This window comes from Somniosus microcephalus, unplaced genomic scaffold (genome assembly GCF_052327205.1).
Source record: "Somniosus microcephalus isolate GS21.2 unplaced genomic scaffold, FLI_Smic_1.0 unresolved_chr8, whole genome shotgun sequence".
NCBI classification, from domain to species: domain Eukaryota; kingdom Metazoa; phylum Chordata; class Chondrichthyes; order Squaliformes; family Somniosidae; genus Somniosus; species Somniosus microcephalus.
In genome coordinates this window covers 45,299,585-45,371,673 of record NW_028225186.1, presented here as the reverse complement: position 1 = coordinate 45,371,673, position 72,089 = coordinate 45,299,585, and the positions used below count along the sequence as shown (strand labels likewise).

At 46.3% G+C, this 72,089-nt stretch overlaps 1 pseudogene; it reads right to left on the bottom strand.

The window, feature by feature from the left end:
- Positions 1-44,186: 44,186 nt before the first annotated feature.
- Positions 44,187-45,620, bottom strand: LOC147086279 (uncharacterized; annotated as a pseudogene).
- Positions 45,621-72,089: the final 26,469 nt, after the last annotated feature.

The window sequence follows — 72,089 nt, the reverse complement described above, 5'->3', positions numbered from 1 at the left end:
TCCTGGGCGCTCCCTGTTACTGGGGTACAGTGACTGGGCACTCCCTGTTAATTGCGTATGGTCCCTGGGCATCCCTGTTATACGGCACAGTCCCTGGACACTCTCTGTTACTGGGGTACAGTACCATGGCTCTCCCTGTTACTGGGGTCCAGGCCCTGGGCTATCCGTGTTACTGGCGTACAGTCCCTGGGCACTCCCTTTTACTGGGGTATGGTCCCTGGGCACTCCCTGTCACTGGAGTACAGTGCCTGGGCTCTCCCTGTTACTGGGGACCGGTCCCTGGGCACTCCCTGTTACTGAGGTGCAGTCCCTGGGCACTCACTGTTACTGGGATACAGTCCCTGGGCACTCCCTGTTACTGGGGTACAGTACCTGGGCACTCCCTGTTACTATGCAATGGTCCCCGTGCACTCCCTGTTACTGGGATACGGTCCCCGTGCACTCCCTGTTACTAGGGTGTTGGCCCTGGGCACTCCCTGTTACTGGGGTACAGTCCCTGGGCACTCCCTGTTAATGGGGTACAGTCGCTGGGCACTCCCTGTTACTGGGGTACAGTTCCTGGGCACACCCTGTTAATGATGAATGGTCCCTGTGCACTCCCTGTTACTGGGGTATGGGCCCCTCTTACTCCCTCCTGCTGCGTTATGGTCCCTGGGAACTCCCTGTTACTGGGGTACTGTCCCTGGGCACTCCCTGTTACTGGGGCACAGTCCCTGGGAACTCCCTGTTATTGGGCTCCAGAACGTGGGCACTCCATGTTACTAGGGTACAGTCCGTGGCCACTCCTTGTTACTGGGGTACGGTCCCTGGGAATTCTCTGTTACAGGGGTACAGTCCCTGGGCACGCCCTGTTACTGGGGTACAGTCCTCGGGCACTCCCTGTTACTGGGGTACAGTCCTTGGGCATTCCCTGTTGCTGGGGTACAGTCCCTGTGCACTCCCTGTTAATTGCGTATGGTCACTGGGCTTCCCTGTTATAGGTTACGGTTCCTGGGCACTCCCTGTTACTGGGGTACGGACCCTGGTCACTCCCTGTTACTGGGGTACGGCCCCTGGGCACTCCCTGTTACTGGGGTACGGTCTCTGGGCACTCCCTGTTGCTGTGGTACAGTCCCTGGACACTCCCTGTTACTGGAGTACGGATCCTGGGCACTCCCTGTTACAGGGATACAGACCCTGGGCACACCCTTTTACATGAGTTCAGGGCTGGACACTCACTGTTACTGGGGTTCGGTACCTCGGCACTCCATGTTACTGCGGTACAGTGCCTGTACACTCCCTGTTACTGGGGTACAGTCCCGGGCACACCTTTTTACTGGGGTACAGACCCTGGGCTCTCCCTGTTACTTGGGTACAGTCCCTAGGCACTCCCTTTAACTGGAGTACAGTCCCTGGGCACTCCCTGTTACTGGGGTACAGACCCTGGGAAGCCCTGTTTATGGGGTACGGTCCCTGGGCACTCCCTGTTATGGGGTACAGCCCCTGAGCACTCGCTGTGACTGGGATACAGTCGCTGGGCACTCCCAGTTACTGGGATACAGTCCACGGGCAATCCCTGTTACTGGGGTACAGTCCCTGTACACTCCCTGTTACTGGGGTACAGTCCTGGGCACTCCTTCTTACTGGGGTACAGGCCCTGCGCATTCCCTGTTACTGGAGTACGGTCCCTGGGCACACCCAGTTACTGGGGTACAGTCCCTGGGAACTCCCTGTGATTGGGTTACAGTACCTGGGCACTCCATATTACTAGGGTACAGTCCCTGGCCAATCCCTGTTACTGGGGTACGATCCCTGGGAATTCTCTGTTACTGGGGTACAGTAACTGGGCACGCTCTGTTACAGGGGTACAGTAGCCGGGCACTCGCTGTTACTGGGGTACAGGCCCTGTGCACTCCCTGGTAATTGCGTATGCTCCCTGCGCACTCCCTGTTACTGGGGTACAGTGCCTGTACACTCCCTGTTACTGTGGTACAGTCCCGGGCAGACCTTGTTACTGGGGTACAGTCCCTGGGCTCTCCCTGTTGCTGGGGTACAGTCCCTGGGCACTCCCTTTTACTGGAGTACAGTCCCTGGGCACTCCCTGTTACTGGGGTACAGACCCTGGGAACCCCTGTTTCTGGGTTACGGTCCCTGGGCACTCCCTGTTATGGGGTACAGTCCCTGAGCACTTGCTGTTACTGGGATACAGTCCCTGGGCACTCCCTGTTACTGGGATACAGTCCACGGGCAATCCCTGTTACTGGGGTACGGTACCTGGGCACTCCCTGTCACTGGGATACTGTTCCTGGGCAATCCCTGTTCCTGCATTACAGTCCCTGGGCACTCCCTGTTACTGGGATACAGACCCTGGGCACTCCCTGTTACATGAGTGCAGCCCTGGGCACTCACTGTTACTGGAGTATGGTCCCTGGGCACACCCTGTTACTGGGGTACCGTCCCTGTACACTCCCTGTAACTGGGGTACAGTCCTGGGCACTCCCTGTTGATGGGGTACAGTCCCTGGGAACACCCAGTTATTGGGCTCCAGTACGTGCGCACTCCACGTTATTAGGGTACAGTCCCTGGCCACTCCCTGTTACTGGGGTATGGTCCCTGGGCATTCTCTGTTAAAGGGTTACAGTCCCTGGGCACGCCCTGTTACTGGGGTACAGTCCCCGGGCCCTCCCTGTTACAGGGGTACAGTCCTTGGGCATTCCCTGTTACTGGGGAACAGTCCCTGTGCACTCGCTGTTAATTGCGTATGGTCCCTGGGCATCCCTGTTATAGGTTACAGTCCCTGGGCACTCCCTGTTACTGGGGTACGGACCCTGGTCAATCCCTGTTACTGGGGTACGGTCCTTGGGCACTCCTTGTTACTGTGGTACGGTCTCTGGGCACTCCCTGTTGCTGTTGTACAGTCCCTGGGCACTCCCTGCTACTGGGGTATGGAACCTGGGCACGCCCTTTTACTGGGATACAGACCCTGGGCACTCCCTGTTATATGAGTGCAGGGCTGGGCACTCCCTGTTACTGTGATACGGTCCCTGGGCACTCCCTGTTACTGGGGTACAGTCTCTGGGCACTCCCTGTTACTGGGGTACAGTCCCTGGGCTCTACCTGTTACTGGGGTATGGTCCCTGGGCACTCCCTGTTACTGGGCAACCGTCCCTGGGCACTCCCTGTTACTGGGGTACAGTCCCCGGGATCTCCCTGTTACTGGGAAACGGTCCCTGGGCACTCTCTGTTACTGAGGTACAGTCCCTGGCCACTCCTTTTTACTGAGTACAGATCATTGGCACTCGCTGTTACTGGGGTACAGTCCCTGGGCACTCCCTGTTACTGGGGTACAGACCCCGAGCTCTCCCTATTACTGGGTTACAGTCCCCGGGCAGTTCCTGTTACTGGGGTACAATCCCCGGGCACTCCCTGTTACTGGGGTACAGTCCCTGGGTGCTCCCTCTTACTGGTGCACAGTCCCCGGCCACTCACTGCTCCAGAGGTACTGTCCCTGGGCGCTCCCTGTTACTGGGGTACAGAGCCTGGGCACTCTCTGTTACTGGGGAAAAGTCCCTGGGCACTCGCTCTTACTGGAGTACAGTCCCTGGGCTCTCTATATTACTGGGGTACAGTCCATTCCACTCCCTGTTACTGGGGTACTGTCCCTGGGCACTCCCTGTTACTGGGGTACAGTTCCTGGGCACTCACTGTTATTGGGTACAGTCGCTGGACACTCTGTGTTACTGGGGTACAGTGCCTGGGCACTCCCTGTTACTGGGTTACAGTCCCTGGGCACTCCCTGTCACTGGGGTACAGTAGCTGGGAACTCGCTGTTACTGGGGTACAGTACCTGGGTACTCCATGTTACTAGAGTACAGTCGCTGGGCACTCCCTGTGCTGCGGTACGGACCCTGGGCTCTCTCTGTTACTGGGGTACAGTCCCCGGCACGAACTGTTACTGGGGTGCAGTTCCTGGGCGCTCCCTGTTACTGGGGTACAGTGACTGGGCACTCCCTGTTAATTGGGTATGATCCCTGGGCATCCCTGTTATACGGCACAGTCCCTGGACACTCTCTGTTACTGGGGTACAGTACCATGGCCCTCCCTGTTACTGGGGTCCAGGCCCTGGGCTATCCGTGTTACTGGGGTACAGTCCCTGGGCACTCCCTTTTACTGGGGTATGGTCCCTGGGCACTCCCTGTTACTGAGGTGCAGTCCCTGTGCACTCACTGTTACTGGGATACAGTCCCTGGGCACTCCCTGTTACTGGGGTGTAGTACCTGGGCACTCCCTGTCACTGGGCAACGGTCCCCGTGCACTCCCTGTTACTGAGATACGGTCCCCGTGCACTCCCTGTTACTAGGGTGTTGTCCCTGGGCACTCCCTGTTACTGGGGTACAGTCCCTGGGCACTCCCTGTTAATGGGGTACAGTCGCTGGGCACTCCCTGTTACTGGGGTACAGTTCCTGGGCACACCCTGTTAATGATGAACGGTCCCTGTGCACTCCCTGTTACTGGGGTACGTGCCCCTCTTACTCCCTCCTACTGCGTTATGGTCCCTGGGCACTCCCCGTTACTGGGGTACAGTCCCTGGGCTCTCCCTGTTAATGGGGTACAGTCCCTGGGCACTCCCTGTTATTGAGGTACAGTCCCCGGGCGCTCCCTGTTACTATGGACAGTCGCTGGACACTCCCTGCTACTGGGGTACAGTCCCTCGGAACTCCCTGTTACTGGGGTTCGGTCCTCGGGCACTACCTGTTACTGGGGTACGGTCCCTGGGCACTCCCTGTTACTGGGGAACATTCCCTGGTCGCTCCCTGTTACTGGGATACGTACCCTGTGCAGTCCCGGTTTCTGGTGTACAGTCCCTGGGCACTCCCTGTTACTAGGATACAGTCACAGGGCACTCTCTGTTACTGAGGTACAGACCCTGGGCACCCCCTGTTACTGGGGTACATACCCTGGGCACTCCCTGTTACTGGGGTACAGTCCCTGTTAACTCCCTGTTACTGGGGTACAGTCCCTCGGAACTCTATATTACTGGGGTACGGTCCCTGGGCACTCCCTTTTACTGGGGTACAGTCCGTGGGCACTCCCTTTTACAGTGTTACTGTCCCCGGGCACTCCCTGTTACTGGGGTACCGTCCCTGGGCTCTCCCTGTTACTGCGGTACAGTCCCTGGGAACCCCCTGTTCCTGGGGTACAATCCCTGGGCACTACCTGTTACTGGGGTACTGTCCCTGCGCGCTCCCTGTTACTAGGGTACAGTCCCTGGGCGTCCCCTGTTGCTGGTGTACGGTACCTGGGCACTCCCTCTTACTGGGGTTCAGTCCCCGGGCACTCCATTTTACTGGGGTAAGAGAGTCTATCCACTTGTGGGGAAGAGCATAACTAGAGGCCATCAATATAAGATAGTCAGCAAGAAATCCAATTTGGAATTCAGCAGAAATATCTTTACCCAAAGAGTGCTGAGAATGTCGAGCTGGCTACCACAGGGAGTGGTTGAATAGTATAGATGCGTTTAAGGGGAGGCTCGTTTAGCAAAAGAGGGAGAAGAGAATAGAGGGTTATGCTGATAGATTTAGATGAGGAAAAACGTGAGGAGGCTCGGGTGGAGCATAAACGGCGGCGTGGACTGATTAGGCCGAATGTTCTGTTTCTGGCGGTATGTTAATAATGAGTGATTAAACTCCGGGATTGTATTTATTTCAGTTCTATTCTTTGCACTCCAAATTAATCAGCGGCTGTGAACCGTTCACTGATTGAAATACGAGAAGTCCCGATGGATCTGGAATTGTTCATTTAATGTTGGAAACACTCCGCAGGTCATAACTCAGGATTTCCAGCTTTGCTTCAAAGTATTGAAGGTCCCGTGTGAGTTTCCATCCGAACTTTTCAACAAATAACAAAATCAAGTATCGACCCTCTCTACCAAAAATCAAATGGCTTTTATGGTGTTCGAGCCCGCGATCTTGGCATTATTAAAACAACATTGTAACCAACTGAGCTAACCTGCCTTCCGGTCTGCGGCTATCAGTTCAATTATGGTTGATTTTCCGTTCTGTTGGCTCATTCACTATTTTCTCAGCAGGCTCTAAAAGAAAGATTTGTACTTATAGAGTCTTTAATAGAATCATAGGATGGTTACCGCACAGGAGGAGGCCATTCGGCCGACGAGCCCATGCCGGGTCTCTACAAGATCACTTCAGCTTGTCCCACTCACCCGCCCTTTCCCTGCAGCCCTGAAATGTTTTTCCCTTTTGAAAGCTACTCTTGAATCTGCCTCCACCGCCCTTTCAGTCAGTGCACTCCAGATACTAACCACAACATTTGTATTTCTTAATAGAAGCTGGGACACTGCAGTAAAATAAAAAGCAAATTGCAGCAGATGCTGGATCTGGAATTGTTCATTAAATGCTGGAAACACACAACAGGTCAGGGAACAACTGTGGACGTAGAAACACAGGGTTAACATTTCAGGTCCATGAGCTCTCAGCAGAACTAACTCGGTAGCTTTGCATCAAAATATTGCAGGCCCCGTGTGAGTTTCCTTCCAAACTTTTTTAACCTGCTCAAAAAGAACAAGAGACTAACTCAAAACAAAAATGTCAATAACCCGTAGTGGGATAGAACCGCGATATTGACATGATTAACGCCACGCTCTAACCAACTGAGCTAACCCGCAGTTAGGTGGTGTATATGTGTCCTAAACTTATATTTTCGAGACACTTTCTGTCATTTTTCTTCATTAATCTTTCTGCATACAACCTGCAGTTGTCGATCATACACTAACCGATTGGTAAATGCTGTAGATATGTCACCTTGTGACACACATGAACACAGCCAACACAAGCGCCAGACAATCAGCTCCAACAAGCAAAAGTCTAACCACCGCCCGTTGACATTCAACAGCATTACCATCACCGAATCCCCAACCACCATCATCAACAACAGCAACTTGAATTTATATAGCGCCTTTAATGTATTAAAAAGTCACAAGGCGCTGCACAGGAGTATTTTCAGACAAAAAATTGACACCAATCCACAGAAGGAGAAATTAGGGCAGGAGACCAAAAGGTTGGTCAAAGAGATAGTTTTTAAGGAGTGTCTTAAAGGAGGAAAGAGAGGCGGGCAGGTTTTGGCAGGGAATTCAAAAGCTTAGGGCAACAGAAGGCACGGCCACCAAAGGTTGAGCGATTATAATCAGGGATGCTCAAGAGGGAAGAATTAGAGGAGCGCAGATATCTCAGGAGGTTGTGGGGCTGAAGGAGATTACAGAGATAGGCAGGGGCGAGGCCATGGAGGGATTTGAAAACAAGGGTGAGAATTTTGAAATGAGACATTGCTTAACCGGGTGTCAATGTAGGTCAGCGAGCACATGGGTGATGTGTGAACGGGGCTTGGTGCGTGTTAGGAAAAGGGCAGCATACTTTTGGTTCACCTCAAGTATATGTAGGGTGGATTGTCGGAGGCCAGCCAGGAGTGCATTGGAATTGTCAAGTCCAGAGGTAACAAAGGCATGGATGAGGTTTTCAGCAGCAGATGAGCTGAGGCAAGGGCGGAGATGGGTGATGTTATGGAGAAGGAAGTAGGTGGTCTTTGTAATGCTGTGCATATTTGATCGAAAGCTCATTTCAGGGGCAAATATGACATCAAGGTTGTGAACAATGTGGTTTAGCCTCAGACAAATGATAGTAAGAGGGATGGGGTCAGTGGCTACGTAATTGAGTTGGTGGTGGGTTCTGAAAACAATTGCAGAATACAATCGAAAACATCAACATCCTTGGGGTTACCATTCAGATGAAGAGTGTGGTTACTAGAGCAAGTCACAGGCTCGGTATACTGCGCCGAGTGTCCCATCTCCTGACCCAACAAATCATTTCCACCTTCTACAAGGGACAAGTCAGGAGTGTGTTGGAATATCTCCACTTGCCTGGATGAGTGCAGCTCCAACAAAACTCAACAATCTCGACACCATCCAGGACAAAGCAGCCCGCTTGATTGGCACCCCAGCCATTGCCATAACATTCACTCACTCCACCACCAACACACCGTGTCTGGAGTCTGTACCATCTACAAGATGCACAGCAGCAACTCACCAAGGCTCCTTCGACAGCACCTCACAAACCCGCGACCTCTACCACAGAATAATCTGATGATGATACAAAGATAGGTGGGAAAGCAAGTTGTGAGAATGACACAAGTCTTCAAAGGGATATAGATAGATTAAGTGAGTGGGTAAAAATTTGACAGATGGAGTATAATGTGGGACAATGTGATGTTATTCAATTTGGTAGGAAGAACAGAAAAGCAAAATATTATTAAAATGGAGAAAGACTACAGAATGCTTCGGTTAAGAGGAATCTGAGTGGCCTCGTACATGAAACACAAAAAGTTAGCATGCAGTAATTTAGAAGGCGAATGGAATGTTGGCCTTTATGGCAAAGGCATGGAGTATAAATGTAGGGAAGTCCTGATATAACTGTACAGTTGCGACCACACCTAGAGTACTGCATACATTTTTGTTCTCCTTAACTAAGGAGTTTTTACTTGCATTGGAGACTGTTCAGAGAAGGTTCTCTAGGTTGATTCCTGGGATGAAGGGATTGTCTTATGAGGAAAGGTTGAGCAGGTTGGGCCTATACTCATTGGAGGTTAGATGAATGAGAGGTGATCATATGGAAACATATAAGATTCTGAGGGGCCTGACAGGGTAGATGCTGAGGGGCTGTTTTCCCTCATGGGTTTATCTAGAATCAGGTGGCATAGTTTCAGAATAAGGGTTTGTCCATTTAAGACGGAGATGAAGATGAGTTTCTTCTCTCAGAGGGTTGAGAATCTTTGGCATTATCTACCCCAGAGAGCTGTGGAGCCTGAATCATTGATTATATTCAAGGCTGAGATAGACAGATTATTGAACTACAGGAGAGTAAAGGATTATGGGTCAGCAGGCAGAAAATTCGAGTTGAGGCCTGATCAGATCAGCCATGATCTTATTGTATGTCGGAGCAGGCTCGAGGGGTCGAATGGACCACTCCTGCTCTTATTTCTTATGTTCTTATAAGGGCAGCCGGTGCATGGGAACACCATCACCTCCACATTCCCCTCCAAGTTACACACCATCCCGACGTGAAAATATATCACCATAACTTCATCGTCACTCGGTCAAAATCCTGGAAATCCCTCCCTAACAGTACTGTTGGTGTACCTTCACCACATTGACTGCAGCGGGTCAAGAGGGCTTCTCACTACCACCTTCTCAAGGGCAATTAGGGATGGGCAATTAATGCTGGCTTGCCAGCGATTTCCAAACCCTCGGCACGAATTAAATAAAATTTAAAGTCATGACTCGATGTGGCAGGATTTCAGAGCTTTGTTCTGATCCGTTGGTTGTTGGATCGCTTAGCTCTGTCTACACATGCTGTTTCCATAGTTTAGCATGTGTGTAGTCCTGTGTTGTAGCTTTATGAGGTTGGCACCTCATTTTTAGGTATGCCTGGTGCTGCTCCTGACATGCACTTCTACACTCCTCATTGAACCAGGGTTGGTCCTCTGTCTTGATGCTAATGGTAAAGTGAGGGATCTGCTGGTCCATAAGGTAGCAGATTGTGGTGGAATACAATTCCAAAACTGAGGCCCCCTCTGCCCTCTCGGGTGGACATAAATGTTCCCATGGCACTATTGGAAGAAGAGCAGTGTGGTGAGGTTCATCCCGGTGTCCTGTAGCCAATACTTATCCGTAGATCACCATCACGAAAACAGATTATTCTTGATTGTAACATTGCTAGTTGTGGAAGCTTGCTGTGCACAAATTGGCTGCTGCTGCTTTTCCTGCATTACAACAGTGACTACAACTTCATTAGCTCTAAAGCGTTTTGAGACGTCCTTGGTGAAAGGCGCTGTAGAAATCCGAGTCTTTCTTTTACAGCCTTCGAATTCAACTGACAAAGACCAGAAGTCAACATAAATTGAACGTAACAATGAAATAAGTGGAACAAGGCCGGATAGCTCAGTTGGTTAGAGCGTGGTGCTAATACCGCCAAGGCCACGGAATTGATTCCCGTACCGGCCATTTAATTTTTGCTGGCGTGGATAGTTTTTTAATGTTGTTATTTGCTGAAAAGATTGGAACTGCAGTTCTTTGAAGCAAAGCTGCAGAACCTTAGTTCTGCCGAAAGCTCAAGGACCTGCAAGGTTGACCCTGTGTTTCTCTGTCCACAGACATCACCTGTCTTGCACACTACTGCTAGTGTCCGCGTGACCAAATGGATAAAGTGTATGACTTTCAATGTTAATCCTGATGTTGTCAAAATATTGCAGGTTCGACTCCTGCCGCCGTTGTTTTACAAAATTTTTAATTCGTGTTCAACTTTATAAAACCAAACCGCGTTTCCACTCATTAGCTGAAGGTAATTTCCTTCCAAACACTGCAGGGCTCTTTATTAATTAGTATTTTGATGCTGTTTTGTGCGTGTATTGCTCACTAGATGCCAACAAATCCACAATAACAAATGGATGCCGATAAATTATTAGTGTTTCAATTGGAACAACAGCTTTGCGTTAGTCAGTGTAATAAAGTGCAGTGGAGGTAATTCTGATCACATTCGGGGCCAGTGATCTCCACAGGGAGCTGATTAAATAAAATAAAGAATTTGTGGCAAAGTTGCTGCGAGCAGAGTTCGAACCAAGATTTTGACACAATGACGATGGCTGATCGGCAATGTACTTCTAAGGCAGGATGATGTGTGACTTGGAGGGGAATTTGGAGGTGGCGGTGTTCCCATGTGCCTGCTTCTCTTGTCCTTCTAGGTGGAAGAGGTCGCGTATTTGGCAGATGCTGTCGAAGATGCCTTGGCGAGTTGCTGCAGTGCATCTTGTCGATGGTATGCACTGCAGCCAAGGTACACCGCTGGTGGAGGGAGTGAATGTTTAAGGTGGTTGATGGGGTGCCAATCAAGCGGGCTGCTTTGTGCTGGATGGTGACGAGCTTCTTGCGTATTGTTGGAGGTACACTCAACCAGGCAAGTGGAGAGTATTCCATCACACTCCTTATTTGTGCCTTGTAGGTTGTAGAAAGGCTTTGAGGAGTCAGGAGGTGAGTCACCCGCCGCAAAATACCTCTGACCTTCTCTTGTTGTCACAGTATTTATGTGGCTGGCCCAGTTATGTTTCTGGTCACTGGTAACACCCAGGATGTTGATGGTATGGGATTCGGCGATGGTAATGTTGTTGAATGTTAAGTGGAGGTGGTTAGACTCTCGCTTGTTCGAAATAATCATTGCCTGGCACTTCTGTGGCACGAATGTTACCTGCCACTTATCAGCCCAAGTCTGAATGTTGTTCAGGTCTTGTTGTATGCGGGCATGGACTGCTTCAGTATCTGAGGAGTTGTTAATGGCACTGAACACTGCAAACATCAGCGAACATCCCCAGGTCTGACCTTATGTTGGAGGGAAGGTCATTGATGAAGCAGGTGAAGTTGGTTGGGCCTAGGACACAGCCCTGAGTAAATCCTGCAGCGATGTCCTGGGGCTGCGATGACTGACCTTCAATCACCACAACCATCTTCCTTTGTGCTAGGTATGACTCCAACTAATGGAGAACTTACGCCCCCACCACCCAATTCCCATTGACTTCAGATTTACTAGTGCTCCTTGATGCCACTCTCAGTCAAATGCTGCCTTGATCTCAACGGCAGTCACTCGCACTTCTCCTCTGGAATTCAGCACTTTTTTTCATTTCGGACCAAGGCTGTAATGAAGTCGGGAATTTCGTGGCTTTGGCCGAATCCAAAATGGGCATCAATTAGCAGGTTATTGGTGAGTAAGTGTCACTTGATAGCACTGTCGATGACAACTTCCATCACTTTGCTGATGATTGAGGGTAGATTGATGGGGCGGTAATTGGCTGGATTGGATTTGCCCTGCTTTTTGAGGACAGGACATGCCTGAGCAGTCTTCCACATTGTTGGTTAGATGCCAGTGTAGTAGCTGCACCAGAACCACTAGGCTAGATGTGCAACTAGTTCTGGATCGCAAGTCTCCAGCATGATAGCCGGGATGTTTCAGGGCAACGTAGCCTTTGCTGTATACAGTGTGATCAGCCGTTACTTGATATCACGTGGAGTGAATCGAATTGGCTGAAGTCTGGCTTCTGTGGTGGTGGGGACCTCAGGAGGAGGTTGATATGGATCAGGACAGGTGGTCCGCCCAGATTCATTTTTATTATTTTGTTTTGTAGCGGTTTGTTACAACTGAGTGGCTTGCCAGGCCATTTCACAGGGCAGTTCAGAGTCAACCACATTGCTGTGATCTGGAGTCACTCATAGGCCAGACCAGGTAAGGACGGCAAATTTCCTTCCCTGAAAGACATTAGTGAACCAGATGGGTTTTAATGAGAATCCGATAGTTTCATGGTTACCATTATTGATCCTGGCTTTTTTTTGGTGAGTGGAAGTACAGAAGGAGGAGCCTCGTGTGGAGACCAGTTCGTGCAAATGGACTGTTTCTGTGGCGCAGATTCTATAATATTATGTAACACCCGTTTTAAACAGACATAGAATGATCCCGGGCTGACAGAAGATCACTTTTAAGGAGAAACAGAATGATCCGGGACTGACAGCACATACGTTTTAAACAGACACAGAATGACCCGGGACTGACAGCACATCACTTTTAAACAGACACAGAATGATCCGGGACGAAAAGTAGATCCCTTTTAAACAGACACAGAATGATCCGGGATTGACAGCACATCCCTTTTAAACAGAAACAGAATGATCCGGGACTAACACGGTGGCATAGTGGTTAGCACTGTTGCCTCACAGCGCCAGGGACCCGGGTTCGAATCCAGCCTCGGGCGACTGTCTGTGTGGAGTTTGCACATTCTCCCCGTGTTTGCGTGGGTTTACTCCGGGTGCTCCGGTTTCCTCCCACAGTCCAAAGATGTGCGGGTTAGGTTGATTGGCTATGATAAATTGACCCTTAGTGTTGGGGGGATTAAATACGTGGGGTTACGGGGATAGGGTGGGATATGTGTTGGTGCAGGCTCGATGGGCCGAAATGGCCTCTATCTGCACTGTGTGGTTTCTGTGAATATTTCTGTAACAGCACATTGTGGCGGAGCCACTTATGGACTCAGAGTGGTTGTACATAATTCCTTTAACAGCAATGTAGTTACAGCCTGTGTCTGTACCTTTAATTACACTGTTTAACTGTACTGTACCAGCGCGGTTTCAACGTGATGACGTCATGCCTTTCGTCACGCGTGCCCCCAATGGCGGAAAGAACGTGATGACGTCATGACGTCAGCCTTCGGACCAGAAGGGCCGTCCTCGTGGAGCCTTCAAAGAGAGCAGACCTGTATTCGATGTATTCCAGCAGTTTCTAGTTAAATCCTGTTTTGTTCCATTAAAGTTCGTTGTTTTGATTGCCTGAGTCGAACGCAGTATTTTCGTCAGGAACCTCCGTTCCTACATTGGTGACCCCGACTTCTACGAGCAGTTTTCTTGGAAGCTGTTCACCATGGACATGAACGCCATGACCCTGAAGCTGCCACAGTTCAGCGAGCAACAACCAGCTGCGTGGTTTATCCAGGCTGAAGCTCAATTTGCCAGCCGGAACATAGTCGCAAATTCGACCCGTTACTATTACGTGGTCTCCGCCGTCGACAGTGCCACAGCCTCAAGGACCATCAGCCTCCTCGGTAGCCCACCGGATGACAGCAAGTACGATATTTTAAGGTGGGATTGCTGCAGATCTTCGGCCTCTCGAAGTCGGAGCTTCCTCGCAGACTTCTCGCTATGCCCGGCCTCGGCGACTCCAAGCCGTCCAAGCTCATGAGCCAAATGCTCACACTCTTGGATGCTGAACCAGAATGCTTCCTTGTTAGGGAGTTGTTCCTCTGCCAGCTACCAAAACCAGTGCAAGCTGCCATAGCCAGTTCTGCAATCACAGAATGTGCTGAACTCGCGGCAGAAGCAGATAAGATTTTCACAGTAACCCAGCAGTGCTGCGCGGCCATGAGGTGCCCAGCCCCCACAGAGGCGACTCCAGCTCCTCAGGCGGCGGGCTGGTGTTTCTATCATGCCCATTGTGGCGCGAAAGACAGATACTGCCTTCCACCCTGCAGTTTTTCACCCGAAAAGAAACATAAAACTCCCAGAGCATCTTTCATGAAAGAGGACCAGGCCGAATGGGCGCACCACGACTGCGATGTTCATCGGATCATCAGGGAAACTTCTTTACATCAGAGACTCCCTATCCGGTCACCGTTTCCTTTGTGACACCGGTTCGCAGTGTACTATATTGCCTGCGTCGAGGCTTGATCTCTAAGCTGGGGGACATGGCATTGCCCTCGAGGCAGCTAATGGCGTGGCTATTCGTACCTTCAAGAAGCGGCGGGTCCAACTGTGCTTTGGCGGTCAGCGATTCTGCTGGCAGTTCATCATGGCCAAGGTCTCGCAGGCCATTTTAGGGGTGTATTTTCTGTGTGTAAACTGGTTCCGTGTCGATGTCCGGCACTGCCGCTTGATCAATGCGGCCACTTTCCACTCGATCCCCTGCCACCGCAGCACCGCCATGTCGTGGTCAGTTGCCTGCATGCACCCATCTCCATATGAATTCACTCGTGTCCTCGGGGAGTTTCCGAAGCTGACCAGGCCCACTTTCTCTTCCTCGGTCATGAAGCATGGCGTGGAGCACCATTTGACTATGACGGGCTCCCCGGCTTATGCACGGTCTCCAACGCTGGAACCCGGCAATCTCACGGCGGCGAAGGCGGTGTTTTATACAATGGAGCAGCTGGGAGTTATTCGACGATCAAATAGTCCCTGGGTTCACCTCTCCACATCTTGCCGAAACCTGGTGGTGGCTGGCGGCCATGCGGCGACGACCGAGGCCTGAACGACGCCACTAGACCTGATCTGTACCCGATCCCACATATCCAAGATTTTTTGGCCCACTTGGCGGGAAATTCCAACTTCTCTGAAGTCGACCTCTTCCGCGGGTATCACCAGGTGCCCGTTCATCCATAGGACATTCCAGAAACCGCTGTTATCACACCACTCGGGCTTTTTGAGTTCCTACGAATGCGGTTCGGTCTAACGAACGCAGCACAGTCTTTCCAGCGACTATTGGACTCTGTGCTCCGAGACCTGCTTTGCATTTTCGTTTATCTCGATGACATCCTCATCGCCAGTGCTAGCAAGGAAGGGCACACCGCTCATTTTCGTACTCTTTTCACACGCCTTAGTCAGCATGTGTTAATCATCCACCCGGCCAAGTGCGGCGCCTCTAGACCATCAGGTCGCTCCAAGAGTTCCTTGGGATGGTGAATTTCTCCCACCGATTCGTCCCCAAGGCGGCTCTGCTTATGCAGCCTTTGTACGAGGGACTCAAGGGCAAGTCCAGCAAAGACACAATCGGCCGGATGGCCGAGATGGACCAGACATTCAGGAACACCAAGATCGCCTTGGCTGCTGCAACCATGTTGGCACACCCTCTTCCAGGCGCCACCATCGCCCTTAATACAGACGCATCCGAATGCGCCATAGGTGCAGCACAGGAGCAATGGGTCAATGGCACGTGGCAACCACTGGCATTTTACAGCCGGCAGCTGAGAAAAAATGAAAGAAAATACAGCACCTTCGATCGGGAGTTGCTGGCCCTTTTTTCTGGCCACCCGCCATTTCAGGTTTTTGTTAGAAGGACGTCCCTTCACGGCTTTTGTCGACCACAAGCCGCTGTCTTTCGCCATGTCAAAGACCACCGAACCGTGGTCAGCTTGTCAGCAATGTCACCTGACTTTCATTTCGGAATTCACTACGGATATTCAACATGTGTCGGGTAAAGACAACCTGGTGGCAGATTGCCTCTCCCACGCGACGGTCCATGCGGTCCATTTTGGAATTGACTATGCTCGCATGGCTGAGGATCAGATTTCGGACCCAGAGGTTCAATCATACAGAACCGTCCCATCGAGTTTACAACCGGCCGACGTCAGCTTCCAAGCTGCGGGCACCATGCTCCTTTGCGATGTCTCCATGGGCATTCCCCGACGTATTGTGACAGCCACATGGTGCCAGAAGGTTTTCAACGCAATACACGGTTTGTCGCACTCTGGTATGCGGGCTTCACAACGTCTCATGTCGACGAAATTCGTATTGGAGGGTATGCACCTGGATGTCCGCGACTGGGCCAACACCTGTGTGGTTTGTCAGAAGGCCAAGGTCCAGCAGCATGTCAATTCACCAGTAGCTACGTTCGATGCTCTGGAGCATCGTTACGACCACATACATGTGGACCTTCTGGGACATTTTCCACCTTCGCGTAGTTTAACTCATCTCCTCACTGTGGTGGAAAACACCACCAGGTGGCCAGAGCCAATTCCTTTGGTTTCCACCACTTCGGCGGACATCGCTAGAGCCTTCATAACCAGCATGGGGAGACTTGTCTTACGCAGCAAGGGTTAAGGACTAATAAATAACTTAATGCTCAGTGTAGGTTATCACGGCCCAGGTACCCTCTCATTCCAGTCTTGCACACGTTGCAAATGTGGCATTTTTCATACTGGCAATGAGTTGACTGATAGCCGTGCTGTGATCAGCGAAGTTTGTTCGGGAGATGCAGTCGGCAAGAAAATACATAGAAGACGGATAATAACTGTGACTGTTCTGACACTGTGAGGTACAGTTAAATGTGATCAAGTAAACATTTAATGTGTATTATTCCCAATGTCATTTCCTGCTGACTTGAAACACCAATGAACGCAGATGCAACCGATTCCATTTTCTGGTAGCTACAATATTTTTTTTACCTTTGTTAATACAAGCGGGGTCACTGCTTTAAAATAAAAATCAAAATGCAGCAGATACTGGATCGGGAATTGTTGATTAAATGCTCGAAACACTCCGAAGGGTCTGGAAGATCTGTGGACAGAGAAACACAGGGTTAACCTTTCAGGACCATGAGCTCTCGGCAGAGCTAAGGTGTTGCAGCTTTGTAGGTCCCGTGTGACTTTCCTTCCAAAATGTTTAAGCTGCTCAAAAATTACATAATTAAGAAACTAACATTCCCCAAAGGAATAAATAGGAGCTCGATTGGCTCATTCAGCCTCTCGAGCCTGCCCCGCCATTGAATAAGTTCATGGCTGATGAGATCTTCGACACAACGCCACTTTGCCGCCTGCTCCCCATAACCCTTGACACACCGGTAGCTCAAATATTTCACAGAAGGCAAGGAAGTGAATATTGCACATCTGTACCAAATGCTGCGCTGTTGACTGATGAGGCAACAGCAGCAGGGTTGAAAGATTGATGAGTTGCAAGCATTGCTTCGCACGGGTGCTTTGATTGCTGGCATTTCAAACATCCTGAAAACGCACCGTTCCCTGACCAGGAATCAAACCCAGGCCACGGCGGTGAAAGCACCGAGTCCTAACATCTAGACCACCAGGGAAGCTGTGGGAAGTATTCTGCCAGCAAGCAGAACAATGTAGTCTTTCCTTCTTGCTGCTATGAAATTCAGATCACTTTCACGCCAGACAAGCTTTTCGTACAAGATTAAATTTTTTAGGCCAGATCACAAATGACATGTTCGCGAAACCACAGCATCAAGTGCGGGTAGGCGTCCACCTGCAATCTATTTACATCTGTGCTTTTCTCAGAGACACACAGTCAGAGAAAAGACGTCGGGATATTGCATAATCACCATTAAAATATCAAGGACAATGTACAGGAAATAGTTATGCAGTGCTTGAGACAAAGACTCAAACACATACTCGAACAAAGGCGTGTGCTAACTTTGTGTGGGTATGTCTCAGATATCCATTTGAGTCTTGGAGGCTTGCAGCACAGTGTGAGGCCATTCGTGCCAGTGCTGTCTCCTTGAAAGAGAGCAGTCGTGCTTACTCCCGTTGTAATCTCCATTTATCTGTCCTCTCTCCTTCCTCAATGCCCCGCACAAAAGAAAAACAGAAGGAGAACACTATGCTAACTAGGGCTTGATGCAGGAAGTTCTTATACAGTTCTTCACATGCAAGTACACCTTCGAAAATTATTTTAGTTCATTTTTTTCTGTCCAACCTTTCCAAGAGCACTTTAAAGTGCTGCCAAAATGTTTAAAATTGGGGATGTTAAAACTCTTCCACATTGGGGAATTGAATCCCAGTTTCCGGCGCAACAGGTGGGAATACTCACCACTATACCAATGAGGTAGTGAGCAATGTAACCTGTTAAACAGAATCAGGATGTCATTCAGCCCCTCAAACCTGTTACACAGGAACAGGAGGCGAACATTCATTCATTTGACCCAGTTGCACAGGTACAGCTAATATATTATTAATGCTTCATGTGATGTGTTTGATATGAAATAAATTGTTAAAAAAATTAACTTGGATTGACTCGAAAACGAACCCAGGTCTCCCACGGAGCAGGCGAAAATTCTACCCCTGAACTACCAATGAACGCAGACAAACGCAATTCCATTTTCTGGTAGCTTCAATTTATTATTGACTTTTGTTACCACAAGCAGGGTCAGTGCGTTAACATAAAAAGCTAAATGCAGCAGAAGCCGGATCTGGAATTGTTGATTAAAAATGGTCCTGGAACATCAGTGTACAGAGAAACACAGGGTTAACCTTTCAGGTCCATGAGCTCTCAGCAGAGCTAAGATTTTGCAGCTTTGTAGGTCCTGTGTGAGTTTCCTTCCAAAGTTTTTAAGCTTTTCGAAAATTACATAATGAAGAAACTAACCATCCCCAAAAGAATAAATAGGAGCTCTATTGGGCCATTCAGCCCCTCGAGCGTGCCCCGCCATTCAATAATTTCATGGCTGATGAGATCTTCGACACAAAGCCACTTTGCCGCCCGCTCCCCATAACCCTTGACTCCCCTGTAGCTCAAATATTTCACAGAAAGCAAGGAAGTGAATGTTGTACCTCTGTACCGAATGATGCGCTGCTGACTGTTGAGGCAACAGCAGCGGTGTGGAAAGTTGAAAGATTGATGAGGTGCAAGTATTGCTTCGCGCGGGTGCTTTGATTGCTTGCATTGCAAACAGCACGAAAACGCTTAGTTCCCTGTCCGGTAATTGAACCGGGCAGCAAACAAAAAACAAACAGAAGGAGAACACTATGCTAATGAGGGATTGATGCAGGAAGTTGTTATACAGTTCTTCACATGCCAGTACACCGTTTAAAATTATTTTAGTTCGTTTTTATCTGCTCAACTTTTCCAAGGAGCACTTTGAGGTTCTGCCCAAAGGTTTAAAATTGGGGATGTTAAAATTCCTCTTCATCGGGGACTTGTACCCCGGTCTCCCACGTGACAGGTGGCCATACTCACCACTATACTAATGAGGAAGTGAGCAAGGCAATTTCTGTCAGAGTAAGAATCTAGCATGTTACACAGGAACAGGGTGGCATTTAGCCCTTCAAACCTGTTAGACAGGAACAGGAGGAGAACATTCACTCCCTTGACCCAGTTGCACAGGTACAGCTAATGGCCCAGTAATTTGTGTCCCAACGCATGAGTACGCACGGGGTACCCACGCATGGACCCGATGGAAGTGCCGGTTTCATGCATGCACAGCGCATGCGCGGGAAAACGGCACTTCCGGTCCCTGAAAGCAGGGGTTAAGAGGTGAAACGCGGGTGACATATGAGGCAGCGCGTGCGCGTTGAACTTTCTTTTTTTTGACAGGTTTGCCCGTGCGTGAAGGCCTCCACTTTTTACACATTAAAAAAGCAGAAGTAAGGACTTCATTTGAAAAGGTAAGTGGGCAATTAATTAAAATTAGAATTTTTTTTCCACAGGTTTATTATTTCTAATTACCTCACAATAACATAAGTGTTGGAATCGATCTATCCCTAACTGATGCACTGAAGTCGTGTCAGTTCAATAATTCAACTGAATTTAATCAAACAAGTGAACAAAACAAGAACATGCAGGAGCAACAGCAAACACGTCTTTTCAGCAGCTTGTTGCACGAGGTCTGGTCTTAGATCCGCCCACTCTCTGCCGTCATGACGTCATCACGTTTCCCGCCGTTCGGGGCATCACGGGACCAACGTGATGACGTCAACACGTTGATTTCAGGGCTTCTGCAGAAAGCTTTTTTACACTCAGCCAACAAGCACAGATGCTGTAGCATTGGTTTAAAGCCAGTAATGCATTTCTACAGAAGATCATTGGTGGTTTTGCCACATGCGCCCCCCCAGAGGTGTCTTTAATCACAAAGGACAATTCTGTCAGAGCGACTCTGAAATCCCGGAATAACCCACCGTCATTATGGACGCGAACCCGACCTCGGTGTCGCTCTTTCGTTCTCTTGCATGGTTTTGCTGCTTTCCCGGTGCCAGTGGCACGAAACTAAATGGGGGTCGGCAATATCTGGCTTTCGGTCCGAACCAGGCATGCTAGTAACAGAGGCCGGTCTGTGGAGGCGCCGAGGCGGGGTTCCTCGAGGCAGGACGCTTCGAACTGGCAGAGTACTGTTGCATCACCACGTGAATGGTGTCGGCTTCGGCCACGAGCGCTACACTGCCCGTAGCCTCTGAACTGCCGAGGGCTGCTTGTAACTGCTCAGGGAACTGGCTCAGGCACAGATCCCGAAACAGAGAACACTGTAGCTCAGACCCAAGGAGTGTGAACATTTGGCTCATCAACTCGGAAGGTTTAGCGTCACCTAACCCGGGGAGTGCGAGCAAACATCCTGCGCGCTCCACTTTTGTGAGACTGTATATTTGCATAAGGTGCGCCGTAAGTGTTTCATACTTGTCATCCACGGGCGGGTTCTCCAGCAGGCTGATGATTCGGGAAGCCGTCGAGCTGTCCAGTGCGGAGACCACGTAAAGGTAATGGGTCTGATCCAGCACGATGTTCCAAAGTTGGAACTGAGCCTCCACTTGCACGAACCAGGAGGCTGCCTGTCATTCCCAAAATTGAGGAAGCTTCAGACTCGCTGCGTTCACATCCATGTTGTCCTCGAACTTTTCACCACGAAAATCTTCCGCGAAGCTTCGGGGTCACCAATGTAGGGATCAATCTATCCCTAACTGAAGCACTGAAGTCGAGTCAGTTCAATAATTCAACTGAATTTAATCAAACAAGTGAACAAAACAAAAACATGCAGGAGCAACAACAAACAGGTCTTTTCAACAGCTTGTTACACGAGGTCTGGTTTTAGAAACTCCCACTCACTGATGTCATGACGTCATCACGTTTCCCGCCGTTCGTGGCATCACGTGACCAACGTGATGACGCCATCACGTTGTTTCAGGGCTTTTGCAGAAAGCTTATTTACACTCAGCCAACAAGCACAGATGCTGCAGCATTGGGGTAAAGACAGTTATGCATTTGTGCAGAAGATCATTAGTTGTTTTGCCACATAAGTGTATTTTTAGCTCCGATTTCTTATAAAATTATTTTTTTTTAAATTTTAATTATTGTTTAAAATGTTTATTTAATGTTATTTATATTTGATTTAAATAGTGTGATGATTTTAAAATTGTATTTTAAGGTTATGTACTGCTTTGGGCGCCCGGTGTTTTCATGATTTTGACAGGTCTTTTGTCAACCTCATGAATGGACTTTTCCCTCCTCCGATTGGCTGCCCAGTGCTCACGTGATCCCAGCCGACGCATCGCACTCAGTACCCCGCTGGATCACGCAAGCACAGCGCGCTGGGAGCTGGAGTGGGCCACAGACAGGAAATCCACGCAGGCCCAGGCCACAAATGTCAGCATACAATATAAGTGTAGGTTGGGGGCTTGCACCAGCGGGAAGCCCCTGACATGAATTTCTGGGCCAACCTGGTGTCGGGGGCCTGCCGCGCGTGCAAGCCCCCGATGTGCGCTCACCCTGCGCGCCGACATCTGAAACCTGGCCCGCAGTGGATTTCCTGTGACAGGCCCGGTTCCGATGTCGGCGCACTGTGCTAACCTGACCCAGCAGCATAGTTAGTGCGATGTGCCGGCTGGGATCAGGTGAGCACTGTTCAGCCAATCAGGGGAGGGGAAACTTCATTCATAAGTTTGAGAGTAAGAACTGTCAAACTCATGAGAAGTACTGCACCTCTAAACACTACTTAAACTTTAAATATAATTTTAAAACACATCCCAAGCCTTAAATTAAGTATAAATAAGTTTTAAAAAATAATTTAAACAATAATTTTTTTTTTGAAAAAAATAAATTTTTAATAAAAAGGGTCTAAAACTAAACTTACCTTATTGTAGATTGTTTAAAATAATAAACCTGTGGAAAAAAAAATTCTAAATTGTACTGAAACACCACTTACATGTAAAAATAAATACTTATGTGTGCTTTTTACAATCGGAAAGACCGGAGGCCTTTAGACATGCGCAAATCCCCCAAAACACAGGAAATCCAAGATGCACGCGCTGTCCCCTACAGCGCACGTGCTAGCCTCTTCACCTCTTGGGTTGCAGGAGAGGAAATGCCGGTTTTCAGCGCATGCGCTGTGCATGCTGATAACCGGCATTTCCTCCGGCCAGACGTGTGAGTACCCCTTCCGTACTCACGCATTTGAGGAGGAATTTTTGCCCCATTATTAATGCTTCATGTGATGTGTTTGCTATGAAATAAATTGTTAAAACATTTAACCTGCATTGACCGGGAATCAAACACAGTTTTTCCACATACCAGGCAAGAATTCTACATCTGAACCACCAATGCACGCATATGCAAGACATTCCATTTTCTGGTAGCTACAATTTATATTTGACTTTTGTTAATACAAGCGGGGACACTGCATTAACATATAAAGCAAAATGCAGCAGATGCTGGATCTGGAATTGTAGATTAAATGCTGGAAACACGCTGAAGGTCCTTGAACATCTATGGACAGAGAAACACAGGTGAACCTTTCAGGTGCATGAGCTCTCATCTTAAGAAACTAACCTTCCCCAAAAGAATAAATAGGAGCAGGATTCGACCTTTCGGCCCCTCGAGCCTGCCCTGCCATTCAATAAGTTCATGGCTGATGCGATCTTCGACACAACGCCACTTTGCCGCCCGCTCCCCACAACCCTTGACTCCCCTGTAGCTCAAATATTTCACAGAAGGCAAAGAAGTGAACGTTGTGCCTCTGTCCCGAATGATGCGCTGCTGACTGTTGAGGCAACAGCAGCGGTGTGCAAAGGTGAAAGATTGATGAGGTGCCAGCATTGCTTTGCGTGGGTACTTTGATTGCTGGCATTTCAAACAGCCCGAAAACGCACTGCTCTCTGACTGGGCACCGAACGAGGGTCGCAGCGGTGAAAGCGCCGAATTCTAAACACTAGACCATCAAGGAAGCTGTTGGAAGCGTGCCGCCAGCAAGCAGAACAATGCAGTCTTTCCTCCTTGCTGCTTTGAAATTCAGATCACTTTCACGCCAGGCAAACTTTTCGTACAAGGTGAAATTTTTTAGGCCAGATCACAAATGACCTGTTTGCGAAACCACAGCATCAAGTGCTGGTAGGCGTCCACCTGAAATCTATTTCCTTCTGTGCTTTTCTCAGAGACACACAGTCAGAGAAAAGACGTCGGGATATTGAATAATCACCACCAAAATATCAAGGACAATATAGAGGAAATAGTTATGTTTCTGTTCAGTGGTGACCCTCAGGATGTCGATGAACGGGGTTCGGCGATGGTGATGCATATGAATGTCAAGGAGAGGTGGTTAGACTTTCGATTGCTGGAGGTAGTGATTGCCTGGCACTTCTTTGCCGCAAGTATTGCCTGCCACGTATCAGCTCTAGACTGAACGTCGTTCAGTTATTTTTGGCATGCGGGCATGGACTGCTTAATTATCTGAGCAATTGTAAATGGCATTGAATACTGTGCAGTCTTCAGCGAACATCCCCATTTTCGACCTTATGTTGGAGGGAAGGTCATTGATGATGACGCTGAAGTTGGCTGGTGCTCGGACACTGCACTGAGGAAATCTTGCAGCGATATTCTGGGGCTCTGATGATTGAACTTCAACCACCTCAACTAATTACTTTAAAAAATTAATCTAAATACCTGGAGTGGGGTCGGACATTTTTCCTAGATAAGATTTGTATAGATAACGATTTGCAAACACAAAGTCTGTCTGAAAAATATTGTAATGGGTGAAATGCTGATGACCACCGTATTGCCCGGCCTTTTTGAGATGGACGCACCTGGTGTCTGCAAATGTTTTACAGCTTCACCGCTGCTTACATGGTGGAGATCTCAGCGAGGGTTTGGACAGTGTTGCACTGATCCTAAAATGAACGGTGCCTTTGGTCAGAAATTCAATCGATCATCCTACATTCTGGTAACTGTTCAGCGAAATTCTATCAGCAGATGCGTCCTGGCCGAAACCGAAAACTATCAAAAGCGCTGTTGTACCAGAGAGCAATAGTTAACGTGAAATATTGTGCGACTATAACCGGTATTAACTCTCTGCTAACGGTTTAATTCTCTGATGCATTTATCAGCTCAAGTTAATGCTGTTTATTTAAAAACAAGAAGGGGCTCTCGCGCAGCTGGAGGGCAACAGAAGACGCTTGAAACAGATAGCGGGAGGAACTTTCTGCTTGATCAGAGGCGCGTTAAAGGCACGATAAGGGCGATAAGGTTTCGGCCACTGGGCACAGTGTTGAGATGGAAAGGGACATCGGGAGGGTGTACAATGGGCGGCTGAATTCAAATCACCTTATTACGCCCCCCCCAAGCCAAAAGTTCCTTTGCCCATTTCTGATAGCATAGGAAAATGAAGGGCGACATTCCAGGTGGATACAACGACCGTGGGTTTAAGTCCTTGAAATCGGAAGCTGGTTCAGTGTCTTGTTTGCATCACAATGTTCTGTATATTCCACACATTAACCAACAATGAAACGGTAACTGCTGAACACTGTCTAGATTCGGTTGTAGAGAAGTGTATTTACACAAATACAGCTGCAATCGAGGTAATTAAACTCGGTCATTTCCCTTCAGTTCCTATAGAGGGAGCCTCATCCCTCAAAGATTCGAGTTCCATTGAGAAGCATTTGTTCAGTCTGCTGAGACAAACAGAGATATGTTCACTATTCTTTCTTGTACACCTTCTTGTCGTCGTTTGTAGACATATTGAAGTGTGAACGAAAACGTATTTCGCCCCATGTGTTTTAAGTACTGGACAAGACAATTGTGTTATTTGAAAAGAGCACAGGCCCTGTGAGAGAAAGCAGCAACATATTTTGGACACATCTTTCCAGGAACGTTAATGAGCGAGATAAAATACAACATCAAAGGAAAAATTAAATTCCCAAGTTCATTTGTCATTCACAGCGTTTCTCCTCGGCTGTGTTTGCAGGTTAAGAACAGCATCTAAATAAAACAAAACACACAAAAGAATGCATTGATGTTTAAACACTTAGAGGGTTTCCCACTTTTATTAAAGAGTTTGATGCCTATGGGGATTTTGTGGGCCCTCATATGGACGGGACACCATCTCCACTCTCAATAATGGGAAATTGCTACTCTTGACAACCACCAATTGGTCTTTGACTGTCCACTAGGAAGTGAATGTACCTCCTATGCTGAGCTTCCCTTCCCACTTCCTCTCCTTCTCCAGGAAGTGGATGGGTTGGCCGAGGTTTCTCTCGAAGTGGGCAGTAGAATTTCTCTGTGTAGCTTGATGTTTCTCGGACCACTGCATATGCAGCAATAGTTTGCTTGTCTTGAGTTTTTCTGTGATCTCACTGAGTGTTAACCTGTATCCATTGTTGAATATTCATGTATTTTTAACTTTGACATTATTTTTACCAATTTCAATAAGGAAGCACTTGATACCGAATTATTTATATGGCTTTAACGTAATAACATCATACAGGCATCTTGCTACCTCTCTAGAAAATCTTACGTCCTGTTGTAAATGCTCTGCCTACTTTTTGTCCTGGACTTTTCTCATTATAATACCTTATGTGAACCTTTATGCTGGAAGCTGTCTATGTAAATTACCCACAATGTAGTTACACCGTCTCACCACTGGTGGCACTACAGAGCATTAACCTGTACTGTAAAGGAAGTTTGATGCCCCACTCAACCCAATATGTTAGCTTCACAACTTGGCAATGATAACGCTATTTAAATATAAATAATAATAAAAAGTTAAGTATTGTACAAAAGGGAAAGACTGACAACATTGGAATATAATTATATCTGTGTAGCCGGGCCCAGTAAGGTATTACCCTACAATGCTGCACCTGAAGACTCTACTTCTTCCGGACTCCACGTACCTAATGCACTGCGAGTTTGATTAGTAATGCAATAAAAATATTTTGTGTGCTCTTTATATAAACTCACTTCCGATTGTAATTGTTTGTCACACTTTTGCATCTCTTTGACCATTATAAATTACACTGCTCTGTTCACTTGTAGCATCAAAATCTGCCGATAGAAATTTGCCATGCAGTAATTACAGATACTCAGCAGTGGTGCCGCTGTACCACTTCTCAGCATGTTTGCAAAATCCTGTGATGCTTACACTGACACTAATTTATTCAGCAATTGCGAACTATTTTACTACTTCACTGTAAATATCTAAATATTTTGAACAATGCATGATCAGACTTCCTATTATAAACAAATAAGCACAGTGGATCACATTTTAAATGACGTTTGCTTTATATATTTGTGTCTCTTTCTCTCTTTCCTCTATGCATCTGTGACTGCACTAGCTCTTCACTTCCTGTCTGATACATCACATGAATTGAATGCTGAAAATATAAATTCAGAGTTTAGTTTGATTCTTGGTCAGATTCACTAAATGTGTCAGAGCGATTGACACTGTATGCGATTCACATTTGTGTTGCTAAATACAATAAAATGTCTACAAACGGTTACTAGAAATGTTTTAATAACATTGAGTTCATTCCTGTTCGTTAACAGCAAAAAAAGCTAAAATGCAAATGAGAATTCTGGATGCACGAATACAAAACTGAACCATAGATATATGAGATCTGGATCGAAGGAACTGAGATATAATTGCCCTTGATATAGGGACCATATTGAATCCAGCTCTGGATATAGGGTCCATAAATATAAGACCCCTAGTTATAGGGGCCATAGATATAATAGCCCTCGATATAGGGATTATAGATACAAGAGCTCTGGATATAGGCACTTTGGGTATAAGAGCCCAGGACATAGGGACCATATATACAAGAGCCCTCGATATATGTGTCGAGCATATAAGAACCCTAAATATAGGGGCCATAGATATAAGAGCTGTTGAAATAGGAGACATAGATGTAAGAGCCCTGGATATAGGAGCTTTTGATGTTAGAGCCCTCGATATCAGAAACCATAAATATAAGTACACTGAATATAGGGGCCATAGATATAAGGGCCCAGTTTATAGAGCCATAGCTGCAAGAGCCCTGCATATAGGGGCCGTGGATATTAGTCTTGGATATAGGGTCCGTGGATATATGTGCCCTCGATATAGGGCCATAGCTATTGGAGCTCGGGATATAGGGGCCATAGATATTAGAGACCTAGATATAGGGGCCATAGATATTAGAGCCATGGATATAAGTTCCGTGGATATTACAGCCCTGGATATAGGGGCCGAGGAGATAACTGCCCCGGATATAGGGAGCAATAATGTTACAGCCCTTGTTACAGTTATCATAGATATAAGAGCCCTGCGAATAGTGGCCATAGATATGAGAGCACTGGATATAGGTGCCGCTGCTATGAGCTCGGATATAGGGCCCTTATATATGAGTACTGGATATGAAGAGCCTTACATATAAGTTTCCTGCAGATAGGGGGCTATAGCTAAAAGAGCACCGGATAAAGAGGCCATAGTGATAAGTGCTCTGGATATAGATATAACACCCCTGGGTTTAGGAATCATGGATATTAGAACCTGGGATTAAAGGACCATATATATTAGGGCCCTGGATATGTGGATAATTGATATTAGAGCCCTTGATATAGGGGTCATCCATATAAAAGCCCTGGAGATAGCGGGTATAGATATAAGAGCCCTGGATATATTAACCATAGTATATGAGATCTGGGTCTAAGGTACTCAGATATAATTGCCCTGGATATAGGGACCATATTGAAAATAGCTCTGGATATAGAGTCCATATATATAAGATCTCTAGTTATAGGGGCCATTGAAATAATAGCCCTCGATATAGGGATTATAGATATAAGAGCTCTGGATATAGGGAATGTGGGTATAAAATCACAGGATATAGGAACAATATATACAAGAGCCCTCGATATATGTGCCGAGTATGTAAGGACACTGGATATAGGAGACATAGATGTAAGAGCCCTGGATATAGGGTCATTGCATATGCGTGCCCTAGATATAGGGACCATATATATTGCTGCCCTGGATATAGGGGCCATAGATATTAGAGCCCTGGATATAGGATCCGTGGATATTAGAGTTCTGGATGTAGGCTCCATAGATATCAGAGCGCTTGATATACGAGACATAGCTGTAGGAGCCCTGGATATAGGAGCCGTGGATATGAGTGCGTTAGATATAGGGACCATAGATATAAGAGCCCTGGATATAGGGTCCATGGATATTTGAACACTGGATTTCGTGGCCATAGATATCAGATGTAAGAATTCACACAACACCAGGTTATAGTCCAACATTTTTATTTGAAATCACAAGCTTTCGGAGCGCTGCTCCTTCGTCAGGTGAAGGGGAGAGATGCATAAATACACAGCTTATATAGTCAGGTAATAATGCCAGATGATTACAGGTAATCTTTCTAACTGCCATTTATCACACCTCGGCAGAGAGATAATCACGGCAATCAAAGGTGTGAATGGTGTCCAAACAGGTCAGTCAGGAAAACATTACATCAAAGAACAATGAGGTGGGGTCACAAGGGGTCAAATGTTGCAGATGCTGGGGTCTGTATGAAAAACAAAAAATCTTTTTTTTTGCTGGAAATCACAGCAGGTCCGGCCACACCTGTGTAGAGAGACCCAACCAACAACGACACAGGTGCGGCCGGACCTGCTGTAACTACCAGCAAAAGGAATGCTTTTTGTTTTTCATACAGACCCCAGCATCTGCAAGCCTGAGCGATGACCTGATAGAGGTTTTTAGGATTATGAATGGGTTTGATAGCATAGGCATAGCGAAGATGATAAAACTCATGGGAAGAACAAAAAGTAGGGGCAATAAATAAAAGATAGTCAGGAATAAAAATAGGGAAAGCAGGAGACTGTTTTTTCCCAGAGAACAGTGAGACTGTAGTACTCGCTAACGTGAGGAGTAGTTGAATCAAATAATGTGGATGTATTTATCGGTAAACTATATAAACTCACGAAGGAGAATGGAATAGAAGGATGTGCTGATAGCGTGAGTTGAAGAGCGGTGGGAGGAGGCTAGTGTGGAGCATCGATATGGACCTGTTGGGCCGAATGGCCGGGTTATGTGCTGAAATTACGATGCAATTCCACGTAAAAATCACATTTTATGAATTTTTATCATCTCCTTTCACTGTGTTTCATAAATGTGCTTTCTCCTCCAGTCTGAATTGTAGTGTCCGTGTGTAGATAAAGACACTGAAGACAGGAGTTGGTTCATAGGTATTTACTAAGCAAGTCTTGGGGGGGGTTCAAAAGGATATACACAACACACAGGCTTATATAGCCCAAGTGGCAATTACTGGCATTATGCACACCTGGGGCTCTTAAAGGCACAGACACCACAATTCCTCCCCTTTTAGCTAACAAGTACATCATATTTTAAGTAATTATTAATTACATGTTATATGCAAAATAATATACATTGCTGTAATTAATCAATTATAAGTTAGTCTCTCAGGAGGCTTTCTGACTCGGTCCGGATAATGCCTCGGGGGTGTAGTAGTTTCTGGTGGTGTAGTAGGTTCTTCTGGCAAGGCTGATTCGGCTTGAACGCCAGTGTCGGGTTCATTGGGCTCCAGTATCACCGGATCGGAGGTAGATATGGGTATCTCTACTTCATCGTTAGATGTATGGAGTGGTGGTGTAGGTTGTCCCTTTTCGGATGACTTTATGATTTGGTCAGCATGGTGCCTTATTATGCTTTCTCCGATGTCCACGGCATACATCAGTGGTCCTAGTCATGTGCAGACAGTTCCAGGCTGCCATTTTTCGGTACGGTAGTCCCGGGCGAAAACCTGTTGGCCTATCTGTAAGGCCCTAGTTGGCCTTTCATTCATGCCTTGTAACTGCCGGTTCTCCACGTCCCTTCAGTTGTTGGGCTTGACCAAATCCAGCCGGCATCTTTGGTTTCTATTGAAGGACATCATGGCAGGAGTTTGGTTGGTAAGCATATGCGTTGCATTCCAGTATGCGAATAAGAAGTTATCCACCTTGTGCTGAAGTTTTATGTCTTCATTACCAATGGCCTTTATGGCCTTCTTGAATCTCTGGACAAACCTTTCAGCCAATCGATTGGTGGCGGGATGGTATGGAGCGGACGTGTAGTGCTTTACCCCATTGTTCATTAAGAACTTTCTGAATTCTTCGGACACAAATTGCGGTCCATTATCAGAACATACCTGTTCCAGGAGCCAATTCCTGTCAAATATGGTCCTTAATACTGTGATGGTTTTTTCCGTGGTGGTGGAGGACATCTTTATTACCTTCGGCCACTTGGAGTGTGCATCAACCGTGATTAAGAACATTGAGTCCATAAATGGACCAGCAAAGTCGATGTGCACCCTTTGCCAGGGAGATGAGGGCCACCCCCATGGATGTAGAGGGGCCTGTGGTGGAGCGTTTTGGTCCTTCTGGCATCCTAGGCAGCTCTTGGTCATGTCTTCGATGTCTCCATCGATACCTGGCCACCATACAAACGCCCTAGCTAGGTTCATCATTTTCACTCCAGCCAGATGGCGCTCGTGAAGCTCCTTTAGCACTTTATCCTGGAGTTTGGGTGGAATCACCACTCTGGATCCACACAACAAGGTGCCTCGGCACACTGACAGCTGTTCTCTTCTTTGCGAGAAAGCTGGCAACAGTGGTTTGCCATGTGCTGGCCATCCCTTCACTGTTAAATCGTAGACCCATGAGAGAGTCGGGTCATTTCTTGTCTCCCTTTCAATGGCAGAATTTGTCACTGGTAGACATTCCACTATGGTAGAGTGGAATATCTCTACTGGGTCTACTGTAGGTGCCTCTTCTATCGTTGGCAACGGTAGGCGCGATAAACCGTCAGCATTCCCATGCTGTTTTGACCCTTTGTATTCTATGTTGTATTGGTGTGCCCCTAGAAAAAGGGACCATCTCTGTAGCCTTTGTGCTGTCATAATGGGAACACCTTTTTTTAGGGTTGAATATGGAGATGAGGGGTTGATGGTCAGTCAACAAGGTAAATTTTTGTCCGTGTAGGTAATGGTTGAATTTCTTCACTCCCCATACCAGGCTGAGTGCTTCCCTGTCTATTTGGGTATAGTTACGCTCAGCTGAGTTAAATGAGCGTGACGCAAAAGCTATCGGCCGCTCTGAGCCATCAGAGAATTTATGGGATAATACTGCTCATATGCCATAAGGGGATGCATCGCACGCCAGTCTGATTGGTAGTGATGGGTTGTAATGAGCCAAAACTTCTTCGGATGTTATTAAGTCTTTACATTTATGGAAGGCACGTTTACTGTCTTCGTTCCATTTCCAAATCACTCCTGTCTGTAGAAGTTCATTAAGAGGGTGTAGAACAGTTGATAAGTTCGGTAAAAATTTATGATAGTAATTTATTAATCCCAGGAATGACCTTAATTGTGAAACATTTTCAGGTGCTGGGGCTTTTATAACTGCTTCAATTTTTTCAGGTGACTTATGCAACCCTTCCTTATTAATTATGTGGCCACAATATGATATCTGATTTTGGAAAAATTCGCACTTGGGGCGATTTGCTCGTAGGCCCCGTTCTTTCAGCCTAGTGAGCACCTGCTCCAAATTGGCAAGGTGCTCGTTGTCGTTTTCTCCTGTAATAAGGATGTCATCTAGGTAGCATTGGGTCCCCGGAATCCCTTGCAGGACTTGCTCCATAGCTCTTTGCCAGATAGCTGGAGCTGATGCTACTCCAAAAACCAGTCGATTGTACAGGTATAGGCCTTTGTGTGTGTTTATTGTGAGATACTTTTTAGAGGCGTCCTCAACCTCCATCTGTAGATATGCCTTTGCCAATTCAATTTTGGTTAAACGTTTCCCTCTGGATAGTGAGGCGAAAATATCTTCTCTCCTCGGAAGAGGAGACTGTACTGTGTGAAGGACCGGGTTTACAGTCACCTTGAAGTCACCACAGATGCAAATTTTTCTCTGTTCTTCAGAGTTATTTTTCAAATGCTTTTTTCATTACTGGAACGATGGGTGTTGCCCATTCGCTCCAATCTATTTCGGATAATACGCCTGCTTTTTCCAAATTCTCCAGCTCTGCCTCGACTGCTGGACGTATTGCGTATGGCACCGGTCTTGCATTAAAATGTTTGGGAATTGCTGCATCTTCCACTTTTATTGAGGCGGTGATGCCTTTCAAGGTTCCTAGTTATCTTGAAACACTTCTTTGGCATTGGCCAAGATGTATTTTAATCGTTCAGGTATGATGTCATCATTGTTTTTTTCATTATGGGTCACCGTCAGTGCCTGAATGGAGTGCCAGTCTAAACGTATCTTCCTGATCCATTCACGTCCCAACAACGGTGGACGACCATCTTGTAGAATGTATAAATACAACTTTTGTATTTCTTTGCCGTTGTCTACAACAGGCACCCTTATTTTTCCTTTGGGCTATACTTTCTGCCCTGTACATGTTTTTAAGATAATGGATGTGTCTTTTAGAGGTATATGCGAAAATAGCCTCTCGTAATCTCGTCGATTTATTACGGTCAGAGCTGATCCTGTATCCAGCTCCATTTTAACTGGGGACCCTGCTATTGTGAGGGTAACCCAAATGGTTTGGTAATCCTCTTTGGCAAGTACATTATGTAATTTGAGACAGCTTAGTCTCTTGTTTCTGGAGTCGCTATCGCTTTTCTGGTCTTCGGAGCTACTGTCCGTCATCATTTGTACCTTCCTGTACTTTTCTTTATTGCTTTTTTGTTTTCTGTCGGTGGATTTATTTTGTCCAGATTGGCATACCCGTGCAATGTGTCCAATCTTCCAGCATTGCCTGCATGCTTTGTCATTGAACCAGCAGTCCCTCTGGTTATGGGTGGATCTGCCACAGCGATAACATCTTCCGAACCCCTGTGTCATTTCATGGGTGCCGAAGTCCTGTGTCTTTTGTTGTATCTCTGCAGCTCCTTTTGCTGCTGCTTCGTATGATACAGCCATACTGAAAGCTTTGTCCAATGTTAAATCTTTTTCAGAAAGCAGTCTTTTTTGTGTTCCTTCACTTAAGAGACCACAAACGAATTTGTCTCGAATGTAATCCGATAGTCCTGCCCCGAATTGGCAGTACTTTGATAGCTTTCTTAATTCGGCTGGGTAATCAGTGTTACTTTCATTCTTGTGTTGATTTCTCTTGAAGAACTTGAATCGTTCCGCTATCAGCAGCGGTGTTGGGTTTAAGTGGTCTTGCAGGGTATCAACAATTTCTTAAAAATTCTTGTCCTTTGGTTTGGCTGGAGTAATTAAGTTTCATAACAGTCCGTATGTCTTCGCGCGCATTAAGTTCAGAAGTACTGAAGCTTTTTTTTCATCTTCTATTCCATTTGCAGTGCAATATACCTCTACTCTTTCCACGTATGTGGTCCAATCCTTTATTTCGCTATCAAAAGCAACAATATTACCAGATTTAGGCATTTCAGAAAAGATATGGCGCTACCCGCGCTTTTTTTTTCTGTAGCAATGATATGGTGCTTCCCGTGCTTTCCTGCCACTGCTGCCAATAACAACGCTGTTTTACTGCGGTTTCCATTTATTCACTGTTGGAGACTCATGCCCGCCGGAGGTCTGAACGCTGACCTGCTTGCCGCGCCGGCCGTCTCCTGTGTGCTCCCTCCCAGTCCGTTATTGCTTGCCTCCGATTTCGCTGCCTGTCTCAGCTGTAGAGCCCACCGCTGGAGACCCAGCCTGATGCCCAGGAAGGATTAGCGCAGTACCTGCCACCAGATTGGCCAGCTGGTGAAACCACAGTTTCTCTTACTTCCTTGAGTCTTCTGGACGCCGGAGGAATCGATGTTCTTGAGGTGCTGCCGAATTGCAGGTAAGTCCGCTTCTACTTCATCGCCACTGTAGTGTCCGTGTGTAGATAAAGACACTGAAGACAAGAGTTGGTTCATAGGTATTTACTGAGCAAGTCTGGGGGGGGGTTCTAAAGGATATACACAATACACAGGCTTATATAGCCCAAGTGGCAATTACCGGCATTACGCACACCTGGGGCTCTTAAAGGCACATACACCACATGAATCACAACCAGATCACCAGCAGCAGTTGCCATGCGCTGTCCTGCCTAAACCTGACCCAAAATAAGCTCGGTAATGCTGGAGTTATAACTAAGGCTGGTTGTTGCACGGTCTGTGTGGAATTTGGAAAGGACTTGGATAGAGTGTGGGAACTAATCCAGGATCATTATCTGGAAGATGAAATAATCCAACAGGAATGTTGAAATAAAAGCAGAACATGCTGGAAATATGCAACGGGTCAGCCAGCATCTGTGGAGAGAGAAACAGATTTAAAATTTCAGCTAAATGTCCTTTCCTTGGAACTAGGAAAGGTTAGTGGTGTTCTAGGTCTTACGCAAGTGCAGGGGCAGGGAAAGGGGTGTGGAGGAAAAACAAAGGAGAAGGCCTGTAATAGGTTGGAAGGCAGGAGAGATCAAAAGACAAAAGGGGTGATGGTGCAAGGCGGAAGGAGATGGTAGTGGAATTAAAGAAACAAATGCTGGATCGAGAAGAGTTGTAAATGGGAATTTTTCCCTGATTTGACCTGTTTCACTGATGCACCATTATCGTTAAGCACTCTGTCACTTCCGATCATATCCTGCTCATCTTTATCCAAATCGCTACATTCCTCCATGTCTTTGACTTCTTTCTTTAGATTTATAAATTTCCACTCACTTGAATCCTCCCCACTGATTTAGGTTAAAGACCTATAATTTGGAAAGCAGGAACCAGTCGATGTAATATATTTGGATCTTAAGTAAGCATTCGTTAAGATGCCACAATAGAGGTTGTTGGGGTAATCCCAAGAGCCCTAATCTTGTGCAATAAATTCTACTGTGGCACCTAATCGAAAGGCTTCTGAAAATCCAAATATATTACATCGACTGGTTAACGAACAGAAGTTAAAGAATAGGAATAAAGGGGTCATTTTCTAGATGGCAGGCTTTTAAGTGGGCAAGGATCAATGATTGGTCCTCAGCTATTCACAAACTATTTCAACAATTAGCCCAGGGGACCGAGTGTAATGTATCCAAGTTTAGCTGTGGATAGAAAACTAGATGGAAAGTAAACAGCGAGGAGCATATAAAGAGGCTGCAAAGTGTAATATACAGGTTAGGTGAGTGGGCAAGACGGTGTCAGGTGGAGAATACATTGGGAAATGTGAGGTTACCACTTTGTTAGGAAGAATGGAAAAGCAGAATATTTTTAATTAGTTGAGAGACTAGAAAATATTGGTATGTCGAGGTATTTGTGTGTTCTTGTACTCGAATCACAGAAAGTTACCATGCAGGTACAGCAATAAATGAGGAAAGCAAATGTTGGCCTGTATTGAAAGCGGGTTGGAGTCTAAGAGTGAGGAAATCTGACTGCAATTATATGGGGCTTTGGTGCGAACTGAAGCAATTTAGACAGATTTGGTCCCCAGACCTAAGGAATGACAGACTTGCCTTGGCGGCGGTGCACTTGATTGGTTCCTGGAAGGAGAGTGTTGTCCTATGACGAGAGATTGGGTAGATTGTGTCTATACTCTCGCGAATTTAGTATAATGAGAGGTGATCTCATTGAAACTTCAAGATTCTTAGAGGGCTTGACATGGTAGATGGTGAGAGGCTGCTTTCCCTTGCGAGCGAGTCTAGGAATTGGGGGGCATAACTTCAGGATAGGGGATCGGCCAATTAGGACAGGGTTTAGGAGAAATTTCTTCATTCAAAGTGTTGAGAATCTTTGGAATTCTCTACCACAGAGGGCTGTGGATGTTCAGTCGTTGATTATATCCAAGGCTAAGTTCGATAGATTTGTGGACTCTAAGGGAATCAAGGGACATGGGGATCGGACGGAAAAGTGTTGTTGATGTCAAAGATAAGCCATTATCTTACTGAATGGCGCAGCAGGCTCGAGGGGTCGTATGGCCTACTCCTGCAACTATTTCGTATGTTTACTACATTTTGTCAATAAATGATACTTTTTGGTAATGATATCAGCAGTAATTGTCATCTGAAGTACGTTGTGGATCAGTGGAGGGATTGATTCTTAGAACTTTAAAGGAAACAGCTCGGGTTGATGTGGATATAATAAAGTACCTGTGTTTGGTCCAGTTGGTGGTGCCCTGCCTCAGGAAGGATGTCAAGGCCATGCAGAAAGTGCAGTAGAGACTTCCTAAGATGCTACTGGCGGGTGAGGCATTAATTATGAGAAGAAACGAGAGAAATAAGGATTCTGTTTACTAGAACAGCGACTGTTAAAGGAGCTCTCATAGAGGCGATCACAACCCTGAGAGGATTTGGTAAGGTAAATAGGAAGAATTACACAAGCGGATTAACATTAAAAGAATAAGGGGAGAATTTACAACATCTTACACTTACAGATGGAGTTTTAAGGTTAAGCCTGCCAAAAGAACCAGAAGCGAGTTGAGGAATTTCTTTTGACTTAACGACATGTTACGATCTATAATTCACTGTCAGAAATGGTGGTGGAGGCAGATTAATTAATAACTTGCAAAATTAATGAGATAAAGGCATCAGGATCAAAATCTGTGGTGCTATGGTCCAAGGGCAGCGGAGTGGGATGAATTGAACAGCTCTTTCCAAGAGCGGGCAGAGACACGATGGGCCGAATGGCCTATTCCTGTGATGGAAGATTCTATGATGCGATGATTCCAGAAACGGAGCTGGAACCTGAAAGCATTCTAACATTTATAAGTGAAGTCCACAATTGTTTCAGCAAGAAAATTAAACTGAAATGAAATGGGGAATGGGGAAATGGATTGTTTATTCAAAAATCCTAAACAGACATTGAATGCTGAATGGTTTCAATCTCCACAAAAAATTCAGAATTATTTCCCACTAAATCTCACAGAAATTTTCTCTGAAAATGAAGATAGTAGCATCATATAGTACGTAACTTAATTAGTAAAGTGTTAATTCGCCTCCTGCACCAGCCCTCAACCGATTAACGAAGAATCCATTCGATTAGCACCGGCTATCTAAACAATTAAAACACTTTCCTTCAGTTTGAAACATAACAGTTTGACATATGATTGCTGTAAAGAATTATCCTCTGCTCTCAAGGAGAATTCAGGGTTATTGGACCTGGTCCTCAGCGCGGAAAAATTAACTGATGCAGGTGTTGAACTTTTGTGTCAAGTATTGAAAAACAGCAACTCCAATGTCCAGTGTCTCAGGTGACTGTCTGTCAGCATTATGTTGCCACTTCCGGTGGATGATTCACACTCTGGACTGAGAACTTGGGGATAATTCTCTTATCTCATGGAAAATCTGCACTTCGCAGTCTGCAGTTGATGACCCACGACCAGTGCTGTTATGTAACTATGGCTTTCGTCTATTTAACGCAAACTTTCCCACAAACTGAATTGTCTTGTGTTCACTCTTGGGTTTTTTCCATATTCATCATAGAATCATAGCTTCATAGAGTGGTACAGCACAGAAAGGTGCCATTCGGCCCCTCGTGTCTGAACCGGATCGTTGAAAGAGTTATCCATTTAATCCAACTCCCCTGCTCTTTCCCCAAAGCCCAGCAAATGTTTCATTTTCAGGTCTTCATCCAATTTTCTTTCGAAAATTACTATTAAATCTGCTCTCACTTGCTTTTCCAGTGCAGTCCAGATCATAACAACTCACGGTAAAAGAAATGTCTCCTCATGTCGCCTCTGGTTCTTTTGCCAATCACCTTAACATCTGTGTCCTTTGGTTACCGACCCTCTCGCCAATGGATAGAGTATCTCTTTATTGGCTCTGGCGAAGCACTTCAAAATGTTGCACATCACTATTAATCTCCTCTTAACCTTCTCTGCTCCAAGGAGGACAACCCCAGATTCTCCAGTCTCTCCACATAACTGAAGTACCTCATCCCTGAAACCATTCTAAGGAATCTCGTTTGCACACTTTTCCGAAGACATTCTTCCTAAAGCGTGGTCCCTTGCGAAAGTTGCTATTGAATCTGCTTCCACCATCATTTCAGGCAGCACATCCAGATCACAATTACTCTCAACTCGCTGCATTAATGTTTCTTTCTTCATGTCGCTTCTGGTTCATTTGCCAGTCACTTTAAATCTCTGTTGCCTTCTGGTTACCGATTCTACTGCCATTGGGAACATTTTCTAATTTTTTTTCCATCAAAACCGTTCATGACTTTGCACACCTCTATCAAATCTGCTCTTCATCTTCGCTACTCCAAGGAGAATAATCAGGATTCTCCAGTCTTTCCACGTAAATAATGTCCCTCATCCTTAGTAGAATTCTAGTTAATCTCTGCTGCACCCTCTCTAAGGCATTGACATAGTTCCTAAAGTAGAGTGCCCAGAATTGAGTAAATGCATCAGCTGAGGCCTAGCCAGTGTTTTATAAAGCACACTTCCATTCCACTATTAGTAAAAGCCAAAATGTTGTCAAAATATCTTAAATGCGCTTCAGCAAGTAAGTTACCTTTGGAGTGCGATAACAGGGGAATCATTCTGCACCAGAAAAATCCAATAATCTCAAACAGAGAAGGAACAGGTAAATATGACATTGGATGATGGGAATAGTAATCTGATAAGTGCATTTATTTTTTTTTTAAAAGGATATATTAAATAAACTAATCAGAAACAAAGAGGATAAAACCACTGGTCCAGACAGTTTGCATCCACGCATTTTAAAAATAAGCTAGAGAAGAGATACCAGAGGCATTACTACACATATTTAATAATGTGTTAGATAAAGGTATTGAGCCAGATGACTGCCTGCTGGCCAAAGTAATACGTATATTTAAGTAGGCTTATCGAACATGTCAAGGGAATTATAGAACTGTTTGCTTATCATCGATGGTAGACAAATAATGGAATCACTACTAAAGGATAAAATAGAACTACATCTAGAAAACAAAAATATTGTAATGAAAATTCAGCATGGATTTCCAGAGGGAAAGTCCTGCTGGTGGTAATGCATCAGATGTAATTCATCTAGATTTTCAAAACGCCTTCGATAAGATACGCCATAATAGACTGATGAACAAGGTTAGAGAATGCGGAGTCAGGGGACTAGTAACAGAATGGATAGCGAGCTGGTTTCAAGACAGAAAGCAGAGAGTAGGAGTAAAGGGTAGCTATTCTCAGTGGCAGAAGTTGGGTAGTGGTGTTCCACAAGGATCAGGGCTGGGACCACTGTTGTTCACAATTTGTTTTAACGATTTAGACTGGAATCAAAAACACAATTTCTATATTTGCGGATGACACCCCATCGGGGGGAAGGGGGCGGATATTCAATACTGAGGAGGGCTGCAACAAAATACAGGAGGACATTAATAACCTTGCAGAATGGCCATTTAATTGGCAAATTATGTTCAACACAAATAAATGCGAGGTATTACAGTTTGGTAGGAAAATAGGGAGGTCGCTTATTACTTCGAGGGTGCGAGTCTCGGTGGGACAGCGGAACAAAGGGATCTCGGAATAAAATAGACAAATAACTACAATTTGCGACACAGTTTAGCAAGGCCATAAAAAGTCAAACCAAGAACTAAGGTTTATTTCTCGAAGTATAGCATTGAATAGTAGGGAAGTTATGCTAAACCTGTATCGAAACATGGTTAGGCAGTTTGAGGAAATCATAGCCAATGACTACGGCTCCAGTAATAGGCGTAATGTCACAACGGGTCACTAAAGCTTCACTCTGCAACAAATAATATCCTGTTCTAACCGTCCCTCTGCACCCAATGCCTCACCAATTCTAACAGTAACTCTGCAAAAAATGTCTCACCAGTTGTACCAGTCTCTCTGCTTTCAAGGTCTCACCTGTTCTACCAGTATCTCTGCACCCAATGCCTCACCTGTTCTAACCATCTCTCGGGATTCAATTACTCACCTGCTCTACCAGTATCTCTGCACCCATTGCCTACCTGTTCAAACCGTCTCTCGGGATCCAATGTTTCACCTGCTCTCACCATCTCTCAGGATTCAATGCCTCACCTGGTCTAACAGCCTCTCTGCACCCACCATCCCACATGTTCTACCAGTCACTTAGCAGCCAATGTCTCACCTGTTCTACCAGTCACTTAGCACCCAACTTCTCACCTGTTCTAACAGTCTCTTAGCACCCAATATCTCACCTGTTCTAACAGTCTCTCTGCTCCCAATATCACTCCTTTTCCAACAGTCTCTCTGCTCACAATGTCACACCTGTTCTAACAGTCTCTCAGGATCAATTATCTCACCTGTTCTAATAATCTCTCAGGATCCAATGTCTCACCTGTTGTAACAGGCTCTCAGGATCCAATGTCTTACATGTTTGAAAAGTCGACTTATGGAACGAGTCATTAATTCTAATTGTCTCAGTATCCACGAGAGACCTGCTCTGACAGTGTCGGTGACCATGTAATCTTTTCTCTCACAATATACATTGTTTCAGCCGGGTTAACGGTTTCACAGTCTCCAGAATTATATGTGTTCTTACATTCACGAAGAACCAATAATCTCACATGTTCTCAGTCTCCAAGAACCCATCATCTTACATGATGTCAGCCTCGCAGAAATCATCGTCTCACATATTCTCAGTATCCAACGGATATCCACAAATTCATTTGGTTTACAGTTTCATTTTCGGTAATTATTGCTGTTAGCATCGATTTTTATATATGTCAATTAAGTAGGTAAACTATTCGACTCCAATCCTAAGACATTGTATAATCCAATGCGTATCACAAGGATAAATGAAAGCATTGCTACAATTTTTTGAATGTATTCAAGGGATTTCAGCGTTGCTGGCATGTAATGCTCATACCTAATCACCCTTGAGAAGGTGATGATGTTCCGCCACCTTGAATGGCTTCAGTCCATGTGGTGAAGGGACTCTCACAGTACTGTTCGGAATTAAGTTTCAGGATTTTGAACCACTTATCAGCCCAAAGTGAACGTCGTCCAGGTCTGGCTGCATGTGGACACGGACTTCTTCGTTATCTGAGGAGTTACGAATGGCACTGAACACTGTGCAGTCATCAGAGAACATCCCCACTTCTGATGTTATGAAGGAGGGAAGGTCATTAGTGAAGCAGCTGAAGGTGATTGGGCCTCGGATACTGCCCTCAGGAAATCCTGCAACGAAGTCCTGGGGTTGATGTGATTGACCTCCAACAACCATAACCATCTTCCTTCTTGCTAGGTATGGCTCCAGCCAGTGAAGCGTTCTCCCCCCTGATTGCCATTGACATCAGGTTTTTTCTCGGCCTCCTTTATTCTTTACTCGGTCAAATGCTGCCTTGGTGTCAAGGGCAGTCAGTCTCGCCTCACCCCTTGAGTTCAGCTCTATTGTCCATGTTTGGATCAACGCTGCAATCAGGGCTGGTGCCAAGTGGCCCTCGCAGAACCCACTTAAGCATTGCTGAGCAGGTTATTATTGTTTAAGTGACACTATATAGCACTGTCGACGACACCTTCCATCACTTTGCTGATGATTGAGATTAGACAGATAAGTTTGGGTTTTTACTGCTTTTTCTACATAGGGCATACCTGGGCAGTTTTTAACTTTGTTGGATAGATGGCAGTGTTGTAGCTGTACTGCAACAGCTTGGTTAGAGGCACGGCTAGTTCTGGAGCACAAGTCTTCAGCACCACAGCCGGGGTATCATTTGCTTTATATAGTGCCCCGTGCCATTCCTTGTGATCACGTGGAGTGAATTGAATTGGCTGATGATTGGCTTCTGTGATGGTGGGAACCTTGGGCAGAGGCTGAAGGTTGTTGCAAATGCTTCAACTTAAACTGCAGTTTGCTATTATTCTGGATGAAAACGTTTATTATTCAGGCATTTCTGTGACTAATTTTGTTGTTATTTGCTTTGTGCACGCTCTCTCTCTCATTCTCCTTCGCATCACATTGCGTATACCATCTCTTTGCTTTTTATCCTGCTGTAGGAATGTCTAGTTCCTAACGAAAAAACTGAGGTCCACTCAGGTGATCAAATAAACGAGGTTCAATGAAAAGTAACAGAGTTTAACAGATAACTGCAGGAGAACATCGAATATAGATCTAGTCATGTGGAGGCTCCACGAGGAATGCTTGGGTGGTCCTGTGGCTGACGTCATGACGTCATCACGTTTTCCCGCCGTTGGGGATCACGTGATGAACGGCGTGACGTCATCGCGTTTACCCGCGCTATTAAAGTGATCGCGCTCTGTACATGTCAACAGTGAAAACAAAGATACAGACTCAGGCTGCAGCCAACATATTATTAAAGGGAGTTATACACAATTGACTGCAGTCCCTTAATGGCTCCGCCACACTGGACTGTTTATTTGTAACATTTTTTCTCCAGCTCTGTGTTTGTACAACTTTGACTGCCTATCTTTTCTTTCTTTTCATCTTTATGGCTCCATCTGTTTCTCAATATCTCCCCATCTATCTCTCTCCCTCTCCCTCCATCTCTGTCTCTCTCCCTCGCTCTCTTACCTCTCTCTCTCCCCCTCTCTCTCTCATTCTATTTCTCTATTTCAGTCTGTCTATCCATCTCTCTCTATCTCTCCCTCACTTTGCCACCGTCTCTCTTATTCACTATCTCTCTGTTTCTTTGTCTATCCCTCGCTCTGCATTTCTCTCACTGTCTCTCTCTCTCTCCTCCCCATCTCTATCTCCCCTCTCTTTCCTCCCTCTTGCTCTCATTCACTCTCAGCCTCTCTCTGTCTATCCCTCTCTCTGTGTCTCTCTGTTTCTCTGTCTCTCCTACCCTCCCTCTCTCTCTGTCTCTATCACTTTCTGTCTCATCCCGCTCTCTCTCTCTCTCTCTTTCTCTCTCTGTGTTTGTCATTGTCTATCTCTCACTATCTGCCTCTCTCTCTCTCTCTTTGTGTCTCTCCCTGTCTATCCATCTCTCCCTGTTTCTATGTTTCTCTGCCTCGCTCCCCACTCTCTCTCTGACACTGTCTATCCCACTCTCTCTCTGTCTCTCTCTCTCTCTCTCTCCCTCTGCCATTCTGTCTCTATCAATCTCGCTCTCTGTAACAATCTGGCAGCTTCGTGTTTCCATTTATCGAATAACCTGAAGAGCAAATAACTGACAGACGAGTGTTGTGAGGAACTTATTTCTGCTCTCTGTGTGAAGAACATGCTGAAAGTCCTGGAACTCTCCTTTAACGGATTCACAGACAAATCTCTGGTGCAATTCCACCAGCTAATACTTAACTGTGCCAGTCTGGAGGAGATTACGTAATAGCTTTAATGTTTCTGCTTTGTATTTCCTTTAACATCTGCAGATAATTGTCAAATACATTCTTTCATAAATCTTGTCTTTATTAACACGCCATGGACATGTTGCAAATATAACTGAGGGCACATTCCAATTCCCTTTAAGGGAATCAAGGGATATGTGGATAGTGCAGGAAAGTGGAGATAAGTTAGAAGAACAGCTATGATCCAATTGTAAGAAGTCACACAACACCAGGTTATAGTCCAACAGTTTATTTGAAATCACAAGCTTTCGGAGCGCTGCTCCATCGTCAGGGGAAGAGGAGAGATGCATAAAGACACAGCTTATAGAGTGAGAGAATAATGCCAGTTGATTACAGGTAATCTTTCTAACTGCCATTTGTCGCACCTCAGCAGAGAGATAATCACAGCGATCAAAGGTGTGAATGGTGTCCAATCAGGTAAGTCAGGAAAACATTACAGCAAAGAACAATGAGGTGGGATCACAAGGGGTCAAATGTTGCAAATGCTGGGGGCTTTATGATAAACAAAAAACAGACCGAAAAACATTTTTTTCGCTGGAAATCACAGCAGGTCCGGCCGCATCTGTGTAGAGAGAACAAGCCAACTACGACTCGAGTCTGGGTGACCCTACGTCAGGTGGGGTTACATGTAACGTGACATGAACCCAAGATCGCGGTTGAGGCCATCCTCATGAGTGCGAAACTTGGCTATCAGTTTCTGCTCGACGATTTTGAGTTGTCGTGTGTCTCGAAGGCTGCCTTGGAGAATGCTTACCCGAAGATCGGAGGCTGAATGTCCTTGACTGCTGAAGTGTTCCCCGACTGGGAGGGAACACTCCTGCCTGGCGATTGTTGCACAGCGTCCGTTCATCCATTGTCGCAGTGTCTGCATGATCTCGCTGATGTACCTTGCTCCGGGGCATCTTTTCCTGCAACCTATGAGGTAGACAACTTTGGCCGAGTCACATGAGTATGTACCATGTACCTGGTGGGTGGTGTCCTCACGTGTGATGAAGGTATCTGTGTTGATGATCTGGCATGTCTTGCAGAGGTTGCCGTGGCAGGGTTATGTGGTGTTGTGGTCGCTGTTCTCCTGAAATCTGGGTAATTTGCTGCGAACGATGGTCTGTTTGAGGTTAGGCGGCTGTTTGAAGGCGAGTAGTGGATGCGTGGGGATGGCCTTAGCAATGTGTTCGGCGTCATCGATGACATGTTGAAGGCTGCGAAGAATATGGCGTAGTTTCTCTGCTCTGGGGAAGTACTGGACGACGAATGGTACTCTGTTGGTTGTGTCCCGTGTTTTTCTTCTGAGGAGGTCTATGCGATTTTTTGCTGTGGCCCGTCGGAACTGTCGATGGACGAGTCGAGCGTCATAACCCATTGTTACGAGGGCATCTTTCAGCGTCTGTAGGTGTCCATCACATTCCTCTTCATCTGAGCAGATCCCGTGTATTCGCAGGGCTTGTCCATAGGGGATGGCTTCTTTAACGTGATTAGGTTGGAAGCTGGAGAAGTGGAGCATACTGAGGTTGTCCGTGGGCTTGCGGTAGAGTGAACAGCTAATGTGTCCGTCTTTGATGGAGATTCGTGTGTCCAAGAATGAAACCAATTCTGAGGAGTAGTCCATGGTGAGTTTGATGGTGGGATGGAAATTGTTGATGTTATCGTGTAGTCTTTTCACTGATTCTTCGCCGTGGCTGCATAGGAAGAAAATGTCGTCGATGTATCAGGTATATAGCGTTGGTTGGAGGTCCTGTGCAGCGAAGAAATCTTGCTCGAACTTGTGCATGAAGGTGTTGGCATATTGGGGTGCGAATTTGGTCCCCATGGCTGTTCCGTGTGTTTGGGAAAAGAACTGTTTGTTGAAGGTGAAGACATTGTGGTCAAGGATGAATCGGATGAGTTGTAGGATGGCGAATGGAGATTGGCTGTTGTTGGTGTTGAGTACTGAGGCTGTCGCAGCGTTGCCGTCATCGTGGGGGATACTGGTGTAGAGTGCCGAGACGATCATCGTGGCGAGGAGTGTTCCTGGTTCAACTGGTCCGTGGGTGCTGAGTTTCTGAATTAAGTCTGTAGGGTTCAGTTGCCTGAAACGATAGGACGTCCGGGTGTGTTGGCTATATGTATCTTTGGGGGCATTAGAATTCTCCCACGCGGGGAGTACGTGGGATGAGAGCGCATAGGATGCTTTGAAGGTCTGGATCGAAGGTCTTGATCAGTCTGTTTAGTTGGCGGGTGTGTTCTTTGGTCAGAACTGTGGGTAACTGTCTGTAGTGTTCCTGGTTGTCCAGTTGTCGGTATGCTTCTTTGCAATAGTCCGTTCTGTTCTGTATGACGTTGTCTCCTTCTTTGTCTGCTGGTTTGATGACAATGTTGCGGTTGGTCTTGAGAGCGTGGATGGCGTTGCATTGTGCTCGGGTGACATTCTGGACTGTCTTGTGAGTGCGGCTCATGAATCTGGCATTGATGCATCTCCTGACAGCTTGAGCATAGATGTCAAGCTTAGGGCAGCGACCCTCCGGAGGGGTCCAATTTGACTCTTTCTTCTTTGGTTGCTGCACTGCGGATCCCTCTGTCTGCAGTTCCGGATCATTGGTTGTCTCATTGGGTTCGCTGCTGATATCTTGGGATTTGTGGAAGAATTCCCGAAGCCTCATTCTCCTGATGAATTCCTCTGTGTCTGCCGTGAGACTGATGGGGTCCATTTTGGAGGTGGGGCAGAAGTTGAGCACTCAGCTGAGAACTTCATTTTCGTCTGGTTGAAGGGTGTGGTCGGACAAGATGACGATGGACTTCCCTGTGGTTTCAACCGTGGTACCAGGGATGGCTTAGTTGCTGCTGGTGGTGATGCCGTGTTTCTCAAGCTTCCTGTTCTTGGTGTGCATGTAGGCAGAGTAGTTCCTTTGCCTCGCCTGTTTGGCAGTGTCACGTAGTTGGTCTGCTGTGTCCTGAGCACAGGCTGAGAATATGGACTCTATCTCGGTTTCGAGGTTGGCGTCTGCTGTAGAGCTGGTGTACGTGATGGTTGAGGAATGTGCGAGAGGTTCGACGGCAGAGTCTCTCAGCGTAGTCTGTGCTGTAGCTCGACTTGAGTGGGTTCGTGATCTGTAGTGCTTTTGGGATCTTGTCTGATTTCTTGCATCTCTGTAGAAACTTGATGTCTGTGTCAATATGCGCGATCTTCTTGGAGATCCTCTCCACTTTGAGCCGGCAGATTGTGGTGTTGATAGAAGTCATTGTGTGGAGATGCCGGAGTTGGACTGGGGTGGACAAATGTAAGAAGAAGTCACACAACACCTGGTTATAGTCCAACAGTTTAATTTGATATCACAAGCATTCGGAGTGCTGCTCCTTCGTCAGGTGAAGTGGAGAGATGCATAAAGACACAACTTATATAGTCAGAGAATAAAGCCAGATGATTAAAGGTAATCTTTCTAACTGCCATTGTCGCACCTCGGCAGAGAGATAATCACGGCGATCAAAGGTGTGAATGGTGTCCAAACAGGTTAGTCAGGAAAACATAACAGCAAAGAACAATGAGGTGGGGTCACAAGGGGTCAGATGTTGCAGATGCTGGGGTTTGTATGAAAAACAAAAAACAGACCGAAAAACATGTTTTTTGCTGGAAATTACAGCAGGTCCGGCCGCATCAGTGCAGATAGCACAAGCCAACGACGACTCGAGTCTGGGTGGCCATACGTCATGTGGGGTTACATGTACGCGACATGAAGCCAAGATTGTGGTTTAGGTCATCCTCATGAGTGCGGAACTTGGCTATCAGTTTCTGCTCGACGATTTTGCGTTGTCGTGTGTCTCGAAGGCCGCCTTGGAAAATGCTTACCCGAAGATCGGAGGCTGAATGTCCTTGACTGCTGAAGTGTTCCCCGACTGGAAGGGAACAATCTTGCCTGGCGATTGTTGCACGGTGTCCGTTCTTCCGTTGTTGAAGTGTCTGCATGGTCTCGCCGATGTACCATGCTCCGGGGCATCCTTTCCTGCAACGTATGAGGTAGACAACGTTGGCCGAGTCACATGAGTAAGTATCATGTACCTGGTGGATGGTGTCCTCACGTGTGATGATGGTATCTGTGTTGATGATCTGGAATGTCTTGCAGAGGTTGCCGTGGCAGGGTTGTGTGGTGTCGTGGTCGCTTTTCTCCTGAAACCTGTGTAATTTGCTGCGACCGATGGTCTGTTTGAGGTTAGGCAGCTGTTTGAAGGCGAGTAGTGGACTCGTGGGCCGACGGGCCAAAGCAAAACATCGCATAGACCTCCTCAGAAGACAAACGCAGGACACAACCAAAAGAGTACCCTTCGTCGTCCAGTACTTCCCCGGAGCGGAGAAACTACGCCATGTTCTTCGCAGCCTTCAACATGTCATCGATGATGACAAACACCTTGCTAAGGCCATCCCCACAGGAAGGCAGATTATTATCAGAAAGGCAATGGATTGGGAGACGGGGACGTGCAACGAGATCTGGGTATCCTTGTGCACCAGTCGCTGAAGGTAAGCATGTAGGTGCAGCAGGCTGTTAAGAAGGCAAATAGTATTTTGGCCTTCGTAGCGAGAGGGTTTGAGTAAAGGAACAACGATGTCTTGCTCCAGTTGTACAGGGCCTTGCTTTGACCACATCTTGAGTATTGTGTGCAGTTTTGGTCGCCTTATCTGAGGAAGGATATTCTTGCCTTGGAAGGAGTTCAGCGAAGATTCACCAGGCTGATACCTGGGATGGCAGGAATGACGTATGAGGAGCGATTGTGTCGATTGGGCTTATACTCACTGGAGTTAAGAAGATTGAGATGGGATCTCATCGAAACCTATAAAATTCTGTCAGGTCTGGACAGACTAGATGCAGGAAGGATGTTTATGTTGGCCAGGGAGTCAGGAACCAGGGGTCATAGTCTAAGGATAAGGGGTAAGCCACTTAGTACTGAAATGAGGAGGAATATCTTCACCCAGAGAGTGGTGAACCTCTGGAATACTCTGCCACAGAGGGCGGCGGAGGCCAGTTCATTAAATATATTCAAAAAAGAGTTGATTATATTTCTTAAGGCTAAAGGGAACAAGGGATATGTGGAGAAGGCAGGGACAGGGTACTGAATTTGGATGATCAGCCATGATCTCATTGAATGGCGGAGCAGGCTCGAAGGGCCGAATGGCCTACTCCTGCTCCTATCTTCTATGTGTCTATGTGAGAGACAGAGGTATATATACACAGAGATAGAGACAGAGGCAGTGGTAAATATAAATAGAGATAGAGACAGAGACAGAGGTAAACATACATAGAGACAGAGACAGAGATAAATATACACAGAGATATACAGAGAGACAGAGGTAAATATACACAGAGACAGAGACAGAGACAATGGCATGTATGAAAAGAGTTAGAGACAGAGGCAGAGGTAAATATACACAGAGATAGAGACAGAGAGAGAGGCAGAGCTATATATTCAAAAAGATAGAGACAGAGACAGAGGCAGAGCTATATATTCAAAAAGATAGAGACAGAGACAGAGGTATTTATACACAGAGATAGAGACAGCGACAGAGGCAGAGGTATAAATACACAGAGATAGAGAGAGACAGAGGTATATATACACAGCCTGGCTATCGAAAAACGCAGACACAGACAAACCTGGCTGACAAGAGAGGACAGGATATGCTCTCACTGCAGTCAGGGAGTGGTGGAGACAGAGATGCACTTCCTCACAGCTTGTGGAAAATATCAGGGCATTAGGGGGAATTTCTACCCAAAATTCACAAAAATATGCCCTGAATTCAAAAATGTGAATGACGACCAAAAACTCCCATACCTATTAGGGGAACAGATAAATTGTGTAACCTTAGTGGCGCACTATGTTACAGCTTGCCATAAACAGAGGGACAACCATTAAATCTAAGAATAGAGTATATACAAATTACTTGAATGTATATTTATACACTCAGGGATATATCTGTTTATACACTGTATGGATAGATCTGCGATTATGTGTTCAATCATAAATGTTTTTTAGATGCTTTGGCAACATAAGATTTACCTGGTCATGCCAATAAAGCGATTTGAATTGAATTGAATTGAATTGAAATTGATAGAGACGGAGGCAGAGGTAAATAGAAATAGAATTAGAGCGAGAAACAGATGTATATATACAGAGAGACAGAGACAGAGGTAAATATACACAGAGATAGAGACAGCGACACAGGTAAATATACACAGAGGTAGAGACAGAGACAGAGGCTGAGCTACATATACACAGAGATAGAGACAGAGACAGAGGCAAATATACACAGAGATAGAGACAGAGACAGAGGCAGAGGTGTAAATACAAAGAGATAGAGACAGTGATAGAGGTATCTATAAACAGAGATAGAGACAGAGGCAGAGGAATATATAAAAAGAGACAGAGGTAAATATACACAGAGCTAGAGACAGAGGCAGAGTCAGAGGTATATTTACACAGAGATAGAGACAGAGACAGAGGCAGAGGTTTAAATACAAAGAGATAGAGACAGTGATAGAGGTATCTATAAACAGAGATAGAGACAGAGGCAGAGGAATATAAAAAAAGAGACAGAGGTAAATATACACAGAGCTAGAGACAGAGGCAGAGGCAGAGGTATATTTACACAGAGATAGAGACAGAGGCAGAGGTATAAATACAGAGAGATAGAGACAGAGACAGAGGCAGTGGTATATATACACAGAGATGGAGACAGACAGAGGCAGAGGTAAATGTACACAGATATAGAGACAGAGACAGGTATAAATATAACACAGAGATAGAGACAGAGACAGAGGTATATATACACAGAGATAGCGACACTGACAGAGGTATATATACACAGAGAAAAAGACAGCAACAATGGTGGAAGTAAATAAACATAGAGATAGAGACAGAGAGAGAGGCAGGGGTAAATAGACACACATATAGAGACAGAGGCAGAGGTATATAGACACGGAGACAGAGACAGAGGCAGAGGTTAAAATATAGAGACATAGAGACAGAGACAGAGGCAGAGGTATATATTCACAGAGATAGAGAGAGAGACAGTGGTATATATACACAGAGATACAGAAGAGACAAAGGCAGAGGTAAATATACGTAGATATAAAGACAGAGACAGAGGTAGATATACACAGAAATAGAGAGAGGGACATATGTAAATATACACAGAGACAGAGAGAGAAAGAGAGGTATATATACACAGAGATAGAGACAGAGGCAGTGGTAAATATAAATAGAGATCGAGACAGAGACAGAGGTAAACATACACAGAGACAGAGACAGAGATAAATATACACAGAGATAGAGAGAGAGACAGAGGTAAGTATACACAGAGACAGAGACAGAGACAATGGTATATATGAACAGAGTTAGAGACAGAGGCAGAGGTAAATATACACAGAATTAGAGACAGAGACAGAGGCAGAGCTATATATACACAGAGATAGAGACAGACAGTGGGAATTATACACAGAGATAGAGACAGAGACAGAGGCAGAGGTATAAATACACAGAGATAGAGAGAGACAGAGGCATATATACACAGAGATAGAGACAGAGGCAGAGGTAAATCGAAATAGAGATAGAGAGAGAAACAGATGTATATACACAGAGAGACAGAGACAGAGGTAAATATACACAGAGATAGGGACAGCGACAGAGGTAAATATACACAGAGATAGAGACAGAGACAGAGACAGAGACAGAGGTATAATATATACACTGTGACAGAGTCAGAGACAGAGGTATATATACAGAGAGATAGAGACAGAGACAGAGGAACAAATACTGAGAGATAGAGACAGAGAGCGAGGGAGAGGTATATAGAAATAGAGAAACATGGAAACATAGAAACATAGAGATAGGAGCAGGAGTAGGCCATTCGGCCCCTCGAGCCTGCTCCGCCATTCAGTCAGATCATGGCTGATCTTGCAAATTCTGTACCATGTCCCTACCTACTCTCCATATCCCTTGATTCCTTTAGCCTAAAGAGATATATCTAGCTCATTCTTGAATTAATTTAATGATTTGGCCTCAACTGCCTTCTGTGGTAGAGAATTCCACAGGTTCACCACTCTCTGGGTGAAGAAATTGCTGCTCATCTCTGTCCTAAATGGCTTACTCCTTATCCTTAGTCTGTGAGCCTTGATTTTGGAATCCCCGACTATCGGGAACATCAGTCCTGCATCTAGTCTGTCTAGTCAGTCTTGTTAGATATATACACAGAGGTGGAGACAGAGACAGAGGAAGAGAGAGAGATGAAAAGGAATAGATAAATGGAGTGATGGAGGTAGAAATAAATTCAGAGAGGGAGGAAGATAGAGGCAGATGCAGTGAGACGGGGTACAAAGAGGAATAGAAAGTGATAGCTAGAATTGGAGAGATAGAACAATGGAAAGATATAGAGGGATGGTAGGAGATTGAGACAGAGAGATGTGGATAGACACAGAGAGGGAGAAAGAGAGAGACGAGGTAAAAGATAATGATATGCCAAATAAAGAAATATAAAAATACACACAGAGAGAGAGAGGGAGACTGAATGGTGCACAATTTCGATTACACTGACAGATAATCCATAATGTAAGTTTAAATTAAATTTTATTCCATGTCATTTAATCTAAAATAATTTCACAGAGCCCCCCTTAAATGGTTGGTATTTTCCCCTACTTTTACAAATTACACATGAATTGTTTCACTTCTCAAGGTTGCAAAGAGCTGGAGAAGCTGATCAATGCCAGGCCTAAGTTTCAAGTCTCATTATAATGGATTGAAATCCGCTTCAAAGTAAGAAGGTCGCTGTGGATAGAGTAGTTTCAGCGGCCCGTGCTTGGAGCAGGACTGAATTAAAGGATGTTAGGCAAGTTGTTAAATCTCTTAAAGAATAACCAGGTAGGAAACTACCAGGAAGACTGGGATCTCTGCGAGTGTCCTTCCGCTTGTGGACTGTGTGCGGACCCTGTATTAAGTGTGGTGTAAAGGGCGGCTTTTTTCATAGAAACATAGAAACATAGAAGACAGGAGCAGGAGTAGGCCATTCGGCCTTTCGAGCCTGCTCCGCCATTCAATGAGATCATGGCTGATCATCCAAATTCAGTACCCTGTCCCTGCCTTCTCCACATATCCCTTGATCCCTTTAGCCTCAAGAAATATATCCAACTCTTTCTAGAATATATTTAATGAACTGGCCTCCACCGCCCTCTGTGGCAGAGAATTCCACAGGTTCACCACTCTCTGGGTGAAGAAGTTCCTCCTCATTTCAGTCCTAAATGGCTTAACCCTTATCCTTAGACAATGACCCCTGGTTCTGGACTCACGGCCATCCGAAACATCCTTCCTGCATCTAGTCTGTGCAGACCTGAAAGAATTTTAAAGGTTTCGATGAGATCCCCTCTCAATCTTCTAAACTCCAGTGAGTATAAGCCCAATCGACACAATCTCTCCTCATACGTCATTCCTGCCATCCCAGGTATCAGCCTGGTGAAACTTCGCTGCATTCCCTCAATGGCAAGAACGCCCTTCCTCTGGTAAGGTGACCAAAACTGCACACAATACTCAAGGTGAGGTCTCACCAAGGCCCGGTACAACTGTAGCAAGACATCCTTGTTCCTGTACTCGAACCCTCTTGCTACGAAGGCCGGCATACCATTTGCCTTCTTAACCGCCTGCTGCACCTGCATGCTTACCTTCAGCGACTGGTGCACAAGGACACCCAGGTCTCTTTGCACTTCCCCTTCTCCCAATCTATTGCCATTCAAATAATAATCTGCCTTCCAGTTTTTGCCACCAAAGTGGATAACCTCACACTTATCCACATTATAGTGCATTTGCCATGTTTCTGCCCAATCACCCAACCTGTACAAATTGCACTGCAGTTTCACGACTTCCTCCTCACAGCTTACCCTCCCACCCAGCTTTGTGTCGACTGCAAATTTGCAGATATTACATCCAATTCCCTCGTGCAGATCATTAATATATAGCGAGAACAGCTGGGGTCCTAGGATCGATCCTTGCGGTACCCCACCAGTCACTGCCTGACACTCAGAAAACGACCCGTTCATTCCAACTCTTTGCTTTCTTTCTGTCAACCAGTTCTCTATCCAAGTCAATACCTTGCCCCCAATTCCATGTGCCTTAATTTTGCACGCTAATCTCTTATGTGGAACCTTACCGAAAGCCTTCTGAAAGTCCAAATACACCACATCCACTGGTTCTCCCTTATCTATTTTACCAGTTACATACTCAAAAAATTCCAGTAGATTAGTCAAGCATGATTTACCTTTTGGTAACTCCATGTTGACTTTGTCCGATCCTGTCACTGCTTTCCAAGTGCTCTGCTATTACATCTTTTATAATGGACTCAACATTTACCCCACTACCGATGTCAGGCTTACCGGTCTATAATTCCCCACTTTTTCTCCACCACTTTTTTTGAATATTGGGGTAACATTAGCTACCCTCCAATCCATGGGTACCGTTCCAGAGTCTATCGAGTTCTGGAAGATGACCAGCAATGCATCTACTATCTCTAGTGCCACTTCCTTGAGTACCCTGGGATGCAAACCATCAGGCCCTGGGGATTTATCGGCCTTCAGTCGCATCAATTTTCCTAACACCATTTCCCTACAAATACTGATTTCTTTCAGTTCCTCCCTTTCATCAGACCCTTTAGACCCGACCTCTCTGGAAGGTTATTTGTGTCCTCCTTTGTGAAGACAGAACCAAAGTATGTGTTTAGTTGGTCAGCCATTTCCTTGTTTCCCATTATAAATTCCCCTGATTCTGAGTGTAAGGGACCTACGCTTGACTTCACCAATCTTTTTCTCTTCACATATCTATAAAAGCTTTTACAGTCAGTTTTTATGTTCCCTGATGGCTTACTCTCATATTCTATTTTCCCTTTCATAATTAATCCCTTTGTCCTCCTTTGTTGAATCCTAAACTGCTCCCAATCCTCAGTATCAATCTGGGCTCTGCCATATCAATGAGACCAATAATCACTGTCTCGTCTCAACAAAGAAAAGGTCCCCTTGGGAGTGGCAGCAGAGCCTCAAGAGCTGCTGCCGGGAAGAATTAGCCAGCCCAGGAGAGGCTCAATAAGGGGAAAGGAGCGTTATTCCTGGATGTACTCATCTTTTTCTGCCTTTCTGTCCTGAAGCCTGCTAGCAATGCATTCTGCAGAATGGATTGTTGGCTGTCTTCAGGACTGAATGTAGAGAGTAGGCATAAAGGTTGGCTATTCACAATGACAGAAGGTGAGTAGTGGTGTTCTACAAGGTCCATTGCTGGAACCACTGCTGTTCAAAATTTGCATTAACGATTTAGGCTTCGGAATCAAAAACACAATCTCTAAATTTGCAGATGACGCCGAATTGGCTGGGGGATCGTCAATACCGAGGAGGACTGCAACAAACTTGAGGACATTAATACACTTGCTGAATGTGCATATATTGGCAAATTAAGTTCAACACAGATAAATGTGCGCTATTACATTTCGGTAGGCAGAATAGGGACGTTACTTAACACAAGTAGGGTGCGAGTCTAGGTGGGGTAGAGGAAAAATGGGTTCTAAGAGTACAAATACACAAATCGCTGAAAGTTGCGACGCAGTTTAGCAAGGCCATAAAAAAGCAAACCAAAGAGTAGGGTTTATTTCTAGATAGATAGAATTGAAAAACAGGGAAGTTATGCTAGGCCTATATCGTACCTTGGATAGATCACACTTAGAATACAGCATACAGTTCTGGTCGCCATATTATAAAAAGATATAGAGGCACTGGAGAGGGTACAGAGAAAATTTACAAGGATGACACCAGAAATATGAGGGTATACATATCAGGAAAGAAGGAACAGGCTTGGTCTTTATTCTCTTGAATAAAGACGGCGGAGAGGTGATCTAACAGAAAGCTTTTGATAGAGTGGCTACAGCGAGAGAGCTTCCACTTGTGGGGAAAATCATAACTAGAGGCCATCAATATAAGGTAGTCACCAAGTAATCCAATCAGGAATTCAGAAGAAACTTCATAAACCGAAAGAGTGGTGAGAATTTAGAACTCGCTACCACAGGAAGTGGTTGAAGCAAATAGTGTAGTGTGGCGGAGTCACTGAATGACTCTGTGCAACTGCATATACTTCCCTTTAACGATGTTCTAACACCAGCCTAAGCCAGTACCATTGCGTTAGACATTACTGTGTTTTGTGTATAGTGTTTTTATGTACGGGGCATGGCCACATTTAGGGCACGGGAAAACACGGGCAAACGCGATGACGTGACGTCACAAACAACGTGACTGCCCAGGCAGTCCTCGTGGAATCTCCATGTTGTTAAGACATGTTTTCGTGGTACTCCTGTATCGATCTCATCAAATGGTTCCAACTCGTTTAATGTTACATAAAAGACCTGTTTGTTTGATCTCCTGAGTCGACCTCAGTTATTAGTTAGGAATTCGACGATTCCTACATTGGTGACCCCGTTTTTTGTGAAGGTTTTTCGCAAAAAGAACACAACATGGAGGCCAACGCCGTTTCGTTGAAGCTACCGCAGTTCTGGCAGCAGCAAGCGACCTCGTTGTTCATTCAGGCCGAGGCCCAGTTCGCCCTGAGGGACATTGTTGTGGATCAGACCAAATATCTCTATATGGTCTCCGCAGTCGATGGGTCTACCACCTCGCGGATCATCAGCCTCCTCGAGAAATCTCCAACGGAGCGCAAGTATGAAACACTCAAGGCGCGGTTGCTGCAAGTTTTCAGGCTCACTGAATCGGAGCGCACCTGTCGATTGCTCGCTATGCCCGGGCTCGGGGACTCCAGGCCTTCGGAGTTGATGAGACAAATGCTCACACTCCTGGGCACGGAACTGGAATGCTTCCTTTTCCGTGAATTATTCCTCAGCCAGCTGCCTGAGCAGGTGCAAGTTGCCCTGGCCAGATCCGAGGTGGAAGACTGCGCGGCACTCGTGGCAGAGGCGCACAACATTTTTGTGCTAATGCAGCAGTACTGCACCGCCACGAGGCGCCCATCCCCCACAGACGCTGCACCAGCTCGTCAGCCTGCTGGGCTGTGTTTCTGCCACGCGCAGTTCAGCGCAAAGGCGAGATGTTGCCGCTCTCCCTGCAGCTTTCCCCAAAATAAAGCAACCGTGACTACTGAGGAATGAGTGTAATGGGTGCCATGGCGATTGGCAACGCGGGCAAGTTGTTTTCCATCACTGATATGCTCTCCCGTCGTCATTTTCTGTGCGACACCAGAGCGCAGTGCATCATTTTAGGCGTGTCCGCCCTCGATGTGCAGGCGGGGAATCACGGCCTCGCCCTTGAAGCGGCCAATGGCAGAGCAATTCGGAACTTTGGCAGACGGCGAGTGAAGTTGTGCTTCAGGGGGCAATGTTTTCACTGGGAGTTTGTAAGGGCCAAGGTTTCTCAACCCATTCTCAGCGCGGATTGCCTGTGCGCCAAAAGCCTCCTGGTCGATGTGCAGAACCGGCGGTTGATCAATGCAGCAACTTTCAATTCAATCCCTTTTTGCCGCAGTAACACTACATCACGCACTGTCGCCTATGCTTTCCCGACTCCTGACAAGTTCGCTCGTCTGCTCACCGAAATTCCCGACATGGCAAGACCCACGTTCTCCACCAAAGAAACGAAACATGGTGTTAAGAACCACATCACCACCAATGGCTCCCCGGTCTACGCGCAAGCCCGGCGCCTGGTACCTGGCATCTGGCGGTCGCAAAGGCAGAGTTCGTGACCATGGAATGGTTAGGGATTAATCACCAGATGAATAGTCCCTGGTCTTCACCCCTCCATATCATCCCGAAGCCTGGCGGCGGACGGCGACCATGCAGCGACTATCGACGCCTAAATGATGCCACCACTCCTGATCGGTACCTGATCCCCTACATCCAGGATTGCTCTACTCATTTGGCAGGGAGCACCGTCTTCTCGAAAGTCGACCTCAAATGGGGCTACCACCAGGTCCCAGTGCACCCACAGGACGTCCAGAACACCGCAGTCATCACCACATTCAGCCTCTTCGAGTTTTTGCGAATGCCGTTTGGGTTAAAGGACGCTGCCCAGGCTTTCCAACGACTGATGGACTCCATGCTGCGGGACCTCAAGTTCCTCTTCGTCTACCTGGACGATATTCTCATTGCCAGTCCTACTAAAGACGAATATATCTGTCACCTACGCACCCTTTTTCGACGCCTCAGCCAAAACGGCCTGATAATCAACCAGGCCAATTGTCAGTTTGGCCTGCACCAAAATGATTTCCTGGGGCACCGCATCACTGCAGAGGGAGCGGGCTCTTTACAAGCGAAGGTAGAGGCGGTGATATCCTTTCTACAACCGCAAAACATTAGGGCCCTGCAGGAATTCCTAGGCATCATAAACTTTTACCATTGTTTCGTGCCTAGGGCATCACTGCTCATGCAGCCCCTGTGCGAGGCCCTCAAGGGCAAGACTGGCAAGAACCCGGAGAATGGACGGATGACATGGCCCGAGCGTTCGCCCACACCAAAAGAGCTTTAGCCAACGCAACCATGCTGACGCACGTGCTGCCAGGAGCCACCATCGCCCTCACCACCGATGCGTCAGACTACGCAATAGGCGCCGTGCAAGAGCAGTGGGTGATCGGGACATGGCAGCCGTTGGCGTTCTTCAGACATCAACTATGGCAGAACGGGAGAGCAAATAGCACTTTCGACGAGAGTTGCTCGCCCTTTTTCTGGCCATCAGCCATTTTCGCTTCCACCTGGAAGGACGTCCTTTCACCGCCTTTGTGGACCATAAGCCATTAACTTTTGCCATGTCCAAGACGGCCGAACCGTAGTCATGCCGACAGCAACTTCAACTGACCGACATATCCAAATTCACCACGGATATACAGCACGTGGCCGGTAAGGACAACCTGGTGGCAGACTGCCTCTCCCGCGCGACCGTCAATATGGCTCATTTGGGCATCGATTATTCCCTCATGGCAGCGGACCAAGCCTCAGACCCAGAAGTCCAAGCCTGCAGAACGGCCGTCACTGGCCTTCAGTTGGCTGACGTCAAGTTCCATTCGGCAGGTACCATGCTGTTATGTGACATCTCCATACGGGACCCTCGCCCGGTCGTGCCTGTCGTCTGGCACCGTAAAGTGTTCAACGCCATACACTGGTGTCACACCCAGGAAAGAAGGTCTCTCAGAAGCTGATGTCAGTGAAATTCGTATGGCATGGCATGCACAATGATGTCCGTGACTGGGCCAACAACTGCGTGATCTGCCAAAAGGCCAAAGTACAGCGCCACATCAAAGCTCCGTTGGCCACCTGCACAGTTCCGGAGCGATGTTTTGACCAGGTCAATGTGGACCTAGTAGGACCATTCGCAACCTCCCAAGGATTTTCACACATCCTGACCATGGTTGACTGCACCACCAGATGGCTGGAGGCGGTTCCCCTGTCATCCACTACTTTGGCGGACGTGTCCAGGGTGTTCATTTCTACCTGGGTCGCCCATGTCGGAGTGCCCGTGGATATTTCTTCTGACAGAGGACCGCAGTTTTCCTCCGAACTCTGGAATCCAGTGGCCCAAGGACTCGGTGTCAAATTGCACCGCACAATGGCCTGCCACCAACAGGCGAATGGCCGCTGTGAATGCTTCCACCGAACACTTAAAGCCGCCCTGAGGGCCTCCCTCCAGGACGCTGGATGTGCAGGCAAGGTACCTTGGGCCCTGTTAGGTCTTCACACGGCCCCCAAGGAAGACCGTCATTCTTCATCAGTGGAGCTGGTGTACGGTCAGCCGCTGCAAGTCCCGGGGGATTTCCTGCAGCATCGACGAAGCCATGGTCTGTGTCTGACCAGCTTACTAGTTACCAGGAGGCGGCCAGATGCTTCGCACCGGTGCCCAATTCGCATGATGGGCTGCAGAGTTTGCACGTTCCCCCGGAGCTTCACAAGGCTGAGTACAACTTTATTCGCCACAATGCTGATACGGAACCACTCAAGTCCCCATATACTGGCCCGTTCTGCGTGTTGAAGGCAGGGGATGTCGGTGCTAAACTGGACCACATTTCGGTCGATCGCTTACAACCAGCACATCTGGATATCGAACACCCCGTCGAGACAGCACAACTGCCGAGACGAAGTCGGCCACCCATCGTCATTACAGCAGACGAAGTGCAACCACCCGCCAGACCACCAGCCGCCCAACAGCCTCCATGTCAGGAGTACAGGAGTCGTACTGACAGGCTCATCAGACCACCTCACTGCTTGACTTTGTCAGTTAAAGCGAATTCTGGGGGGGCGCATGTGGCGGAGCCACTGAATGACTCTGGGCAACTGTATATAATTCCCTTTAACGATGTTCTAACACCAGCCTAAGCCGGTACCATTGTGTTAGACATTACTGTGTTTTGTATATGGGCCCAGAAATTCGGGTCCCAACGCGTGAGTACGCACGGGGTACTCACGCGTGGAGCCGATGGAAGTGCCGGTTTCTTGCATGCACTATGCATGCATGGAAAACCGGCACTTTTGATCCTCTGAACGAAGGGTTCCAGAGGATGAACGCGTGCGCACGGGAGTCTGCGCGTGCACTTTGAACTAACGCTTTATTTACAGGTTTTTCCGTGAGGGTAAATCTTTAGATTTTAGAAATGTAAAAACCAGGCGAAATGACTGCATTTTAAAAGGTAAGTGGTCAATTAATTAAAATTAAAACATATTTTCCACAGGTTTATTATTTTTAAATACTTTAAACAAGGTAAGTTTATTTTTAGCCCCGTTTTTTTATAAAATTATTTGTTTCAAAAATTAAATTATTATTTAAAATAGTTATTTAGTGTAATTTATAGTTTATTTAAAAAGTGTGACTTTTTAATAAATTATTTGAAGGTTTACTACTGTTTTGGGCCCTCAGCATTCATACGTTTTGACAAGTCTTTCTTTCAATCTTATGAATGGGCTTTTCCCTCCTCCGATTGGCTGTCCATGGCTCACATGATCCCAGGGGACGCATCGCACCAACTACACCCCTGGGTCACACAAGCACAGCGTGCCGGCATCTGGGCCAGGCCCCAGAGTGGAATTCCACACAGGCCCAGAGCTCAACGGCTGGCACGCTAGGTATGTGTAGGTCGGGGGCTTGCACCCGCGGGAAGCCCCCGAACCGAATTTCTGGGCAATAGTGTATGTATGGGCTGGGCGTGGCCACTTTAAGAGCACGGGAAAACGCGGGCATACGCGATGACGTGACAGCGCAAACCACGTGACTGCCCAGGCAGTCCTCATGGAATCTCCATCTTGTTAAGACCTGTTTTCGCAGTTCTCCTGTATCGATCTCACAAACGGTCCTAACTCGTTTAGTCTTACATTAAAGGCCTGTTTGTTTGATCTCCTGAGTCGACCTCAGTTATTAGTTAGGAATTCGACGATTCCTACAATCGTTACATTAAAGGGGAGGCTAGACAAGCACATTAGGAAAAAGCGAATAGAGGGTTATGCTGATAGATTTAGATGAGGAATTACGGGAGGAGGCTCGTGTGGAGCATAACTGCCGGCATGGACTGGTTGGGCCGAATGGTCTGTTTCTGCTGCTTATCTCCTCTGTAATTCTATCCTAGATAATCCTATGTACTAATGTTTCAGTACATTGGACACAGGGTATTTGCATCTCACAACATTTGGAGAAAATTGGGGCAGCAAATCAAGTTTCTCATTGCTGAGAAGACTGGTGAGGTTGATCCGCAGGCTCGAATGTGAGGAAAGGTTGGGAGCGAGTTGATCTCTTCAGCAAGTGGTAACTGTTTCGAACTAGCAAAATGCAAAGTTAGGGTCGGGCTCAGGAAGTTCATTTGCCACAGACACATGGGATGGACTCCCAGAGAGACGAGAGCCTCAGGACTGTTGACCGAACAAGCAGATATTGCATTGAAGAGACTAAGGACTTGCTAGATGGATGAGCTGCGACGGGCCGAATAGCCGCCTCCATTCTGAATTACCAGGTGAACTTCTATCATTTACCTCCAGATGTATTCGACTCTGGTGCCATTCATTGTGTATTTGTGGAATGAAACAGGGAATTCCCAATTATCAATAAGGTGATAGCGGCTTGAAGATTGAGCCAGGTCACTAGGAAAATAGTGGGGAACCAAGGGTCGAGTGAGAATGAGGAACGTAACAAAATAAGTATTAGTAAAGAAATAGTACTGGAGAATTTAATGGCATTAAAAGCTGAGGAATTCGCTGGACCTGATGGCATACATTTGTACGGTTTTAAATAGGTGGCTACAGAAATAGTGCCTGCTTTGGTTTTGATCTCCCAGAATTCCCTAGAGTATAGAAGGGTGTGCGTGCATTGGAAGGTAGCAAATATAACCTCGCATTTCAAAAAAAAAGAGGGAAAGATAAATTATGGAGCATTGAGTCAGTTAGCTTGTCATCAGTAGTAGGGGAAATGCTAGAATGTATTATTGGGGACGTGTTAACAGGGCACTTCGAAAATCATTATATGTTTGACCAGAGTCGACAGGGGTTTATGAAAGTAAAATCATGATTACAAACCTAATAGTTTATTGATGTAGTATCTAGCAGAATAGATAAAGGGGGGCCAGTATATGCAGTCGATTTGTATTTTCAAAAAGCTATGGCATAAGGGGCCACACTAAAGTTTATTACTCAAAATTACAGCTTATGGAATAGAGGGTAATATATTAGCATGGATTGAGGATTGGTTAACGGAGAGAAAACAGAAAATAGGAACAAAAGGGTCAATTTCAGGTTGACAAGCTGTAACTAGTGGTGTCCCGCAAGGATCAATGCTTGGGCCTCAGCTATTCACAATCTTTCTCAATGAATTAAATGACGGGACCAAGTGAAATGTATCCAAGTCTTCTGACGATACAAAGCTAGGTGGGGAAGTAAGTTGTGATGAGAATGCAAAGAAGCTGCAAGGCATATAGAAAGGTTACGTGAGTGAGAAAGAACATTGGTAGCAAAAATAGGAAAGCATAATATTTTTTAAATGGTGAGAGATTGGGAAAGATCGAGTGCCCTTGTACACGAATCACAGATATTTAAAATGCAGGTACAAAAAGTAATTACGAAAGAACAGGTTACATTAGCCTTTGCTACAAAATGTCATTTCTATTTGCAACACAATTTGTCCGATTGGTCCCCTTGGAGGACAAGGCACACCCAGCAGTTCATCGGCAATGTGAAATTAGACTCTGCCTGACATTCGCCACCATCCCCCCTCCCCCCCACCCGGCTTCCTGAGCTTCTCCCCCTCGGGTTCCTGTGCTTCTCCCGCAACAAGTTCCTGATCATCCCTACCCATCGATGGGGCGTTGTGTGTGGGTCACGGGGTGTTAGCATGTTCAGTGGGTATGAAGTGAATAGTGACAGTGTCACTACTTTCGGATTTCCTCCAGTCCAATGATGTCACTTGTCGCAAACATGCCAGGCTTTCCGAAACATCAACCAGGTCTCGGTCAGGAGAGGGAGAAGGTGGTGCAGATGTAAAGCGGATGGGATTTGAAGAACGTGATCCATCTTACCATCTGGATCACGTTCTCGCTCTCACGCCCTTTAGGCCTAGATCACGTATTTCCCCCATCCCCACTGTGCTCTCCATGCTCCTTAAACGACCCCTGGGTTCCTGACGTTCTCTCCCCCCGAGTACCTAACCTCATCTCCCCCCTTCTGAGCTCATGCTCCTCTCCTCTTCCATCCGCTCTCTTTCCCTTCGATGCTCCCTCCCCCTATGATATTCACTCCCTATCCCCCCCTTTGATCTCATCTCTACCCGTACCTTCGATCTCCTCTCTCTGCCCCTCCGATCGCCTTTCTCTCCGATCTCCTCTCCCTCCAATCTCCTCTCACTCTTCGATCTCCTCTCTCTCCGATCTCCTCTAACTCCAAACTCTCTATCTCTCTAATCTCGCCTCTCTCTCCTTTTTTTTCTCTCTCTCCCATCACCTGTAGGCGGGGTTTTAAATGATTTTTTTGCATCTGTGCTCACTATGGAGAAAGACGATGCAGACATAGAAATCAGGCAAGGGGATTGTGACATACTTGAACATACTAGCATCGAGAGGGAGGAGGTGCTAGCGGTTTTAGCAGGCCAAAAAGTGGAAAAATCCCCAGGCCCGGACGAGATGTATCCCAGGCTGCTGTGGGAGGCAAAGGAGGAGATTGCAGGGGCTCTGACACAAATTTTCAGAACCTCTCTGGCCACAGGGGATGTACCACAGGACTGGAGAACAGCTAATGTAGTACCATTATACAAGAAGGGTAGCAGGGATAAACCAGGGAATTACAGGCCAGTGAGCCTAACATCTGTGGTAGGGAAATTATTGGAAAAAATTCTGAGGGACAAAATTAGTCTCCACTTGGAGAGGCAAGGATTAATCGGGGATAGTCAGCATGGCTTTGTCAAGGGTAAATCATGTCTGACAAATCTGATTGAATTTTTCGACGGGGTGACTAGGGAGGTGGATGAGGGAAATGCGCTGGATGTGGTTTACATAGACTTCAGTAAAGCTTTTGACAAAGTCCCGCATAGGAGACTGGTCAAGAAGGTAAGAGCCCATGGGATCCAGGGTGCCTTGGCACGTTGGATCCTAAACTGGCTGAGTGGCAGGAGGCAGAGGGTGATGGTCGAAGTTTTCTTTTGTGACTGGAAGCCTGTGTCCAGTGGGGTACCTCAGGGATCGGTGCTGGGTCCCTTGTTGTTTGTGATCTACATAAATGATTTGGATGAGAATGTAAAAGGGATGATCAGTAAGTTTGCAGATGACACGAAAATTGGTGGGGTGGTAAATTGCAAGGGGGAAAGCCTCAGGCTACAGGACGATATAGACGGGTTGGTCAGATGGGCGGAAAAGTGGCAAATGGAATTTAACCCTGAAAAGTGCGAGGTGATGCATTTTGGACGGACAAATAAGGCAAGGGAATACACAATGAGTGGTAGGACCCTAGGAAGTACAGAGGGTCAGAGGGACCTCGGTGTACATGTACATAGATCTCTGAAGGCAGCGGAACAAGTAGATAAGGTGGTTAAAAAGGCATATGGGATACTTGCCTTCATTAGCCGAGGCATAGAATATAAGAGCAGGGAGGTTATGATGGAGCTGTACAAAACGCTGGTGAGGCCACAGCTGGAGTACTGTGTGCAGTTCTGGTCGCCTCACTATAGGGAGGATGTGATTGCTTTGGAGAGGGTGCAGAGAAGATTACCCAGGATGTTACCTGGGATGGAGCGCCTCAGCTATGAAGAAAGACTAAACAGGCTGGGGTTCTTTTCCTTGGAGCAAAGAAGGCTGAGGGGGGACCTGATTGAGGTGTACAAAATGATGAGGGGCATAGATAGGGTAGACAAAGAGGAACTTTTCCCCTTAGTAGGTGGGTCAATAACAAGGGGGCATAGATTCAGGGTAAGGGGCAGGAGATTTAGAGGGGATTTGAGGAGGAACATTTTCACCCAGAGGGTGGTTGGAATGTGGAACTCAATGCCTAAAAGGGTGGTAGAGGCAGAAACCCTCACAACATTCAAGAAGTATTTGGATGAGCACTTGAAATGCCATTGCATACAAGGCTATGGACCAAATGCTGGAAAATGGGATTAGACTGGACAGGGATGGATGGGCGGCGCAGACACGATGGGCCGAAGGGCCTCTTTCTGTGCTGTAAAACTCTAAACTCTACCTCTCTCTCCAATCTCATCTCGCTCCCTCCAATCTCCTCTCTAATCGACCCCCTCTCTTTCCAATCTCCTCTGTCTCTCCGATCACCTCTCTCTCTCAAATCACGTCTCTCTTCCCCTCCGATATTCACTCTCCCCTCTTCTCTCCCCAATCTCCTCTCCATCCCACCTCCTATCTCCTCTTTCTCTCCAATCTCCTCACTCTCCCCTCAAATCTCCACTCTCTTTCTGATCTCGCCTCTCTCTTCGATCTCCTCTCCCTCAGACCTCCTCGCCATCCTACCACTGCTCTCTCTCACCGATCTCCTCCCCATCTCCCCTCCGAACTCCGAACTCTCTTCGAACTCATCACTCTCTCTGGTCTCCTCTCCATTCTACCTCTGATCTCTATCCCCGAACTCCTCTCCATCTCCCCTTTTTCTGTCCCCAAGATCTCCTCTGCATACCCCCTCCAATCTCCTCGCTAACTCCGATCTCCTCTATCTCCTCTCATCTCCCCTCTGATTACCCCTCTCTCTCCGATTTCCTCTCTCTCCCCTCCTATCACCAGGCTTGCTCCGATTACATCTATCTCCCCTCCGATCTCCTCTCTCCCCTCTGAACACCTTGTCTCTGCGATCTCCTATCTCTCATCTCCCTTCACCTCGCTCCCTCCCATTGGCTCTCTCTCCCCTTTGATCCCCTCTCTCCCACCTGCTCATCCTCACTCTCTCTCCGATCTCGTCTCTCTCTCTCAAATCTCGTCACACTCTCTCCGATCTCCTCTATCTCCCATCTCCCCTCGCTCTCTCCAATCTCCTCTCTCTCTCTCTGATCTCCTCTCCAACGCCCATCTCCTCTCTCTCTCCAAGATCTCTTTCTCCATTCTCCTCTTTCTCTCCAATAACTCTCCCTCCCATATACGCTCGCTCTCCTATCTCCTCTCTCTCTCCGTCTCCTCTCTCTCCCCCTGCTCTCTCTCTCTGATGTCATCACTATCACAAATGTCCTCTCTGCCCCTCCTCTCTCTCGCTGAACTCCTATCCATGACCCTCCGATTTCCTCTCCCTCATCGATTTCCTCCCTCCCCTCCTCTCTCTCCGAAGTCCCTTTCATCCCCTCTCCAATCTCCTCTCTCTCTTCAGTCTGTTCTCTCTCACAATACAATCTCCTCTCTCCCCCTCCTCATTCTGCGATCTTCTCTGCACTCCTTATCCAATCTCCTCTCTCTCTCCAATCTCCTCTCTCTCCCCCTCTGATCTTCTCTCTCCCTCTCTGCTCTCTCTGATCTCCTCTCCACCTACGTACTTTATCATCTTTCTCTCAGATCTCCTCTATCTCCAGCCCAATCTTCTCTCTCTTACCGATCTCATCTCTCTCTCCGATCTTCTCTCGCTCCAATCTCCTCACCATCTCCCCTCCAATCCCCTCTCTCGCTCTGATCTCCTCTCTTCATTCTCATGTCCCCTCTTTCTCCTATCACCTCTCTCTCCCCTACGATCATCTCATCAGGCAGGAGTGCGGGAAAGGCGGAGCGAGGCGAGAGCGGACCCCATTTTGATGGCGCCGATTAAGATGGCTACCATCCTTGCGGGCTCCATGCGTACCAGGCAGCCATTATCCTTTGCTCCTTGGTGCGCTCGGCTTGTAAGAAAAAAGCATTTCACTGACTGGATTTCACTTGTTGTATTTGTTTATGTGACAAATAAAATTGAAATTGAAATTGAAATTGAAATTGTCATCACTCTCCCTCGGATTTCCTCTCTCTCTCTCCGATCTCCTGCCTCTCTCTCCGATCTCCTTTCCCCCCGTCCCCTCGCTCACCCCTCCGAATTCCTCCATCCCCCGACTTCGATCCGCTCTCTCCACTTGTTATCCTCCATCTTCCCCCTCCCCCAACACCAACTATTGATGTATCCCCGACCTTCTCTGCACTGAGCCGATGAAAGTGTGGCCCACATGCAGGTTCCGGTATACAGCACGCATCCGTGGAAGGGGATCGGGTATGCATGCTTGGCTCCAATTTGCAGCGTGCATTGCAGAAGGTCACAAAGGTGTTCATGGAAAAAATCACAGCGATTACAAAAACCATTCCAGTATAAGTGTAAAGACATTCTACTGCTATTATATGGGGGCCTGGTGAAAACACAATTGAGAATTGTGTACAGTTTTGGTCTCCTTACCAAGGAAGGATTACTTTTCTGTGACGGAGTTCAATGAAGGTTCACCAGAATGTTTCCTGGGATGGGGAATTGCCCCAGAGAAGAGATTGAGGAGACTGGGCCTGCAATGTGATGTCATTGAATCATTTACAATTCTAACAGGGCTTATTAATGTAGATGCTCAGAGGAAGTTGCATTTATCTGGAGAGGCTAGAACTTCTTAGAACACAGTCAGAGCTATGAGTATATTCACGTCAGAGATATATAGGTTTTTGGATTTTCAGGGAATCAAGGGATATGTGGTTAACGTGGGCAGGTGTGATGGAGGTAGAATTTCAGCTCTGATCTTATTGAATGGTGGAGCAGGCTCGAAAGGCCGAATGGCCTACTACTTCTCCTATTTCTTCTGTTCTTATTCTCTTAAATGAGACACTTCACCCCCCTCAACATCAGGAGTGTTCATACAGCTCAACAGCGGGATAATAGCAAAATAATTTACAATTTAACTTTGGATTAAATTTCAAAGAAACATAAAATTATTTTGTTTTGCCTATCATCTAATGATAATATCTTATTAAACACAAATCCTTGGAGTAAAAGCGGTTCAACAATTTCAGATCATAACCTCGGCCCCTGTCACATATGTATATTTTCTTCATCTATTATCCACACGTTTTTTCCCTCCCTTCAGCTGTCCTTCAATCTGCCAGCGCAATTCACACACCATCTAGAGCCATCCTTTGTTCCTTAACCTGCCCCATTTCCACCCCCCCTTGCCTTGAATATCTCTTAATGTCTCTCAATGCCTCTTAATCTCTCCTGCTTTCTATCCTATCACTGACATTTGCTTTTGTTCTTGCATCCCCTCCCCCTTTTCCCAGCCCCCAACCTAGCTTTCCATTTACTGCTTTTTTTCCAGTTCTGGCAAATTTCATCGACCTGAAACTTTAACTCTGTTTCTCGCTCCACCGATGCTGCCTGACCTGCTTAATTTTACCAGCGTTTCCTGTTGTTATTTCATTAAATTTGTTTGTTTGGTGAACTGTAACTAATATCCCTGCTCACTCTCCCCAGATGACTGTCTCCGGGGATGTTTCTATATGGTATATGTAAGAGCTTCTCTGAATCAGCCTTAACATTCACACAGTCAGAGCTCTGTGTCTGGCAGAACAGACTTTGGTGCTTCACGTAAGAAATGAGGTACCCAGTAATTTTCCAGATCGACCTCATTTACTACCCGGTTCTTGCAGCCCTTGGTATTCCTGGTAAGACAGTAAAACGAGAGAGTAAAACTTGAATATTAATGTGTGACTGTTCAGGCTATCCGTTCCGTTTGTTATTATCAGTAAATTAATTGATTGTCTTGTTTTCTTAACATGATTTCTTAATTGAAATACTAACGGTTCTTCAATGTCCTCCACAGACAAGGTTGAAACAATGATCCTTTTTATTGTTTTCAGCAGATACTCTTCCCTAGATTTGACACTGACATCCGATCAGACATTAATTCATAAATATTTTAATGTCTTGATGTTGTTAGTTGTGTTTGACGGGTAACATGGGGATTTTAATAATTATTGCTTTGTAGCGTTATTTCATGTATACATTGGTTCAACTGCAGTAATCTCTCTTGTTTTCTTGGCCTTCAGTTCAGCTCCGATTGCATTTGTGGTTGCTTTAAATGGAAGCAAAAATCCTGTGATTTCTGTGAGCAGCGTGCAATCCACCCTGCCAGATTCACTTTGCCACGGAACTTTGTAATGTCAGCAAACTTGGATAAATTACAGTCGGTCCCCTGATCTTTTCATTGATGTAGATTCTAAATAGCTGAAGCCCAAGCACTGATCGTGCACTACGTCAATGTCACAGCCAGCCATACCGAAAATGACATGTTTATTCCTGCTCACTGTTTTCTGTCCGTTAACCAAACATCAATCCACGCAACAATATTATCCCAAATCACATGAGCCCCAATTTTGAGTGGCACCTGAACGAAAGCTTTTTTGAAAATCCAAATACATTACACCTACCAGTTCCCCCTTACCAACCCTGCTAGTTGCACCCTCAAAAACCATAACAGATTCGTCAAACACGATTTCCCTTTCAGAATTCCGCCTTGACTCTGACCAATAATATTATGATTTTTCTAACTGCCCTGTTACCACATACCTAATAATAGATTGTATCATTTTCTTGTTTCTAACTAATACTTTTACGGAAAAGTTCGATATGATTGATTTAAATGGATAATGAGTAAGTGGTAATCTGCAGGTGTCATTGCAACCAATGGTCTCTTGCAGGTATGCGGTTCATGGAAAGCAAAAGTGGGTAGATTTTGATATTCTGCAATGTAACAAAAGGGGCGGTTGTCGTGGTGCATACAGGTACCAACGATATAAGTAAAAAACGGGATGAGGTCCTAAATGCTGAATATAGGGAGTTAGGAGGTAAATTAAAAAATAGGACCTCAAATGCAGTAAACTCAGGATTGCTACCAGTGCCAAGTGCTACTCAGAGTTGAACGATAAGGATATTTCAGGCGAATACGTGGCTAGACGAATGGTGCAAGGGGGAGGGATTCAAATTCCTGGGACATTGGTACCGGTTCTGGGGGAGGTCGGAGCAGATCAAACGAGACTGTTTGCACCTGGACAGGGCCGGGACCGATGTCCTAGGGGTAGTGATTGCTAGTGCTCTGGGGGAGGGTTTAAACTAAAATGGTAGGGGGTTGGGAACCTGAGCAGGGAGGCAGATGAAAGGGAAACAAGGATAAAAGCAAAAGACAGGATGGAGAAAAACAAAAGAGGAAGTCAGAGAAATCAAGGGATGAAATCAAGCATGGCCACTGTAAATAATAATTTTAAAATGTCTACGAGAATTAAAAAAACAAGCCTGAAGGCTTTGTGACTTAATGCGAGGAGCATTAGAAATACGGTGGATGAATTAACTGCACAAATAGAGGTAAGCAAATATGATACGATTGGGATTACGGAAACATGGCTCCAGGTTGGCCAAGGCTGGGAACTCAACATCTAGGGTTATACAATATTCAGGAAATATAGGCAAAAAGGAAAAGGAGGTGGGGCAGCAATGCTGGTTAAAGAGGAGATTAACACAATGGTACAGAAGGATATTAGCTCTGATGATGTGGAATCTGTATGGGTAGAACTGAGAAATACCAAAGGGCAGAAAACGTTAGTGGGAGTGGTATATAGACCTCCAAACAGTAATGCGGATGTTGGGGATGGCATTAAAAGGGAAATTAGAGAAGCTTCCAATAAGGGCACAGCAGTTACCATGGGTGACTTTAATCTACATATAAATTGGACAAAAGAAAGGAGGAATCCTTGGATTGTATACGGGATTGTTTCCTGGACCAGTATGTCGATGAACCAACTTGCGATCAGGCCATCTTGGACGGGTATTATGTAATGAGAAAGAATTAATTAGCAGACTTGTTGTGCGATGATCCTTGGGTTAGAGCGATCATAATATGATAGAATTCTTCATTAAGATGTAGAGAGAAGTAGTTGACTCAGAGACTTTGTCCTGAATTTAAATAAAGGAAACGACGATGGTATGAGGCGCGAGTTGGGTAGAATTGATTGGGGAATATCAATCAAAGGGTTGTCGGTAGATAGGCAATGGCAAACAGTCAAAGATCGCATGGATGAATTACACAATTTGTTCATCCCAGTTTGGCATAAAAACAAAACAAAAAAGATGATTCAACCGCAGCTGACAAGGGAAATTAGGGATAGCATAAGATCCAAGGAGAGGACATATAAATTGGTCAGAAAAAGAAATAAACCTGAGGATTGGAGCAGATTAGGATTCAACAAAGGAGGACAAAGGGATTAATTAAGAGGGGGGAAATAGAGTATGAGAGTAACCTTGCAGGGAAGATAAAAACTGACTGTAAATGCTTTTATAGATATGTGAAGAGAAAAAGATTGTTGAAGACAAGCGTAGGTCCCTTGCAGTAAGAATCACGGGAATTTATAATGGGGAACAAAGAAATGGCAACACCAATTAAATACATACTTCGGTTCTGTCTTCACAAAGGAGGACACAGATAAAACCCCAGACATGTCGGGGAACATAGGGTCTAATGAAAGGGAGGAACTGAAGGAAATCAGTATTTGTAGGGAAATGGTGTTGGGGAAATTGACGGGATTGAAGGCCGAAACATCCCCAGGACCTGATAATCTACATCCTAGGGTACTTAAGGAAGTGGCCCTAGAAATAGTAGATGCATTGCTGGTCGGCTTCCAAAATTCGAAAGACTCAGGAACAGTACCCATGGATTGGAGTCTAGCTAATGTTACCCCACTCTTCAAAAAAGGTGGTAGAGAGAAAACGGGGAATTATAGACTGGTAAGCCTGACATCGGGAGTGGGGAAAATGCTAGAGTCCATTATAAAAGATGTAATAGCAGAGCACTTGGAAAACAGTGACCGGAGCGGACAAAGTCATCGTGGATTTACAAAGGGTAAATCGTGCTTGACTGATCAACTGGAATTATTTGAGGATGTAACTGGTAAAATAGATAAGGGAGAACCAGTGGATGTGGTGTTTTTGAACTTTGAAAAGGCGTTCGATAAGGTCACGCATAAGTGATTAGCATGTAAAGTTAAGGCACATGGGATTGGGGGCAAGGTATTGAGTTGGATAGAGAACTGGTTGGCAGTTAAAAAGCAAAGAGTTGGAATA